The following is a 72,089-nucleotide window of genomic DNA, read 5'->3' on the forward strand; positions in this document are numbered from 1 at the left end:
ATATTAGTAGAAAACATGGCTTTTTAAGTTCAGTCGGCTAGGGTTTTAAAAATTTTCTGCGGGTGGCACTCGGACGCATTTGTAAATGAGACATTATGTTTCAACATCAAACCTCCGGACCCCTGCAAACGGATTTACGATGAACCATAAAGTGACTTCAGCTTTCAATGTGGCTTCTAGATGGGGTGTGAAGAGATCTACAAACAATCTAATTTATCGAAATTTTTAGACTTCTATTGGCATCCCGTTTTGACCTTGAAAACATTGGAATTAGAAAATATTCTTGAAAGTAGCGCTTTGCCTTATCTTTCCAATGCCACATAGTTTGACTTCATTCGATGTCAAAATCAAAAGATGTGGTCATTTTAATGGGGCTACTTGAATGTCTACCCCCATTCAACCAAAAGGGTCGAGCAAACTACTCCTGTCAACTAAGGTTCTGAAGATCAATAGCATACGTATAGGTTTGTTCAGCACACAACCCTGCTCAACTCTGGAAAATGAAAGATTAACCCCATTCGATTTGGGCACATTGAGCGTGCTACAACTACTTAACATCAGGTTTCAAACATATAATCCCTAAGAAATGGGTTTGCCTTAGGTAAAATTTTGTATTGCAACTTCGTAGTTTTTATTTATTCAAAAGTTGTTGTTGAAAATAAATTTTAAAAATATACTTTATACTATGCATGCTTTTCATAAACCCTTTTTGAAAACCTTATGTTAATTTATTTCTTGCCACTATCTAAGAAATTTTTGTTTTCTTTGGGACGGCTAGGGTTCTCTTTTTCACTAATAGCATGCTAATATTTCTATTCTCGTAGATTTCCTTCCACCCTAAATCTTAAATTTCTACTCACTACTGTAACGCCCCGCCTTTTACAAAAAGACGTAAGTGAAAATTTCGATTTTCACGTGACATTACGACATCATCAGAGTTATAAATTGGCAGCGGAATATATTTTTTCTTAACATTGACACATTAGAGCTTCTAACAAAATACTTCAAAATATATAGACAGAGTGGAATTAAATAATTACACATTAAAATAGTATTTGTGCCATGTATGGCACAGATAATTTACAAACATTATATACATACTAACAAAAATATAAATATTATTCTCCGAATATTATAATAATGGACTAAACATATTAGTCCACAAAATTGGGAGGCATCCTAGCCTCAGATACTGCTATCAAGATCACTTAAAGGTCTGGGCACTCCTGATACTCATCTTCTTCATAACCTGTATTAAAATATAATACAGAGAGAAACAATAATACAAAAATACCTAGTGAGTTCACTGTTTTCAATAATAATATGAATGCTGATTTATTTAAGTAAATGCATCACAATGCAATAATATAAAGTAATGACAATTTTATATGCACAATCTTATTATAAAATAAATCATGAGCTTCTTGCATTCAATCTTATAGAGACGTAACTCTAACAAATAGATTCAAGGAGACGTCACTCCAGTTATTAGAATCTAGGAACATAACTTTTGTCTAGCGTGTTATAGGAGACGTTACTCCCGTTTAGCGAATGATAGGAGACATCAATCCCGTTTAGTGAGTTCTAAGGAGACGTCACTCCTCTAATAATTTATTATTTTTTTTGCACAGGCAGACGTCACTCCCTGGTCCGTAAGCAGACGTCACTCCTACTCTGTTCTTTATTATTAATATTTTTGGCTCAGGCAGACATCACTCCCTGATCCGTTGGCAGACGTCACTCCCAACTTTGCTATAATTAAATTCATTAATTAAAATAACAAAATATGCAAATTCCACATGCGCAAACAATTAAATAAAGCAGAAATTATAACATTATGGAAATTCAGCATCACCCTCAGTGAGTAAGAAATACTCACCGTTCTCTGCTACAAAGAGAGATCCACAGGAATAATGACTGCACAGTTATAACATAATTCCAATTTTATATTCTATAAAATTGAACATAATAACGACATTAATATTAATAATGTCTAATACTACTTTTAAGATATTATAGCGTCGTAATGGCGCTTTATAAATAAATATTTTTATCTTATTTCAAATCAATCTAACCACACACACACGTCGTAATGGCGCTTTATAAATAAATATTTTTATCTTATTTCAAATCAATCTAACCACACACACACACACACACATATATATATCTATAGGTATACAATTCGGTATATATATATTATTCTCATCATGCAATAAGTTATATGTATATATTTATTAGACATATTGGCACATGAATATAAAATAACCTTCAAGTTATATATATATATAAGGCCCACATACAATTACACACACACACACACACGTATGCCTCCTTTATATTTATCCATTTCTTTTACTTATTCCTTTCTTATCTTGTCTTTTGTCTTCTTTTCTTTACTTACACAACCTGTCACACACATACACATAAAGAAGAAAACAGAGAGTTGAGGGAGAGACTTACGGTGAGAGAGTTTAAGGCTTGGGCTCCACGTGTAAAGCCAAGAGGAAAAGGAAGAGGAAGAGAGATTCTGCAACTTAAAAGAGAAGGTGCTGGGTTTTCTACTGCTGGTCTGCACCGAGGAAGAGAAGAGAAGAGATCTTCTTTTCTCTATTTTGCTGCTGATTTTCAGATTTAAAAGGAAGAAGATGGATGGCTACTACGAGAGATTAGAGAAAGGAGAAAAGAAGAGAACTTGGGTGAGTTTTTGCAGAAATTACAAAGAAACAGAGACATTTGAGAGAAGGAAGAGATGTGCGATTGTAGGGGGTTTGCATCTCTTCTTATAGAAGCTCTGGACGGTTGGGATCAATCTCGGATCAAACCATCCATGGTTGAAGATGCTGCACGTATTCGGTGAAGAAGGCAGCACGTTGTTGATGAGCTGAGGGAGTGAGCTGGGCATGACGTGAGTGAAAGGGGGTCTGCACTTAGCTTGGACGGCTGGATTTCCACCGGGTAGCTCTTGATCAAAGGTTGGGGTAATGGCAAGTGTCCTATGAGCTGATTTGTAGGTCGAAGAAAATCTACAATTGATAAGATTCTCGTATCTCCAACGGACGAGTGATTAGGTTCTAAGTAATTGTCTTGATTCTCTTTGTAATTAAACTAGGCAGTATCAGCGTGTATGGAGGTTGGGCTGGGTTCACATGGGCTGGGCTGGGTTTTTTTTATATAAATAAAATGGGCCTATAAATATTAATGTCCAATTTTCTTCCAAATTTTTCATGGGTATTTTCACGTACTAAACGGAGTCCAAAAATTATGAAATTTGGAGGGTAGCTAGAGGACTTCGAGAAGAGTGTTCTGGATTTTGAATCAACCAAAACGGAGTTCGTTTGACCCTGTTTTCGTTATTCCAAAGTTTAAGGTCCGTTTGAGTTTTTATCAATTTAAAACTATAAATGCTTCTAAATGAATATTTATTTTCATAAATATTTATATTTAGTCTTTTACTTTATTATTAGGTCTTTAAATCATATTTTAAGATATTTTATTCAATATCTTAAAATACGGGGTATTACAACTATTATACACTGTCAGAACATCCCTAGTCCTGCAGAACATTAATTCATTATTTTATGTTATATCTCTAAATTTCTATTTCCCATTAGTTTTTATTTTTCTTGGGTATTACATAAAAGGCACATAGCACAATAAATTTTTAAGACATTTCATTCACAGATCTTGAAAAATAAAGAGACTTCTAATTTAACCGTGTGTGTGTACAACATGTAACAAAATATCAAAAGTGTGAAATTTAAATAAGACAGATATTTTGTTAACGAAGTGGAAACTCAATGAAGAGAACTACCACTCCGGGGCAACCAAACCCAGGAAATCCACTATCAGAAAACAAAGCTAATACAAAGATAGTAACACTCACATACCCGATGCAGCGATCGTATATTGCACTCTGACACATAACCGAACGTGAACACTTCCAAACCAAGTCTCCTACTTGAAATGATTTTCTATGGATTCATTTACCTTAGTGCTCCTCTTTAAGATAGACTTCACACGAGCAAAGTAACCACACACCAACAACCCTTAGAGAGCTAGCAGATCTTCACAATGTCTACCTAAACACCTTCTCTAAGTACAGAAGAATTCAACACTGAATTCATGATTATTACATGCCTAGAGACCTCTATTTATAAGCTTTAAAAGACCTTTTACAATTATGATTTGGATTTCTCTAGGCCGCGTCCGGACGGAGTTTGAGAGCGTCCGGACAGTTGCTAGCTGTTTTCGTGTCTGAAAAGGAATTTTGAATTTTTTCGAACTTTGACGAGCGTCTGGACGCACTCACTTTCTGTTCGAACGTTTCTCTTGGCCGTCCGGATTATAAAGTTGTAGCATTTTTTATTAGCTTTCCAACAATACCAATTTCATTTCAATCCGATACTTGAGCAAAAAGTTATGATAAAAATACTAAGACGTGTGCAAAATCTTCCTAGAAACCGAAAATTGCCTTCTTAATGCTTGTGACACTGATACTTGTCATATTAAGGCCCTTTCCATCTGAAGACTCTGAATAAAATGGCAACCCTGTATAAAGCAGCAGCCTTACAAAATAGTGATTTTGTCAACAGAATACAACCAATAAAAAACTAATAGATTTTACTATAGTTACTTTATAATTGGCTCCTCACCACATTTAGTATGGCGCAATGTGTGGTTACCTTTAGCCAGACCACCACCACCAAATTGATTGGTTCCAATGAAAATTAGAAAACATATTAAAAAATGATAGTCAGATTCCAAACAACACCTAGAAGGGGAGTTGCATAGGTGTATGCCAATATAATGTGAAATTAAAAAAAAAAAAATGAATCAACTACAAACAAACAATCATCAAAATATAAAATGCAATAAAGCAAGTGACACAGATATTTGGTGACGAAATAGAAACTCTTTGAACCTCAAAGAGAAAAACCATTACAGGGTAACCAATTTTGAAATCAATCCATTATAAAAAATAAAGTTTACAAGAAGTTCAAACTTACAAAACCTTTAAAGTTGACAGTTGCTTGCATAAGACAAACGACCCACTTGACTTCTACAGCAGTAGCTCCCAGAACCTCTAGAAAAAACTCTTCTACTTGCTCTCCTTTACGATAACTCCGGTTGGCTTCAATTGTTTAAGGTTTACTGTTAAACAATAATCAAAACACCTAAGAGAGATATATCGTTAACACTTTAGGTCTAAAACCTTCTCTTAGCACACTGAATTTTATAATAGAATCCTTAATAAATTTGTCCCTAAAAGTTCCTTTAAATAGACTTTTGTAGAAAACCTAACTCTAAACGAAATAGGAATAAAAGGAGGTGGCATCCGAACAGGGCTATAAGGTGTCCAAGCAAAACTAGGGTTACGAGACCCTAAATGCCCCATCTGTCCGGACATGATGCTGCACTCTCTGGACAAGACAAAATATGGGAATTCTCTATAACTCCTGTCCGGACATTATAACTAGCTGTCCGGATACAAAAAGTCTTGGGAGCTCTCTGGAGGTCCTGTCCGAACATGTTCACAAGCCGTCTGGACATGCAGTTTCTTGGGAGCTCTTAGGAAATCCTGTACGGACAACAACACAAGTCGTCCGGACAGGAAGAAACTTTGATGCTCTCTGGAAGATCCATTCGGACACGACTTCTGGTTGCCCGAACACTCACGTCAGTTTAAGTCTTCTTTCAGCAAAATCTTCATACTGATTGTAGAAGATAACATGTATTCCCAAAGGTAAAAACCCACAAGCTTTTGACACTGATTGAGCCAATTAATAAACCAACACATATCATCTTAATTAATCAACTTTTTATGCTTAGATAATCGTTTGAACGAAGAAAGCACACAACATGGAGGGCGATTGCTAATTTAATTATAGCTGAATTGCCATATATACTTCTCAAGCTAAAGGGTGCCTCTTTGGCTTTTTTCTTTTTCGCTTTTGCTAAAATCAAACTATATGTTTAATACCTATTATTGCCTTTTATTTAAAATAATTGGGAGTCTCTAATGGCCCATATGCATGGTAAAAACTTGTGATCGCAAAAGACATCATAGAGGGTTATTGCGTCTTTCTTCCTATTCTTTTACTCCTAAAGGAAAGAAAAAAGAAAAAAAAAATTATTTCCCAGCTCTTTGGTTGTTTTAATTTGACTAATCTTTAAGCAGGCTCCAACTATGAGAGAGAGAGAGAGAGAGAGAGAGAGAGAGAGAGAGAGAGAGAGAGAGAGAGAGAGAGAGAGGAGAGGAGACAAAAGAAGCTTCTGTGCTGTTCTTTGTTATAAGATCTAGGAAATTGTTTACTAGACCCAAAGTTGTCAAATGGGCGAGGAAACAGAATCCAAAGTGCTTGAATTGAGCTGCAAATGATTTACATTTGCATGGAAAAATGTGCCTTGAATGACTTGCCTTATTTTGACATCCTCATAACTCTATCATCTGCATGACTGATTCTCAATAAACAAGAAGTCGAATTGCATGTAAATCGTAATATAAGGAAAACAAAGCCATGCATCATCAGCTTTTTAAAATGCAAGCTCTTTAACTTTGTGCACATAAAGGTAGAAGCTTCCTCGATATTTGCACTCATGGGAGTGCGTTGTATTCTTCCTCCCCTTTAGGCTTTATTATCTTTTCCTCTCTCTCTCTCTCTCTCTCTCTCTCTCTCTCTCTGAGCGTTTTTGGGTGAGGGAGCTTTCTTGCCAACTTGCAGTACCTACATTTTCTCTGCAATCAATAAAGCTAGTGGCACCACCATCTTTTCCCCTCAACAAAGAAAAACCTCCATGGATGGATCTAATCTTAGATCGCCAATTTAGAGAGAGAGAGAGAGAGATAGGGTTCTTATAACATAATAAAAACTAAAGGGGTTCACCATTTAAAGGTCAAGGAATTAAGCCAATTAACTCTATATAAATTATCCAAACCATTTTATTTTTATTTTTTGATGAGTTTTTCCTTATATATACTAAAAGCATTAATTACCTTTCTTCTAAAACTAGTGAAAGGGTCGTGTTGGGAACTTCTATATCCCGGAAAATGGTTTTGAATTTATCGTAAAAAAAAGAAACCTATTTGAAACCTCACGAGGTTTTTACTTGGAGCTATTACACTATACCAATGAACGGCCAAGATTAATTTCTGAGTGACTCCGTAAGTACACGTAATGATGACAGCCACCCTAGTTGTCGTGTTTGTTTTACACCTGAGGAATATAGAGTACTAAAGAAAGATAAAAGAACATGGAAGATAGATACTCTTTGTCGGCTTCTCTCGTAGGATAGATTGTTTTGCCTTCAAGAGAGAGGACCTTCTCACTGCCAGATGATTGTTTAAACCCATTTTTTTGTTTGGGGGGCTGTTATATGTGTTCCCCAAAACCCTATCTTTGCCTTTGATTGGGGTCATATAGTTTTGGTTTTTTAAATTTCCAATGGTTTTGTCTGCAATCATAGGAGTAACTAACTTGGAGCAACTAACTTAAAAGCAAACCGTTGGAAAAGGTTACTGCATTAGTAAGCGGAGAAATTCTAATTGTTTGTGATAATCCCATCCCACTTTCGTTCTAGTATGCTAATTCAGCTATGTTCATTTTTATATATTTTTTTTCTTTTAAAAAAGGGCTAATGAAGTAGAAAAAAAATTGACAGTCAACCAGTGGGTTTGTCAGAGCCCTAATAAGAGTAACCAAAATAATACAATCTCCCTTTTTTTCTTCTTTTTTTTTTTTTAATAATAACTGATCAAATGGTTAATTTGCAGTGACACATCATAAAAATAAGATAAAAGTATAGTGTATATTATTTTTTTCTTAACCAAACATTGGTGGCAATTAAAAAGAAGAAAAAGAACGCAAGAAGGAAATGAGATTTTAAACTTAATGCATGGTTCTTTTTTTTTTTCTTTTTTTTTTTTTCTGTTTTCTTTGGGTATTTCTTCATGCAAACATTAAGGAAAGTTGAAGCCCCGGCCAGTTTTGTCTCATGGTCCACACACCACACTTTTACCACCAGAATTGATGCCATTTTAATATGATATCAGTTTTTAATTCCCACTTATATATATATATATATATATATATATATATATATATATATATATGTTCCATGCATGCTAATCTACCTGAAAATTAATAAGATGAATAAGCTTAACTAAAAACAGGAGAAAATAGCCAATGTGATTATAAGAAAAAAAAAAAAAAAAAAAAAAAAAAAAAAAAAAATCACTACTGGTTGCTCACTCGAAATACAAGCATGCTAGTGTCCGTAGCATCAATTAATTGGAATGTCAAATAATTGCCAATAGGCCATAAAATGGTACGTGTCTAAATCAATAAGCTATGAGGTATATAATAGAGTAAGCTTAAGAGGCATCAAGAACTTACCTGGTTCACAATAAAGCACCAATGTACTTGGTTAGAATAACAATAACTTATAAGATTTGCCATGCAAAGGCATTATACCATAGTTTTTTTAGTCGAAACCCTAACTCATGAACTCCTACATCTCATAGCTTAATATTAATTAAGTCACTAATGTCTAAGCAGTCAATTTACATTCACCCAAATGGTGAATTTCTTCCTTGCGGCATGGCGCCGGTATTGATCATAGGGCTCATCCGATCCGTAGCAAGTGGCACTCTTCGTGGTGACGGCCTATCAAGCTTTACCGCCGCTTCGAATTTCTTTTCATCACTCTGGAGAACCGGCTTTGTTTCATAAATATCTGAGATGGAATCCATGTCTGCGCCGGCGCCTCTGTCCATCGACGGCGGTGCAATCTGAATTTGGTCGCCTTTGAAAGGATCATCGACAGCGGTGCAAGCTGTTCCCAAGTCTTGCAGCCGGAGATCATCAGACCAGATTAAGGGGCTCTTGCCACTACCACTGTAAGGGCTAGGCCTCTTCTTTCCCAAACAAATATTATCATTGTTTTGCATGAATCCATCAAGTGGTGGCCTTTCCATGTTCTGTTGAAGGTCAAGCTGGTCACCTCCATATATGTTAAGGTCTTGGAAAGATGGAAAGCTGAGAGGGGAACCGAACTCTTTCATGCCTCCCATGTCGGCCGGGAGGCCTTGAGGTCCAATATTGCCTTTGTAGCTTCCAGATGCCATGTTTTCACCTGCAAGGGTTTGGCAGGCTTTCTCCAATATGCTTTGCATGTATTTCCCTTGCGCCTCAATCCTCAGCTGAAGGTGTCTTTGCACCTGCCATATGTTCCAAAATAATCTACACTTGTTTTATGCCAACAATTCCCGACACACGTACGGATATTCGACACTTCAAAATTAAAACGCCAACAAATAAACGCCGAGAAACTTTTCTTGGCGTTTATTGACGGATTTCCGGCAATTTAAAGACGCCAGAAAGCTCCGTGTTTTTTTTGGAGTGTATGCCCATGTCAGACTTGTACAAATTTTATGAAGTGAAAGGGAAAAATAGATGAGTTGAGCTGTTTGGAAATTGCTTACCTCTAATTGTTCATGCAGCCTTCGTTGCACCTCCATTTGCATCCTAATTGCATCAACCATGTGTGAGCTACTGTTATATACAGTTTCACACATATATACAATCCACAAGAAAACCCAACCCCCACATGACCCGAAGGATCTCAAAAGACAAACTTCGGTGATTCATTTTATCATTAAATTAAAAATTAAAAATTAAAAAAATAAAAAAAGCACTTATATATTGGATTAATTCGATCGTTTATATATATACCATGGGAAGAAAAGGGGGAGGAAAAAAAAAAGAAAGTAGGAAAGAAAAAGAGTGAGATGATACTTACTCGTTCATATTGCGACCCATCATGGCGGACGAAGATGCAGTAGTTCGTTGAAGTTCTAAAGCTGAAGCTGCCGTGGAAAACAAGCAACAAAGGTTTTTAGGAATAATAAATTAGTAAGTGTTGTAGTTGTTCAAAGAAGTGAAGGAAACCCTAGAAAGAAGAGTCACCTCTCATACCATCCTTAATAGAGTGATCATTGAATTCCTTGTGGGGTTGCTTCCCAAGCCTGAATTTCTAATTAATCAACAAGAAGAAAAAATAATCAAAAGAAAAGGAAAAGATCGAAAAGAAATTATCAATTAAGCCAACAAAATATCACAAAAAGTGTTTTGTTAGAAAAGCAAAAAGAAGCATGAAATATTGTTGTATTCAAACCTGGAGGTGGCTCTTGAGGTGGTAAAGGGTGAGACCCTTCACACCCATAACTCTCATGATGGTTTTCGGTGTGGCCTCTACAAAATTAATCAGACAAAAGAAAGCAATATATATGTATAGTTAATATCTACAAGCAAATACAAAAGCTTCAAGGATATATGAATGGGAGAAAAACAGCATGGGAACGGAAAAGTACTATCTGGCCCGCCGAGCTGAGTAACGGCGTCGACAAATCGTTCGTGGAGCTCGACAGTCCACCGGAGGCGGGGCTTAGGGTCGGTGGTGAGGACAAGACCAGAGTCACCTTGAACACACATGGGTCTGTCATGGGAATTCATAGTTGAAGGCTTCTTGTGTTGGAACATTCTCTCTCTCTCTCTCTCTCTGAGAGGGGGGGGGGGGGGGGGGGGGGGGGGGGCGCTGGGAATACCGAGAGATTCAAGAACAAATGCGATGCAAATAGGGAAGAATAGGGTGCGCTTTTGAAGAAGATGGCGGGTGGCTTTGGCTTCTCTAGTAAAGCACAGGGGACAAGCAAGCCTTCCTTTGCGAACAAAAATATTAAATATATTTCTATTACATTTTACGCAGCCCTTCCTTTGCGAAAAGATTCTCTCTCACTCTCTCTCTACGTACTGATCCTGATCATATACTACTCTTTTCAAGATTGAGAATACATTACAAAAAATGTGGCCTCTGTAATTAATTACATATGAGAGAGACAAAGAGAGAATCTTTATATTAATTTCTTTCTTTTTCTTTTCTTTTTTTTATGAGATAGACTATCTTTATATTGTTATGTGTATTTTTCATCAAGAGTAATTATATTTAGTAGACTCATGTACAATTTATATACAACTAGATGACATAACAGTAAAAATCAGCCATTGAATTAATTATTACTGTCACGTTATCCAATTATAGAGTAGCTGTAAAGGAATCTACTAAGGCATGACCCGCAAACCCAAACGAAATTAAAGGGTAAGGGTTGATGAGTTTGACCGGTTTAATTAAATGGGTCGGATTATGGTTGACTTATATAGTCTTATACACATACTTCAAATCTGACACGCTACATAATGGCAGGTAATTTTTGACATGACCGATAAATTTGACACAAACCCAATATAAAATTGACACGCAACTACAAGTTATCACTTTTAAGTCTACTAAATAACATTACTCTTTTTTGAAATGCGAGACTATCTACTATATCTTTTGTTATCCCCAAAAGAGGAGTGTATATATCTTTAGTAGGGTATTCCTCCATCTACCATGTGATCGAGGCTTTTGTGGCATGAAGGTTATGAGTGAGACCCCTTATGCAATCATGATGATGGACAATATATATGTAGCACTTTACCCTTCTTTTAGTGGAACCATGCTCTTGCATGCATTATATACATAAATCTTTATTATCAGGGCGCCATGACTCATTTGGATCCTTCTGTTTCGTAGTACGACCCCTTTTTAGCTTAATTATTATGAACCCACAAGCCCTCAGCTATATATCATAGATAGAACGCAAAGACATGCTTTATGTCATCACCAATAAAAAGGTTTCCATGATGCTGGACTGAAGATTTATTTTTGTGAGATTCTCTCTCTCTCTCTCTCTCTCTCTCTCTCTCTCTCTCTCTCTCTCTCTCTCTCTCTCTCTCTATATATATATATATATATATATATATATATATATATATATTGGATTCAATGGCATTATCATCTTTCTCATGTGGGTTTGATCAATAATAATTTTTTTTTTTTTTTTTTGTTCCTTCGTAGGATGCCAGGGAGGCTTCTCATGGTTTACCTCATCACATTAGTATAAATAGGCTTCGAATGGAGGGTTTCTTCAGGGCGTTTCAACTTTTATTTAAAGAGTACTTCAATGGCATTAATTATCACCTCGTTTGTTAAACCAGTTTTTTTTTTTTTTTTTTTTGTCAATTTTGTCAAGTAACTTGTACTTATAAATAACCAGGACCAACCTATAATTAATTTGGTTGATAAACTAAAAATACGTACTAAAGTTTTTTTGTCAATTTTGTGAACCAGCTCGTACTTTTCAGACAACTTTTGAGAAACAATCTAAGATTACATCACAAAGTAATTTAGTTTCTCATTTATACTATCAAGCTAGCCTTTTGTAATGTATACATATTCCCTAATCATTTAAATGGCAATTTAATTTCAACTCATTAGAGCCAGTCAAATTTGAAGTGTTTTGTCCTTTTAAGTTGTTCGTTAATGCTTTTGCATTTTCAAACTCGCGAGCTTTTCAAACTCTAACGTCTTTTTAGTTTATGCATTCCACATTGTCATTTCCCATGCATATAATATAATTAATGATCATGTGTCAAATTAAATGTCATAATCATGATAAGAGAAATAATAATATTACATATGGTACTGTTAGAGAAGATGATAATCAACAAAGTGGGATTTCAATTTCTTCCATGGATGAGAAAAGAAAGCACTGAAAAAACGACATGGACATGGAACTTGTAACTTTAGGGTCTGTGGTTGGTAATATTTAGAATATATAGAAAATAAATAAAATTGCAAAAAGGATTTTCGTATGTGGAGCTTTTGATGACACGAGTGGGGGACCTTCTCCTTCTAAAGCTCGCAGCTAGCTGGGGCTCACGATCCCCCCTTATCCCTTTTGTGGAATTGAAGATTGTCCTCTCATGCATTCCTACTATCCCTTCCAAACCATAACAGACAAGAAAAGTTAAATTAGAGTCAAACCCATAAATAAAGTAAATATATATACTACCATTGTAATTATTGGTTAATTTACATCAAATTAAAGAACCCTACCTTCTCTCTCTCTCTCTCTCTCTCTCTCTCTCTCTCTCTCTCTCTCTCTTATGTAACTCATGCAAAGGGTGAAGGATGTCATGAAATCCAAGAGAGATCATATAAATGCATGCTAGTCACCCAAATCCAAAGGGGGAATAGATGCTTTCTTCTTTCGCAATTAAAGAAAGATTCCTGTCCCAAAAATCTAGAAATCCACGAGTTATACTTAGTCGTATAATCCTATTACTATGAATTAATTTCTAAATTAACCTTCAACCATCAAACTACGTGCATATATACGTATGTATTTCGTCGCAACTCACAAGCTAGTAGCTGGATAAGGATTACGGCAATTACTTGTCCGAATTGTTAGTAATTTGGGTTCATATGAGCTCACATATCTAAATAGGTAACCGAACAACTCAAAATATATTTAGACAAATAGGTGTCATATGAAATTTTTCATATTACCTACTCAAGTTACTAATAATTATTCGGACAAATAGATAATTAATGTGGATCACAACTCACCATCAGTAGCTAGCATAGAAAAGTAAATTCAACAAGTTCCCACGTGACATCCATAAATCAAGCCCAAGCTTGCTTGCCAGGTGGACGCAACTCACAAGCTAGTAGCTGGATAAGGATTACGACAATTACTTGTCCGAATTGTTAGCAATTTGGGTTCATATAAGACTCACACGTCCGAATAGGTAACCGAACAGCTCAAAATATATTTAGACAAGTGGGTGTCATATATATGAAATTTTTCATATTACCTACTCAAATTACTAATAATTATTCGGACAAATAGATAATTAATGTGGATCACAACTCACCATCAGTAGTTAGCATAAAAAAAAGTAAATTCAACAAGTTCCCACGTGACATCCATAAATCAAGCCCAAGCTTGCTTGCCAGGTGGACAATGAAGCTAGATGATTTGGACTCTAGAAATGCCTTCTCCCACCGCTACTTGGCTTATAATATGTAATTGCTTTATTGGAACCTCTCTTTCCAAATATGAGAACAGAGAAAGGCAAAGGAAATGAAAAAGAAATCAATTAGATTTGGAGATCGATTCCTCTTTAGACTACTCTTACTGTACACAATGGCGCCCTAGCCACCCTTTATAATATATTGAAGCAAAGTTAGGGTTTAACTTTTATTTCATTTAGATGTGCAAAGCTAGAAGGAAGTGGAAAAGTGGGTTGGCTTAGTATTAAGGGTATGTTTGCTTGAATTTCAAGCATCTTTATGTTCTCTAGAGAATTATTCTCTAAAATGAATATATTCCCTCAATGTGAACTTGCGGGACCCATCTTCATCTCCAATTTGAATACTTTGCAAAGCTTCTCTCTTTTCTATCTACTTCCTCCTAAAGATTATATTTGATAAGCTGCTGCACCGTCCATTACTTTGTTTCAACTTACTATATATATAATATATGTTATTTAGTAAATTGTTAAACGACTGCTATATAACTAGATGATGATGCAGTAAAAATCAGTCTATTAATCGGTACTTGTAAAAAAAAAAAAAAAAAAAGTCAAAGAATAAAAGATTGAATTTTACTGACACGCTATCCCAATTATATGACAGTCGTATAGTAATCTAACGAAGCATATTAGAAAATGATAGAGGGGCACGTGTGATGGGAGATCGAGGATGCTGAAAGTTGCATTGTAGTGGGGAATATATGACATTCCTTTGTCATATTCAGATATCCTTTGAGATGAGAAGTTTGATTGCTTGGAATGCACATACTGAGGCAGCTTACATCTCGGACGATATGAACTACGTATTTAACCTAGCTAGCTTTTTGTTTTTCCTTTTTTAAAATTCTTTTTCTTTCTCTTTTTCTTTCTCTTTTTTCTTTTAGTTTTAGTTTTCTCAATAATATGACTCAGACTTTTCAAAATTAAGAGCCTGTAAGCGTCAATGTCAGTTTGAAGATGTATAAATCCTTCCCCAGCTTCCATATAAATTAAGTTCCATAGTTTGACCGTGCGTAGTCTCTCTGCCCAAAAATAAACAATTTGGTCTAGTCCCAAGCTAAGATTAAACTCATATTTTTTTACAACTTTTTGAAAAGTGCTCCCATGTGATTGAAGGGTGTTAAAAAATAAATAAAAATAAAAAATAAAATAGTGGCTAGTATGACTCAAATCACATACTGACATGTGTCAACAAGTTGTAAAAAATTTGTAGGTCTTACTCTTCAAAATATGAGAAATTATAGCGGTTTTGATAAACTATTGTTGGGTTGATTCGTAAAAAGCTTTCTAAAAAATATCTTAGGGTTCATTTGGGGGTGTGCAATTTTTTTGTGTTATATTTAAAATTACGAATACCGAGATAGCTTGTCTTTCAAAATTATGTTTAGATAATTTGGAGAACTTGAAACAAAATTAGAAAAAAGTTGAATAAAATCATAGTAGAATTTGAATTCCAAAAAATAACCAAAACATGTTTCTGAAAAATAATAAAATATAATATAAAAAAAAAAAAAAAAAAAAAAAGGTTTTACCCAAATATGCCCTTAAGAACACTCCTAGTAGCTCCCATTGATTTTTCTTAAGTTTAGGGTACCAAACTTATTGCTTCCATATTCAAATAGACTTCACAATAGCTTTCCTTATCTTTTCCTATACTATTTAAATATTATTTATTTACTTTTTTTCTTTACTATTTCTTCTTTTATGATTATTTTATTGTTTCTTTTCCAATGGTCATATTTTTCAAACATTCATTTTTTTTAATGGCCATATTTTCCAACGGACGTCATATTTATTTCTCAACGGCTAAATTCTCCAACAATCATATTATTTCAATATAAACATAATCATTTCATCAAAAAAAAAAAAAATCATTTCCTTTATAGAAGATGACAACCGCAGTTATGATGCTCACTTATGGAGTAACGAACAATCTTACAGACATACTTGTGAATTGGAAAAGCCACCACAATTGAGAGTTTTAAACTATTTGTTAAAGCAGTAATTTCAATTTTTTTGGACCAGTGCTTGAGGTCGCCAAACCAAGAAGACGTTGCTAGATTGCTTGAAGTCGTGGATTTACGAGGATCCCAAGGAGCATCGATTGCTTGCATTGGAAGTGTAAGAATTATTGAAATGCTTGGAGATGTATGTATTCTAGTCGTATCCAAGAACAAACAATTATTTTGGAAGTTGTGGCATCCTATAATCTTTGGATATGGCATGCGTTGTTTTAGGTTACCTAGGCCTCACAATGACATCAATGTGTTAGAACAGTCTTCTATATTTACTAATCTAGCTGAAGGGTGTGCTCCTTTGGTTAACTACTCAATCCATGATCACGATTATACAATGGGATACTATCTCGCTTTGTAACACCCCGAAGTATAACAAACTAGTAGTTAATTCAGCACGCCTCCCAACATCTATTTACCAAGTAAATAAGTCTCAAAAGATCTCTAAGTCATACAACTCTAGATAAAAGCATCGGAAATAAAATACTATTACATCACAAGATAGCCTATTCTATTAAAACCATAATGCATTAATTATCCAGAGGAAAATACTAGTCTTCCAAAGCATCATAAAAATAAGACCATCAGAATCTAAAACCCAAAACGACTCTTCAAAAATATCTTTAAAGCAACATCATGGAAATTAATGTCTCCAACTACCATAACATCATTATCACAAAATCAAAACTAAGCATGAGAATGTAAGTCATATGTGCCTACATAAAACCATTCCAAAGCATTCAGCCAACCATGGGTAAAGTACACCAAAAACAAAATCTCTAGGAATTCATCAAGTTGACCCTCACACTCATACCACATATAATGCCACAAGTCAGGGTCTAGCTCCTCAAATACTAGTCTGGCTAGCTCCTCCACAATGATATACCTCCTTGTAGGATTTGTCATTTAACAAATAGAAATAGATCCGAGTGTAAATCCATAACTTAGTAAGTAAATATCTATTCATGCTATGAACTCATGAGTTTGGTAAAAAGTTTTTAGAGTAAAATATATCATCGTGTAAGACAATTTTTTGGCAAGATATCAATGAATGAATGAATGAAATGCATTATAAATATAGTTATATGATAAGTAGTAAAGTAAAGTCTTAGCTCAATTCCATATAGTCTATCAAAGCCCTTAACCTCTTCTTGGTAGGATTTGTGCATCCCAAGGAACCTTTGGTATAACACCAGTTCCCCGATAAAGTACAATAGCAGCCACCAATTAGTAGTCCAACCGGGTTTGACCCCAGGTGGCCCCCACTACTATCAATGTTGTTATGTCGTGACCACCATACGTACATAGCTGCTTCGGTCACCTATCTGGCCCATTGAATCCAAGTGGCAACAAGATAAAAGTAAAACCGAATCATATGGTCATGCCCATATAATGGTAAGCCCTTGCCTAGAAGTCATAGCATACAATGTAGTTATTTTCTGTCTTTTACATGCATGCAATGATCAAAATTACACAACTTTTCATACCTTTTTCCATTTCATTCTTTTTCCAATATTTCATGTGAATAAAAACTGAGTTCACATCGTTATAAAAATAATTTCGTACAATTAAGTAGAGAACATGCTTGTTTCATATATCAAAATAGTATGCCAATAAAAGATAGAGAAAAGCATCCGTGTGAGGTTCACTCACCTTGATCGTAGGAATAATCTTAAAAATCAACCTCAAAAACCCTAACATTAGAAGGTTCTACCGAACCAAAAACCTACGCTAGAACCCAAAAATTGACAAAACAAAGTGCTAGAATAGGGTATGATCGATCTTGGTAGGGGTGGGATCAATCCTCGATGGGGCTGTCAGTCTAGGACCGATCCTAAGCAGTCCAAGTTTGATCCCAACATGTTTCGGACACCCCTTGAACCCTAAAAAACCCTCTTTTAACTTCGGAAAGGCTTCTAAGGGTTTTGTAACTTCACAAGGATCATCTTAGACACAATCTAAAGCCTCAAACTCCAAATCAAAACCTTTTCATGTCAAATACAGAAACTCATGAATTTCAAATACTGCGTAGTCTACAACCCGATAATCAAAAGACAACAATCATCAAACCTCAAAGACAATTCTAATCTCACAAATCCAGAATATTAAAACTCCAACAACAAACCGATTAAAATCATTATCGGATCAAAATGTATGTTTTAATAGATAAAACGGTAAAACTATTCATAATACAATATTCTAATAACTTAGACGAACTAAGAACACTCCTTACCTTGCAAGGGTTTGAAACCCGCAACAACTTCTCCGGAACTACTGTATTTCACCTTTCTTATTCTTCCCTCTGTCTCTCACTCTCATAATGCTCATGGAGGCTTATTGACACAAAATGGAGGCTATGGTTATGTTAAAGGGGAATATAATTATAGACTTAACACTACAAAAATTCAGCAAATTTTAGTCGTTTTTTTTTTTTAGCCGTTTTAGGGCATAAAAAAAACTTAAATCGTTTTGAGTCGTTTTTTTTTAGTTTTTTTCAAAACGACTCAACATATAACGTATTAATTCTAGGTTAGAGTCATTTAGTATTAAAACAACTCCAATTAGAGTCGCTTTTACCAAAATGACTCCAACAGTTTGGAGTTGTTTTTAAGTCTAAAAACAACTCCAAATAAAAATAATAATAATTTCATTATTTTTCTATTATTATTATTTTTTTGTAATACTTGATATAGCAAGAATATTTTTTACATATTCATTTACTCATAAACGATCACATACACTCATAAACGATCACTATGGTTTGATGCATGTACACACCAAGCCATAAAAACAAAACAATAACAAATAAAACGAAGTATCAACATAATGTTACTCAACCCCAAACATATATAATACAAACTCCAAAACGTTCAAAGTCATTCCAAACATAATATATATAAGTTACTTACAATCACAAACCAATCAAGTCCAACCGATAAAACCATATAAATAGTGTTTACATCATTTACAAACTTCGATATTCCACCTACATTCAAAAGAATACTAATACTACAATGTCACGACAGTCACTCAAGTGGATCAAGAGGATCATCATCTTGAGACAATGGCACGGCACCTACATTAGTGATTTGGATGAAATGTGTTACACAACTATATATGTGTGTGTGTGTGTGTGTGTGTGTGTGTGTGTGTGTGTGTGAAACTAGTAACGATGTGTGTGTGAAACTAGTAACGATACATGTAACATTTTCAATCATATAATGAAAAAAATCACTTTGTTAATTAGTTAAGGGATAATTGCATCATTGGTCCATCGGGTTGGCCTAAATTACAAATCACTCCTTGTGGTACAAAAAGTTCATGGAGGGTTCTTGTGGTAAACTATAATTACGAATCACAAATCACTCTATGAATCCGTTTTCCGTCCACCAAGTTAATAGATTCTCTTAGTTTGCCGTATCATACCAATAGGAAATCGACACGTATCCATTAAAATAAAAATATATAAATATATTAAAAAAAATAAATAAAACTTAAAAATTATAAAATAAAAAATAAAATAGTGAAGGGTGGGCTGCCGCCAGGCCACCCCCAGATGCATCTCGGGCCACCCCCAGTCCTGGGGTAGGCCGCGCACCACTCCCAAACATGGCCGGGGTGGCTGCCCAACCGGCAACCACCCCTTCACTATTTCCATTTTTATAAAAATTAATTAATTTTTAAATTTATTTATTTAAATTTTTAATATATTTATACTTAATTATTGTAATGAACACGTGTCGATTTCCTATTGGCTATGACGTGACAAACTAATATGAAAATTAATGGACTTCTAATTTAACAAGTGTGTGCAATAGTGTGCAACAAAATATTACAATGAGAAAAATAAAGAGACAGATATTTTATTCACGAAGTATAAACTCAATTAAGAGAAAAATCACTCCGGAGCAATCAAACCCTGGATATCCACTATTCAAAAAACAAAGCTAGTTACAAAGTAATAGGACTCACATACCCTTATGCAGTAGTCGTACCTTGAACTCTTATATGTAGCCCAACACGAACGCTTCGCAACCAAGTCACCTACTTGAAGAGGTCTTCAATGAAATCATTTACCTTAGGGCCAACTCCTGAAATGGATTTTAGTTCAACACAGCAACAGTACTTGGCAACAACTGATAGTGAGCAGATCAGCACAATAACACTTACAATAAACTCTCTAAGCACTACAGAATTCACTACTTAATTCTTATAAACAACATGCCTAGGGACCTTTATTTATAGACTACAGGAATCCAAATTCGCGATTGACTTGAATTACCTAGGCGGCGTCCGGACAAACAACTGTGCGATCGGCTTTCCAAATTCGCTTGAAATTCTTTCATGAACAAAGCCGCGTCCAAACGGTGTTGACCTAGCGTCCGGACAGGTGCACTTTAGCTGCACGCAATTTTCATATCAAGGCTTTGAGTGTCCAGACCATGATGTATGACGTCCGGACGATTAAACCGATGCACACAATTTCCATATATAAGGCTTGAGCGTTTAGACCATGAATTCTGATGTCCGGACGGTTGAACTTTGTATGCATGACTTGCCTTATCAAGGATAGCGTCTGGACGGGAACACACATCGTCCGAACGGTTGCAGCTATCTTTTCATATCTATGCTTTGGAAAGAAATCTTTCAACTTGTCGAACACTGAAAGGCATCCAGACGTGTTGCTAAGAAGTCCGGACAGATGTAAGCTGGAACAATTCGAAGGTTCTCGACATAGAGCAAGGTCCAGACGAAAAGTTCTCGTCGTCCGAACGGATGATGCTTGGACAGTTGAGCGTCCAGACAGAATATCACGTCGTCCAAACGGATGCAAGGGATCCGATTTCTCTTGCTTGAAATCTATGCAGAATCTTCTAGAAACATATCTCTAAAAAAGAAGACTTCTGAAAATGACTGAACCCCTGATAAAAAAATCATTACATGAAAGTGATTTTGTCTAGCAAAATGCAGCTAATTACAAACCAACATAACAGATTCTGTTAACTTTGTGAACGAAAAACGGGTTTAGGAAGTGATTCGTATTTATAGTTTACCACAAGGACCCTCCATGAACTTTTTGTACCATAGGGAGTGATTTGTAATTTTAACCCACTCCAATGACCAATGGTGCAATTATCCCATTAGTTAATCATGTTGGAAGCTAACCTGGTCGACTGGCTATTGAAGATCTTACCCTCACGACATTAGGTGACTCAGTGTCTTGCGCAGCCGAAGTGTTGCCCACTGCTGCATTGGAGGCAGTAAGATTTTCGATCATCTTCTTTATATCTGCTATCACTTAATCCTATGCTGCCATCCGTTCATTCATCATTCTCTTCTCTTTCTGTAGTTCATGCATTTGCGCCATCATTAAATTCATTCTGGAGACTAATGTAGCATTCTGGGACAAGTGTGACACTAATGTAGATGAGCGAGAAGTGGGTCTAACCGGTAGTGGCCCAAGTCTTGTTCCACGAACACGACCTAAGTATTCTGGTCTACCCATTGCCCTAGCAAGTGCATCATTTTCGGCCCACAGTAATGAACCCTGTGGAGATACCGGGTTCATTCTTGCAGTGTCCTCAGCCATCAGCTACTTCAACTTGTCCTGACATATATATATTAAATGTGTTAATTATTAAACACTTATTTGCCTCTGTAAATACTTATACTATTTCAATATATATGGTAAATTCAACAACACACAAGCTAAATCACTAAGTTAAGCACACAATCGTCTCCGAAGCTTGTTGAGTGCTGGCCATCCCATCCTTTCTTATGTGGGTTGCCACAAAAACTTCAGCACAGGTGGGTGGAGTCTGTTTCAATATCTCCTATGAAAACAAATAATATAAATTAACCAAAGTTAGTCATGAATCTTAGAACCTGAATAAATATATATATTCTTGTTAATGAAAGCAACATACCAGCTCTTTCTCAACTCTGGCATAGCTCTTCGAGCCAGATGTGTGAATTATCTTGTGGCTTGTTTGGCATTGTTTATTCTTTTCAGCCCTTGCCGACACAATTTTTTTTATAAACAAATACGATATCATGCATTATTGAAAGCTTAAAGACATACAATATTAATAGTTAGTGACATTTGTTAATATAATTACCATATCTTCCGCTATCAACCACGTGTTGATGGTTGTCTCGATGTCCTCAGCATTGAAAAATCTCAATATTTGGCATCGCTTCTATAATTGACTCTCTGGTATCATCCGCTTGTATATTAAGACCCTTCTTCACCCTGCACTTGTAATTTTTCTGCATATGTCCGAAGTCCATTAATGTGATCCGTTTGGTCGCATCTATCGGTGCATTAGGTATGATGTATAATTTTTATACAAATAAGTAAAAAAACCAATTATATACTATGTACATGTTGTAATCTATGTTCAACGCAATAAACCCGTTACAGCTTAAATTAATAACTTGTTTTACATACCATCAGGGTGGTCCACAAGTCTTCCTTCAGTTGAGGTTCTACCTTCCTCCAGTTTTAGGCGCTTAGCCCCACAAAGTTCCCAGACCAAACATATTACGCTCTTAGCCTAGGAAATTTAAAATCCCAATTGTGCCAATTGGCTGCCACGTCGCATTAAAGTTGCGACAACCTTCTCCCAAGTGGATATTGTCCAAAAGGCATTTGGATTCCCAACATCTCTAACGTGGAAATCGACATCCGTATCTATATTTAAATTAAACAAATGCAAAATATTAGAGACAATATTACATTTGTATTTATGTTGAATGGAATATAAGCATTCTTGCAGCATGATCACGTAAAAACTTTGAAGCCAAGATTACATATCAAGTGTAACATACGTACATATCGTATAGACTTGTCGGCTATCCAATACGCTTGTATTTGGAACTTGTGCTATCTCATTTTCATGTTGCAAGATTTTAGTATCGGGCTCATCACGAAACTCTGCAAACCCACTGGCCGTATCCGACGACGTATGTATGCTGTCGATTAAAGGCTCCTTAAAGAATTCACTCAGAGAAGGTGGGCTTTGGTCCTGTGTCTCATCCACCGGCCGAGATGGTTGTACCGATGGTGTGGTCTCTATAATACGTCGTGCTGGGATCCATGCATAATGTATCTTCTTCGGTGGTGAGGCCATACCGATCTACAAAATACACAAATAAATAAAGTGTTAGATCACATGGAAATATAGAAACCACTCAACATGTTTAATGTAATTTGATATCAGTTTAAGTTTATTAAAAAAATAAATAGTCATACATGCTACTTTAATTGTGATTGTTCTACTTTGAATGCTGGTTCGTCGATACAGGCACAATGAACATCTAGATAGTCAACATCATTTGGATCCTGATTAACGTTCAAGTTCAAAGGCTCACTCTCGTGATAGTTGAGACCTTCATCATTGTTCCCTTCCCCTTGACCAATGCCATACACGTTTCTTGGTTTAATCCTTACTACGCAACACCAATTTGGGTTCTTGTCATTACGAACACAGTATACTTGTGATACTTATGAAGATAATATGTATGGATCATTCGAAATCTTCTCTCCCATGTGTATCAAGTTTTTGAAATTCACAAGTGTTATACCATACTCATCCTCTAACCATTCCCTATCCTTTCTAATGTCCACCCAATCACACTTGAATAGCACATACCTAGTCGTGTCATAGTACTCTACCTCGATTATTCAAATTAGCTTCATGTAATAGGTATCTTCATCAATTGTCGGCACACACACTCCACTGTTTTGAGTTGTCTTTCCTTCGTCTTGGGCCAAAGTGTGAAACAAATTGCCGTGAACCACATATCGGTTATATTCGAGGGCCGTTTCGACTGGCCCTTTAGAATGCCATACAAGCTTATCCCCCAATTCAGTTCTGTGTGTCTGGTCCATTCTTTTGACCTGTGATTTGAGATAACGTCTCTTATAGTTGGCGGGATGTAGAAAATTACAAATACACAAACGATCATCATGATTTTATAAACCATAAGAAATTCTTACGTGGTTAAGGTACCAATCACAAAATGTGTCCCTATGTTGTCAGTGCAATTCCTTGTCCAATAGTCGGCCCCTATTGGAGTCGTGCCTTAGCTCATCCAGGTGCATCCTATATGTTTGCAGTCCACATTTAGAATTCACAAGTGTATGTTTAAGCCGAAGTAAGAGCACTAGTAACAGATGTACTATAAGTAGTTCCCTTCCCTAAAATAGGAAAAGTTGGAAAAAAAAGTTAAAAAAAAAAAACAAAAAAAAAAAAAAAAAAAAAAAAAAGCCACAACAGTTGCCTTATTTTAGGGCTCCATCCTTGGGTGGGTAGCACTGTAGCTACCCAATCCCTTATTTTAATTAAAATAAAAAATAAAAAATTCTCTCTCCCTCTCCTCTTTCCTCTCTGGCTCTATTCTTCACGCATGTATTACAAATCTCTCTCGCTCTATTGCTTCTCTATCTTCCAACAATGGCTCCCGCTCCCAAAGATGAAGGTTTGAAGAAGCTCAAGTTCCTCTCCCTCGTCTCCAAGGCCTCCTCGACTCCAGCCTCTCTGCCAAATCCGATCGCCAGGTCGCTCCGACCCACCTCCCCAAAGACCTCCAATTCCCTCCCTATCCCGAGAACCCGCTAATCAAGTAGTACAGCGCCGAGTACTGGATCACCGGGGACCTCATGACCCCCAAAAGCTTGCGAGCCAGGTCGTTTGCCAGGCGGGTCTTCGATGTCAAGGAATCCGACGTCGTTTTCTTGCCATTCTTCGTAACATTGAGTGCGGAGTTATAGCTAGGAACGGCAAAGGTGGCATTTAGGAAGAAGGTGGGGATCATTTTAGTTGCAAAGGAGGCCGAAATGCAGAGAGATTTCTGGAATAAAATTAAAGGAAAAAGGAAAAGATAATATATATATATATATATATAAGGAAAGATAAAACGATGCTGTTGTGGGGTGTTTTTGTATAGGGAAAAAAAAAGTGGTTTGATTCCCTAAATTTTTTCTTAATTAGGAAAAATGGTAGAAAATCTGCTACTACTGCTCTAAGATGTTTTAAAAAATATAACTCACATGCGCAATTGAAGGAACTCGTCCGAGTTAAAAATAATATATCGATGAACCTGCGTCAATGTGTGTTGGTCGAGGTTGACTAGTGTTACTACCACTCTAGCCTCATCAGGGTTTCTTTGATGCCTGTTGTGGACTATGGGTGCATTCTCTAAGTACCTCGAACAAAATGTCAGCATTTCATCTTTTAAGTAACCTTTCGCTATAGAACCCTTAGGTGCAACTCTGTTGCGCATTAAAGATTTGTACCGTCCAAGGGACCTACATTGAGAAAACAAAATTATCTCATGTATTACCTCATTCAGACAATTAAAGAAAAAAAACCTTTATATATATAGAATACTCGTGTTACCTCTCAATCGGATACATACATCGATAGTGTACCGGTCCACCAAGCCGACATTCACGAACTAAATGTATGACAACATGAACCATGCTTGTAAAGAAACTCGGGGGAAATATTTATTCAAGGTTGCACAATACTATAGGAATTTCAGCTTCGTGTTAGGCTAGATCTTCTTTTGTCAATGTTGAACATATACCTTTGAAAAATGCAGACAACTCTATCAAAGGTTTCACAATCTTCTTTGGCAAGGATCCACGCAAAGCAATTGACAAGAGTTGTTGCATGAGTATATGGTTGTCATGACTCTTCAAACTAAGAAGTACAGGTTTTCAGGTCTCACAACGGGACACATTGGAGGCATATCCGTCGAGTACTCTAACATCTCTTATCACTTTCAAAATTTTAATTTATCCTCGTTAGACATCATGTGGCATGCCGCGGGCAGGTATGTTTGCCTCTCTTGTTGGTGAATGGATGAAGTTCTTTTCTCAAACCCATTTTATGCAAGTCCAAACGTGCTGCGTGGTTGTCTTTTGTTTTTTCTTTCATGTCCAGTAGCGTCCTAAAGATATTATCCGTCACATTTTTTCTCTATGTGCATCACATCAAGGTTGTATCATAACAAATTATCTTTCTAATAAGGCAATGTGAAGAAAATACTTTTCTTCTTCCATACCACTTCCTCATTTGCTCCCTGACCCTGCGGCACAACAGGAGCAGCACCTATCTCTTGTTTACCATCAAAGGATCTTGCGTTCAGTCCCCACCTATGATCTGTAGGCAACCGTTGCTGGAGTCCCATTAGCGTTCCACCTCATGTGGGAAGTAGTATGTTGTGACATGTACAACCTTTACAATCTTGATTCCAATGGAAACCACCGCAACACCTTCATCGGTCATCTCTTCGTTGTTCGGGATGACCCATCTTCTTCAGTAATTCCGTCCTTCCACTTTGATTTTCCACACACTATACATGTATCTAACTTCTCATTTTCCTTCCAAAATAGCATACAATCATTTCGACAAGCCGGAATCTTTTCATATCCAAGCCCCAAGTCTCTCAAATATTTTTTGGCCTCATAGGTAGTTTTAAGCAAAGTTGGCTCATCTGTTGGTACTAACTCATTGATAAACTCAAGCAATGATGTGAAAATCGTATTACTCAGTCCACCCACACACTTCAAGTTGTATCGATGTACAATAGCTGACAGCTTGCTATATTTTATTTTATCATGAAGTGGCTTGTCTACATCCTGAACCAAGTTGCAGAGAGACACACACACAGAGAGAGAGAGAGAGAGAGAGAGAGAGAGAGAGAGAGAGAGAGAGAGAGAGAGCATACCGAAGGTCGGTCGCAGGGTTCAGGGCCGGAGGAAGACTGATCAACAAAGTTGAGAGAGAGATAGGACATACCGGCGGCGTGCAGTGGTGGCCGATGATTGGAGGAGCGGCGGCCAGCGGTGTGAGAGAGTGAGAGAGAGAGAGAGAGAGAGAGAGAGAGAGAGCTACTATTTTTTTGGAAAAAAAAAAAAAAAAAAAAAAAAAAAATTAGCCTGCTACATGAGATGATGGGGTGTGGCGCGAAACAGTTTCGTGTCCCGCGTGCACTCCCCCAAAAACGGCTCGAATTCGAGTCGTTTTCTCCAAAACGACTCCAATTGTTTTTAATTTTTTCTCACTTTTTTTATATAACTTCAACTATAAAGGAAGGGTTTTTTTTATGCTATATATATATATATATATATATATATCGACTCATATTTTGGTTTAGGGCCATATGTAGTATATATATATAGGGTTAGTTAGTCGGACCAAATTGCTCGCCTAGCTTATTAGTCTGACTTGTTAGCTCGTTCATATATATATATATATATTATTCTGATATTATAGTTACCTAGTTATATAGAATATATTAGACTTACTACTTGCTCACATTATACATATACCATAGTTTATGAACTCTAGTCATATATAATAACATATTGTTAGTTTGTTTCTAATTATAAACTATACTTATGTGTTATATTTTATAATATGCCTTATTTAGTTATATATTACATATTTATGTTATTAATAAATGTATAGAGGTTGTTTACAAACTTGGGTTTGAACTTCGCTTTGATCAAACATTGCATTAATAACCTAGCTAGCTCAAGCTCTAGTTGAGCCGAACTTATCGAGTAACCCGGCTTAGCTCGAATGGCATTCTCAACGAGCTCGAGCTCGCCCGAGTTTTAAACGAGCCGAGCTTGAACACACATTTCATAGATCAGCTCTATTTCGAGATCGACTATTTAAGCTCAATTCATAAACGAGCCAGTATTTAAATTTTAAAACTCGGCTCGTCTCGATTACATCCCTAAATACAACTTAAGTAGTGTTATATATAGTATACTATATATATAATTGGTTTATACATATATAATATTTCTACTAATATAATTATAACTTTTATATATATATAATTATAACTTATATGGTTGGCCATATGATCTGCTCCATACCCTTCTTTAACACATGGGAAGTATGGAAAGAACAAAATAGTATACGCTATGAATTTATATATATATATATATATTATTGATTAGTGCTATTTATAGTATATAAGGTTCGGGTTTATACATATATTGGTTAATTTAGTGATGTATATAATATATAAGGTTAGGGTTGTAGATATATTACTAAAAGTGATGAGGCCGGCCAGGTAGGGGTGTACATGTGCAATCGCCAATTAATAACCGCTAATTGTATAATCGAAAAACTAGAAATAGTCGCAATCGGGTAACGGGTCTAGTTTTAAGAAACTGTTTAAAAACAAAAATAATTATAAATGGAGTCGTTTTTTTGGGGGGGAAAAATTTTTATTTTTATTTTTTTAAAAAAAAAAAAAAAAAAAAAAAAAAAAAACCCCACTCCAAGTGGAGTCGTTCCTGGGATCGGTCAATTTCTTCATCCCCTTAATTAGCTTAAACTTGATTCCCATTAACCCTATGGTCTAAATTACTAATCTCCTAACCCTGGTTCAGACCGGGGTGTTACATCGCCAATGGAATATACTCTTCATGGGCAACATTCGTAAAAATCATTCATGCTTCACAAGAAAATTAAGAGATAGGAGAGAGATAGCTAGGCTTAGAAAGAGAGATGGCCTATCCATCCGGTGCAGGAGAGGCATTCAACAAATATCCTTTCATTCCAAGTGTTAGTATTTAGTTGTGCGAAGCATTGTTGTTTACAAGACTCACTCAACTCACTGCTTTCACATGGGACGGTAGAGTACCAAGACATAGGGGTTGGCCAACGAAGGTGGTTTATTTAGTACCAGATATACTACGTATTTCGAATTCTTTTCATGGCAGTTCAAAGACGCAAAAGATAAGGAAAACTAAAAAGCTTTTCAAACCAGCAATCAAACTATCAAACTATTGCGTGTTACTAACGCACGACATCTTTCTAACATTGGTAGCCCAATCCCTTGCTTGTTCGTGCGTTAGCACAACGGCTTTTGCGCTAGCATGCTTGGTCATTGCTTGTTGAGTAGAAATTTGATCAATTACTATCAATGCCAGGAGGCATATCAAGATTCATGGGAACGATAACCTTTTCCGAGGAGAGTAAAGCGGGGGATAGGAATGAATAAGTTTAAGCCTTTACTCGCTTGGAGGGATGAATTTCAAATTTTTTAAGGCTTTGATTTTCCCCAACAAGCAACTAGGGAATCATTTAAGGCTTCAAGTTAGTATTGATTCAAGCAAAGCTGCTCCTCTGAAGCTGGAGTAAGGGATTGTCCACCTCAGCCTACAAAGAGACTCCAAAAGTACTGACGAGAAATCAACTATATGCCTAACTCATGCCCTAAGAATCCCTATACACATGGGGGGTTAGGATTGTAGGGGAAGAAAATACTAAGGAGCACACAGGATACACTTCACACTACAAACCCAAAAAGACACCCTAAAACATCACATCAGCACAGCACAGCACAGCACACAAAACTCAAAATAAACACCTAGAGACTCCAATTTACTTCAAACATGGAGCCAAATCACAAATGGAACTCCAGTTTTGGTGGGACTCAGTTACATCATAAAAGTGAGGATTTCACAAGCACAGTTACAAGAGCCCGGCTAGTAGTTCTATAACATGCGCCACTGGATCTGTGATCCTGTAATTACACAGCAAATTGGCAGAGATGGTGCAACGCGATGAAGCAACAGGTACAATCACAAGATTCACTGGTTATTTACTTGAAAAACACACACAACACACGTTTATTTTGACAAAACTCGGTTGTGCGGCAAGGAACCATTTTATCAAAAGAATTCACTTGTATGTCTGAGAAGGTAATATCATCAACCTACCTTCAGCAAAACCGGCACTTTCAATATTAGACCACCAAGATACAACTCAACTCAACTCAACTAAGCCTTAGCAAGTCTACACTATTTGGATACATTGTGCAAGGATTTTACCATTACTTGCATGTTTGAAAGAAGGCGGAAGCAGGTTACAACATGTGCTGTAAGCTTGGCAACAGTCCAAACGTAGACCTTCCACATTAATTGCTGTTCATGTTCCCCAAGCACACATACTTCATCTGCAACCATCATATGAAAAGACGCCTCAAAATAAAAGTACACAGGTTATGCATATGAGGAATGCTAGGCATCCAAACACTTGTTTCCAGAATTTAGTTCCAAACTGATGTGTCACAATCTCATGAGATCTATCATTTTGGGAAGTGTGTCACAATCTCATAGGATTGTGACACATCAGTTTAGAACCAAATTCTAGAAAAAAGTGTTGGGATGTCTAGCATTTCTCTATGCATATTAATATATTTGCACGTGCGACTTCTGTATAGGAAACAACCAAACTTTTGAGCCAATATATAATGTAGTGAATGAGTTGATAATTCAAGAACAACTTCAGTAGGGTGAAAACCAAGGGAAAATTACATGCAATCGCTCCATTTTAGTGTTGTTTTCAAAGGGCTGTTCCAAAACTAAGTAATACAAAGATGCATTAACAATAGACGTTTTAATGGCAAACCATCCAAACTGTCACCTTTGTTATAACGTCCGACCAAACATTCAATTTGGGTGATTGACCCCCACTGTCCAAACTAGACTTATGTGGCAATGTGCCCCCTTCCCCCACTGTCCAAACTAGATGTTATATATGATACAAATGGATAAAATTGATCGACCTAAACATCACTTAACCTATCTGAAGTATATGAACCCTCTCCCGTTAATTACAATCCATTCACTCTCATCTCTCTAACGCATTACTACAATCAGCTTGCTCTCAATTCCTAAATTTTTGTTTTTCTAATCATTTTTTTTTTTGGTACAGCTCTCTCTCTCTCTCTCTCTCTCTCTCTCTCTCTCTCTCTCTCTCTCTCTCTCTCTCTCTCTCTCTCTCTCTCTCTATATATATATATATATATATATATATATATATATATATATATATATTTTCTGGGTCAGGGTTTACAATGAACAGAGAAGTAGGAAGATGAAAGAGGAAGAGAAAAAATGTCTTATACTCGATTAGAAAACCAAGAAAGAAAATTTGAGAATTTCTTAATTGAGATAGTACATGCCACGTGGACTTAGATATACAATGTCACCATGAAAACTGCCACATCACCCTAACGTTTTTTTGATGAATAATAAAAGGTATTTGAGTCATTTTTTCCATTTTTGTTATATTTAATGCATAATTTGGACGGTTGGAGTGCACTGCACCAAGTGTTCAAGTTAGAAGGCTAATCATCCAAATTTAAATTTGATGGGGACATTACAACAAAGGCTGAGAGTTTGGATAGTAAACTGTACTTTCCCTAATTATAACAGAAAAAGTCAATACTGCCCTCAAAGAGATCAAGTTTTCTAGCAACCAATCAAAAGAGATTTCAGTGTCGTTGGCAATCTTACATTATCGTTTGAAGTCTAGAACTCCAACTTTTGACTTTGAAGAAATGCCTTATTCAACAAGAGAGAATGACAATTAGGTAAACAGAAGAAGAGAGAGGTTACAGTTAGGGTAATCTTGCTGGAAATTCGATTGCTGTGGTGTCGGTGGTTTGTAAGTGGATTCATTTGTGATGGTAGTAGTCTAGCAGGTGACTATTGTTAGTACACCACGTTAACGGAGTTGACTATGGGGTGGTTAACGACAACTGTGATAGAAACCATTGAGCAACAATGCATGTGGGATGATCATTGATATTAGCAGACAGATTATGCCATTTGTGATACAGTTGTCAATGACAGGGTTCATGGAGGATGGTTTGAATTTTCAACAGTTGGCAGAGGTTGATTCTTGTAAAGAGGATTACTAGCAGAATTTTTACAATATTTGGGTCCATGATCTTTGGACTCTCTCTCTCATTGCTCCATCGTTTTCTAACCCTATCCGGCCACCAACTCTAAACATCCAACAGCAAAATCAACCACCAGAGCTTGGTAAGGTATTATGTCTGTGGTAAAGGACTGGTTTTCTTGATCTGTTTGAAAGTTTGCAGAGCGCGTGAGAGCGCGTCAACCGGGAGTTCGCTCTTTCCTTTCCGTCAACTAGCCTCGCGTTTGTTCTTCGGGGCTAGAACTTTGTTCTGTCCCATTTTTTGGGTCGCACTTTTTCGTAGAGGTGTAAGCCGGTTACCATTCTGGCCGGGTGGGTTTTTTCTTCCGGCGACGATGTGATGCCTTGATGTGGCCGTTTTGTGTTTTGGGTGTGTCGCGAGATGAATAAGTGATTTATAGTAGAAGCCAAGACTTTTGTCTTTTCAGTTTTGGATGGGGCATCGGTGTTGAGGGTGGAGGAGAAAAGAAAAAACTTTGCCGGCGAGGTCATCTTGAGCTTCCAGTGTTCCAAATGGCTTGTGTCGACAATGGAAGGGCTTTTGGGTTCCCCTATAGAGCAAGATTTTGTCAAGTCATTCAGGGAAGAAAGTCTTGATTGTCGGATAGGAGGCAACAAAGATGGCCGTTTTTTAGAGGCAACAGATTTCGGGATGGGTGGCTGGAAAGGTTTCATTCTGATCCCCGAGGGTAGTGGAGGATGGGGATGGCACAAGTTCTCCGGCGAATTGAAAAATGCGGCAGAGTACCTCTCAGCCATGGTGCGATGCGGGCTCGGGTCATCGTCTGCGTTGGAACAGAAGGCTAGGAAGGTAGAAGGGACAAGTTTGGGTTTGGCTACGAAGTGGACCGGGCTCTCTTTTGTGGAGGTGTTGAGGTCGAACCCGATCACTGCCATGAAGAAGGTGTCCAGCTTGGGGGTTCTTCCTTCCAAATTGAGGGATTCGCTGGCGAAGTCATGTGATTTTCTTCCGGTGGTGAGGTTTGCAAAGGAAGACCAGAGAACGGCGGTAAACTGCTATTCCTTGGAATCTCCCTCGCTGGATCTCTGGACAAAGACCAGAATCACCAACCGCTGGGCAAGAAGTCCCTCCCAAGTTCGAATTTGAATTTCAAATTCTTGAACTTGCGTTCGTGGAAACAGCTGCTAATCAGTTTCAAATTGGCCATGGGCCGAGCTGCTGGAAAGTTTACGGGCTGGTTTTTCGGGTCTGGCCTGGGTTGGAAACACACAGGTATTGGCTTGGGCCGGTTTCTGCCGAGACCCAGAGCCTCCCGTTCTAAGTTAGCCTCTGGGAAGATGATGGGTCTGCATTTTATTAGGGTTTCTTTCTAGGGTTTTGGGGTTCTTTTTCCATTTTCTGTCAGTTGTTGCGGGTTAGCTTTTGGTGTTTCTTGTGTATACTTCTTGTGTACCAATAGGCGCCTTTACGCTTTTTTAATAAATCTTTTCTTACCTATCAAAAAAAGGATTACTAGCAGTCTCACCCGTCACATCCAAGGAGGAAGATTTGCTTTCCTGTCTAGTATTTTGATTCCAGAATCAATAACTCTATAATTCTTCTCTTTTTTTTTTCTTTTTTCTTTGTGTGTGGTAGTAAATAATTCTCCTTTGAATACAGGCAATAATAATGTCTTAGAATTTCCAAGCATCTATAGCTGTTCCAAAGAGGCAGTTTGTAATTTCTTAAAAATTGGAAGTTGTATCTTTAAATGTACATCAAAAGCAGCCACATGTAACTATTTATTGGAATATTTAGAAATAGACATAAGGCATTTGTAAATAAATCAATATGTTTTTTACTTTAAATCAAAAAATAAAAAGATATTTCTCTTACTTATCAAAAAAAAAAAAAAAGATTCCTAATCAGAGGGTCAATTAGAAAATTAGTAGACACTTATTGAGAGTTAATTAGTATTATTGAATAGGATACGCGCATGCACCCAAATGCCGACCCACCCACCCCCCAAAACAAAAAAGGACCAAAAATAAGAAAGACAAAGATTGCATTAAAAGGGCCATTAAGCTTACTTCTAGATATTCGTCCATCCCATATTTGGAACCTTCCCGTCCAAGACCAGACTGCTTAACCCCTCCAAATGGAGCCACCTGCATTGTAACATACAGGTGACTGGTTATCTACAATTATTTTTTAATCTATTGGTGGGTGCAGGAAGAGACCAACCTCTGTTGAAACTATGCCTTCATTGACACCAACAAGTCCATATTCAAGAGCTTCAGAAACACGCCATGAACGTTGAATGTTGTTTGTAAATATGTAAGCAGCTAAACCTACCAAAAGTATGCAGAAAAACAGCTAACCATAAAATTGGGAGAGTGACAAAATTACAATACTTTGAATCAAAATGGACTAACTTTACTAGACATGCAGTGAAAATGGAATTCTTATAAATCAGGAGAGAGAGAGAGAGAGAGAGAGAGAGAGAGAGAGAGAGAGCAGGATTTTTTGTATGTTTTGAGTTCAAGGTATTAAAATATATATCATATCCAGAAAAGAACCTGCATTGGTGTCATTAGCAAGGCGGATAGCTTCGTCCTCAGTTTTGAACCGCAGTAGGGGTGCCACAGGTCCAAATACTTCCTCTCTGATAGAAGATAAAATGCTTAAGTGCATAAAACTAACAAGCAAAATCCATGTAGTTGAAAGATTGAAGATTAATATTTTTAAGCACACAACCAGATCAAAATTTTGCTGACTCAGAAGTATCCACTACGATATGAGCAATATAGACTTCAAGTTGAAAGCAATTACCACATAAGTCACAGGTGAAACAATCTACGCTCTACAAGCATGAAGTAATGAAACAACACTAGCAGCAAAATGATATCTCAATTAATTATATTAAAAAAGAAATAGCAGCAAAAAATAGATTCTAATGATAAGACATGTCTGAAAACATTCAAGAGAAATGCTGATATACAAAAAACTAGAGCTACTCTGTTAACTAAAAACATACAAGGAAAAAGATCTCCAGCAAAGCTCCTTTGAAACCAAGTAATGAGTGCACTGAAAGACATGATATACTTGCCACAGTCACATTGGTCAATTATTCTCAGTTGATACAAAAATAATTGCATATACTATTTTTTAAGAAACCCCAGGAAAAAAAAAAAAACTGCTTGCCATGTACAAATGCTTCAATACCACAAGTACCGTGTAATGGGTGCAATGAAGGGCGTATGGACTGTAGTTCCAAGCTGGAAGATGTTAGAAGATTCTAGAGGAAGATTCCCGTATGAAGTGTCATTCTACCATCTGCGTTTTATGTACTTTATTATGTGTTTTGTATTTAATTACAGCTTGTATTAGGTTGTAGAATTGGGCGTTTGATATCGTGCACAGCATGCGCCCATGCTGCGTTTTATTCAGCTTTGTTTGCGTTTAAGGAATCATTCAGCTGTAGGATTCTGTTAGAATATGTCCTAACAGAATCGGTTATTTTGGGGGAATTGCAATCAGAATGGGCAAGAAAGAATATTGATATTGAGTATTTTCCTGGAGAGTTGAGCCTCTCGAAGAGCTCTTATCCACTTAATTCCAGATTCAGTCCATATTCATCTTCTTCTCCATCAAATTCCCACCATTTCTGCAATTTGTATATTCCATTGTTATTGAGTACCTTACAATTGGTATCAAGAGCCACCGATTCTTCCATTTTCACCTTCCACTGTCTCAAAAAAAAAAAAAAAAAATCTCTGCTCCACTCTTCCATGGCAGATGGAACTCGTCTTTTCCAGATTACTGAATCAGTCAAAGAATGCCAAGATACGTGGGCTCAGCAACAGCTTTTCAACACCAACTTTGAGCAAAAAATTGAGGATCTCACTCACCTATTCAGACTGTCCTCACTAACCAGACCCGACCTCCTCCCGAGCAACCACCGGATGACCGAAACAGGGGTTATCCGCCTCCTGTCTTTCTAGGTCCTGCTGATCGCCATTTCCCTGGCCAAGATCGACGGGACTTGTGGATCTTCCTTCCACAGCTCAGATCCACCCATTTTTTCATGTTTCTTGCTTGAAACTGAAATTAGGTCACCAAATCGTTCCTCTTTCAACCTTGCCCCCTGTTGATCACAATGGTGAGCTCAAGCCGGAACCCAAAACAATCATCTCTCGCCATTTGGCCAAACGGAATGGCCGGGCCATTACTTAAGTCCTAATTCGGTGGAAGGGTGCCCCAGCAGAGGATGATCATTGGGAAATTCTCTGGAAACTCCAGCAGCAATACCCCCACCTTGCGGGCAAGGTGCTTTGAAGGGGTGAAACCTGTAATGGGTGCAACGAAGGGCGTATGGACTGTCGTTCCAAGCTGGAAGATGTTAGAAGATTCTAGAGGAAGATTCCCGTATGAAGTGTCATTCTACCATCTGCGTTTTATGTTACTTTATTATGCGTTTTGTATTTAATTCCAGCTTGTATTAGGTTGTAGAATTGGGCGTTTGATATCGGGTATAGCATGCACCCATGCTGCGTTTTATTCAGCTTTGTTTGAGTTCAGGGAATCATCCAGCTGTAGGATTCTGAATTTCTGTTAGAATATGTCCTAACAGAATTGGTTATTTAGGGGGAATTGCAATCGGGAATGGGCAAGAAAGAATATTGATATTGAGTGTTTTCCTGGAGAGTTGAGCCTCTCAAAGAGCTCTTATCCACTTAATTCCAGAATTCAGTCCATATTCATCTTCTTCTCCCTCAAATTCTCACCATTTCTGCAATTTGTATACTCCATTGTTACTGAGTACCTTACATACCGACTATTAGAATTTATTTTCAACCACATTTTTGTTATCTTTACATGCTAATAGGATTGTTAACAAGCAAATTAAATTAACACAATAGAGAAATGTCAACCAGACATGGAAAAAAAAGGATTTTTGTAAAACATGGGCAATAACATCCAGTTTGCTAAGTCAAGTACACTTATCAATCAATGCATGCATAATCAAGGATATCATCCCTAAATGAGCGAAATTCTATTTATGACCATAAAACTTCAGATTCTGGTGAGCAGTAGTCATTAGTCAAGCACACACGATCCATGAACATGACTCAAAGCCAAATGAAGTTAGCAGGTTTGGTTTTGACCTAAATTCCTAATCTTGTTTGGGTCTGAATTAGGTTGGCCCATCTTACACATATTGAATAGCTCATACTCGAGATAACTTGCCAAACACATAATTGACCTGCATTTGAAAAGGGAGAATTAAGTGGTCCAATATTAATTGGTTGAGACAATAATTAAAGATATTATTGGGTCAATTTCTTTTCAAATTAATTGATGAGCCATGTGAATTGAACTTTATTTCATATATCAAACAGGTTACACAGGCAACGTCATATTATCTATACAACATTTAGATTTGGTAAAGGTTTGGGATTCTGACACAATTAGCAGATCATGTTCAAGTTCACACATTATTTGTTTATTTGCCTCTTGAAACTTGTCCATGACAGTTACAAGAAATGACACGTATAATAAACACAATGACACAGCTATTGTAAAGGGAACACTATAAAAGAAAAAATGGCTTCTTTTGAATATACATGCACAAGAATAACTGCAAGCATCTCACCTATGATAAAGAAGTATAACAACGATTAACATGTGGAGTTATTAAAATAACCATTTACCTCGATAGAAGCATCTCACCCTTGACATCACTGATAACTGTAGGCTCATAAAAACTCATTCCAAGACTATGTCTTTTACCCCCGAGAAGGACTTTGGCTCCCTTCAAATAAAATCGTAATTAATGAGAAGCATGCTACATTAATTGTTTAAGAAAAGAAAAGTCTATGCGATTGCATGTTGTTTCCTGAATTATGCCTCATACATTTAACATTGCAATATTGAGCAAAAGGGGAAACCAAAGCATTATATGAATTCAACAAATGTTTGTTACACCCACCTTCAATTTGGCAGCTGACTTTTACTTTTTTGTTTCCGTTATTAAATTATCAATGCAAAGTGACAGCGAAAAAAAAAATCTGATTAGAGGACCCTGTTCCAAATGATTTGGCAAAAGGTCCTCTAATCAGTTATCAATGATTCTGATTTGGCAGCTGCATTGTGAAAGTCATGCACTGTTCCAAATTATTCTGATTCTGACACTTCCTTGATTAAACAAGCTCAATACTGCATTTGGTCATGTAGCAAACATCAAAGATGAACAATGATATCTTCCATGTACAAGGTTCCTTTTCCTGCTAATCATTGACTTCCTATTTCTCCTACCCACCCCAGGGCACCATAGCATGTTGAGTGTTAAAGTATTGATTAAGTGATTAAATTTACCTCTTCTTATCAGCTTAAGCTTTGGGGACAAGTGATTTAACATGGTATCAGAGCCAAATGTCCTAAGTTCGAACCTTGACTTCGTCATTTACTTCCCATTTCAATCAAATATTTCACGTGTTAAGTCGCACCTATTAAAAAGAAGTCTGAGCCCAAATGTAAGTGGAAATGTTAAAGTATTAATTAAGTGATTAAATTTACCTCTTCTTATCAGCTTAAACTTTTGGCACAAGTGATTTAACATTAAGAAAAAGGCAAAACATAAAAAACTAACATGTGGCCCTTTTTTCTTCCAGAGGATGAACAAGCCCCTAACCCATTATTGGCCTGAGTTGTAGAACCAACATCATCTAAAGGTCATTCCACTTGCCACCATGTCACACTAGCTCCCAAGTAAGCATCCTTCTTTCATAAATACACACTTCAATTCTAAGATAGGTACTCAAGGATGTAAATATAATCTTATAACGCCAATAAGATGTGACATCCTCCTACTCAGAAATTACTAAATTCAACAACATAGCTGAGAGGACAAACCTTTGAGATTGCATCTTGAAGAAACGATTCAACCTGTAAGGCAAAACCAAAAGGACCAAGTAATAGAGAAATTCATATAAGTGACTGCAAAATCACAATATAATGCTCATTGGAAACTGGAAAAATTGAAAGCAAGCATACCTTTTGCACTGCAGCTTCATTGATCAGAGGACCCTGTGAGGAAATGAAAAGTTAAGTTGAAATCTGATGCTTTTAGTTACATCTCATTGGGGACAAAAGAGGGGAAAAAAAAATTAAAGAGTAGCGCCATCAAGTATAGAGTAGCTTCTATACGAATGTGTCACATGATACAGAAAATAAAAGAGTTCAACATCAAATGTCACAAACCAATGAGAGCATCATTTTTATCATTTAGTGACTCTAATGAAAGCATGGAGTATAGAGTCGCTTCACAAGGAGGAAGGAGGGGGTAGAAATGCTACCTGGACCACACCCTCAGTAAAGCCATCCCCAACTTGGAGATTTTGGACAGCTTTTGAAAAAGCATTTACAAATTTCTCATAGATACCTGCAAAGGAAAGCTGTTAAATCTGCAAATGAAAAGAAAGAGTATATTTGGAAGCAGAATACCAGTAACTGTTATAAGAATCCAGACACATGAATCAGTTAAGAGTTAAGACCATGTAGTGAAAAGTATTTTATATATTAATGAACCAGAACATACCTTAACATTTGCGTGCAGTTGGAAAAAGAATAAAATAGAATCAAGTAATTGATATGAGTGCATTTTATTGAAAACAAAACAAAATTACAGCCACATCTGAAGCTATAACTCATCCATCATATGGGAGTTCACAAGTCTTATAATATCTGAAACTAAATAGCAAGAATACAGTACAGTGAAAATGACAAAATCACCGTACTTAAAGCATAGGAAGCAAAATCATATTGCCCTGCATGTGCTAGCATGTTCCGGCATTTCTCTTCTTTTATGGGGTTGTAAAGGTGGTGTCGTGTTGAAATCCAAATTATTTGAGTTGTAGGTGGAGGGTAGGTCTCCAGCGTGTAGGATTTTTAGAGGAGCAGGGGTATTGTATTGTCCAATCTTTATGCTTGGGCAAAGTCAATTTTTCTTGGCTGTTAGCCATCGTCAAGGTGGTGGTTCTAAAGGAGAGGACAAAGGAGTTTCGAAGACGTTCCAAAGTTGACTTCCCAGCTCTCCTCGCCTAGTGATGTATATAAGCTTGGGCGGTTCTTGGTGGTGGTAGAATATGTGGGAGGTAGACGGAGGGGCTTCTTCCTAGTGCCAGAAGGGAGAGATGGTAGGGACTGGAAGTCCTTCGCTACAAATGGTTATACAGTTCTTCCAGTCGCGATATGGCGGTGGGTCACCTAGGCTTCATTCCGGCAGTTGTTTAGTGCCAGGTGCGGGTCAGACAAAGCTGGAGCTGAGACTACGTGGGGGAGAATATGTCGTTTGTGGAGGCACTTGCGGGACTGGGGAATTTTCCAACCTTGCCCTTGTCATTGAAGGGCTCATCTGATAAATTTGAGGTGCTTGCACTGAAGGGACAGGAGACGGTTGGGACGTCTATCTCTGAGTTTGTGTTTGGGAAGGAAAAAATCCCAGATTTTCAGCTTGTGCTGTCAGCTCAAGCAGGGGACTTCTGGTGGTATACACACACACACACACATGTACATATTAATATAAATAGGAATGAATGGAGGAGGCAGTTAAAGAACGATCTCACATTATATGCGTTGACCTTAGTTGTGGGTTTATGTACCAGTTGGGCCTCCCCAACTCCTACCTTAAACTTATAGGTTGAATGTTTTAACTCGTTATCACAGCTCAGTTTAATCGTTTGTTTGTTCTTAGGCTCCATGTGTTTGGCACCTTTGGTTATGTTTGTCTTTGGTTCCGTTGGGCTGATAGGGTCTGTTATAGTAATGAGTCTTTGGGGTTCTGTTGGATTGGTTGAAATCATTTGGTTCTGTTGGATTTTGTCTATTTCTGTTGTACTAGCATCTAAGAGGCAGTGTTAAAGAATGATCCCACATCGGTTGGGTTTGAGCTTGGTAGTGGGTTGTTGTTGTACTAATTGGGCATCTCCAAATACTACTAGGTCAGCATTCACCCAAATCACAATTGTTATGCAAATTGGTGTCACCTGTGCTAAGGACTTTCCTACACAGTAGCAGGTTATGGCAACTTCATTAAATAGTCCCATAATTGTGACTAAAATATAACAGTTTCTTAGTGTGAACATAGCACCAAAGCTTACAACATTTTTTCTTTTTGATAAGTCCAAAGCCTACAACATTGATGCATGCATACACCCATACATAATGTTAGTTTCTCCACAAACACCCAGAGTTTCATTCAGTTTATCTAATGTCAACAATCTATGAGCAGACCAATATAAACTGAACAGAAATTAGTATCAACCAGACAAATTAAACCTGTGAATACAATGTTTCCATCTATACCTTCTTGCACAAGAACTCTATTTGCACAAACGCATGTCTGTCCACTGTTACGGAACTTTGCTGCAAGCTGCAATAATGAATTGCAATTCTTCAGTAACTGCAACCACTAAAACAATAATATTCTTGAACAAAGAATGTAAAAGTAAAGTATAAATACCATATAAAAGAATAGTGATATCAACTACCTATCGTTTTTTAAAGAAAACGGAGAAAAAAATTTTAACAGTAACCAAAAGCTTGCAATACTACAAAGATACTAACTACTTTTTTTTTTATAAGTAATAAACTTGCCTTAATGAATGAAAGGTACTAACTACTGACCAGAAGCTACAACAAAAAAAATTCAAAAGACACAAAAGCAATGGAAATAACATTAGCAAAATGAACACCCTTTAGAAAATTACTACTGAAAGAGTATTTAATTAATAACTGCGGTGATTAAGCCATTCGAAAAGAATTTCACCATTATATATCAAGAATGCACTTTTTTTATTAAGAAATGAAGCCCATTTCTTGAAGGAAAACAGAAAGCAAAGAATCACATTGAGGTGCATAAACCACACAGTGGAATGTCATGTATGTTCAAACTTCTTGGCACAGCCAAACTCCTAATGTAGGGTACCTAGAAGCGGCTAAGATTGCATAAACACAATTTCATTGATGGCCCTAAGTGCATCATGACAATACGACACCATTTCCTTTAATTCATGTGAAACTTGTATAAATAAATTCAAGTTCGTAATTTGTTCTCTTGAGATCACAAACTTCATTCAGATTGAACATTAATATTAGAAAAAGCCGTACAAGTTAATCAATCAGTATGCAACTTGTCATGCCCAAACCTGCTATAGGTTTTAGCGCATGTGGAAACCATGACTGACTAGAAACCATAAAAATTTCTCAAAAATAATTTATTTCCATCAAGGAAAATGATCAACTCACAAGAAGTACAATATTACTCTCAAATTTTCCCAAAATAAGTCAAAACTCCATGAACATTTACAAGAATTATAGGCATGTGTACTAGGATTGTACCCACTGCGATTTTTAATGCTATTGAATTACTTATTAAAAATAATAATAATAATAATAATTATTGGATAAAAATTAGAGATGTCTATATTAATTACAAGTAACATTGTGTCTCCAAATGAGATCCAAGCTACCACAAAATATCAAATACAACCCATCTCAACAATAGGGACCGAAAATAAACAAGCATGCTCTCTTCAATTATTAAACAATCAAGTCTCCAAAGAAAAGATCGACAAAGCATCTATACTCCAAACAACATGGTAAAGCAACTACCAGCAAGCAAAACTCCACTCTAAGGGGGCCACCCACTAAATCTAAACAATCATAGGCGCAAAAAAAAAAAAAAAAAAAAAAAAACAAAACAAAACGAAAAAGGAAAAAGCTAAAGCCAGCAACATACATAATGGGGTAGGGAAAATGCAAGTTTCATGGTATGAAATATTTCGCAAAATATGCTAGTAAGGAAGTTGCCAAATAAGAAATGTTGTAAATCATTTTCCTAGCAAAAACGTAACAAGAGTAGTTGAAAGACATGTAGTACAAAGCTTCTAAAAAATATTCTACGAAACTTGACACATACTATGAACTATAACAAATATCCAATACAAATCTAAAACAGAAAATCCATCCCAACATGACAATGTTCCACAGAAAAAATAGGGGTTACACAAACGAGAAGCCAACTACCAATGCCATTAATAGACCCAAAGAGTGCAGAAGCTGAACACAAAATCCCTAGATATGCGCTATGTTTCACATACATGGAACAGGGGAGAACAAAGGTGTTATTTTGAAGGCAGGGGCAACGTGCAACGTGCAACACAGTCCGACCAAAGTACTTGGAAGAGGCATGGGTACTGCATGGGTATCATGGCTGGAGCTCGTGCATTCAAGATTGTGTTAGTGGAATATAAATGGTGTATGTGGCTTTTTTACGTGTAGTACTGTGTGGACATGTCATAGGTGTGATAATCATATCAGTAGTGGTTGTAGAAGCGTACATGTTTAAATAGGAGTGTCATGGAGACAGTAGAAGCGGTCTTTGAAAGTCAAGTTGTATGAGGCTTACTCCCCATCGAAGTGGAGCTTATTTTATCTATTTCCATTTCCATTCCTTATCAATCTGTACTGGGACCTATTACTTGGTATCAAAGCATGACTACTAACAAGGAAAGTATTGAGAAGCTGGAAACTGATGTAAACGCGGTGCACGAGGGAATTTGCCGACTGGAAAAAGTCAAACAAGTGCTAACCTCTCCACCCATCGCATGCAGCAGATGGAGGCCGCCTTGAGGGAGATCACCAAACTCCTCACAACCTCAGAAGGGAATTCCAGACAATCCTTTACCAACTCTTATGAGAAGGGAAGCTCATTGAGGGTCCACGTGCAACGTGCAACGTGCAACACAGTCCGACCAAAGTACTTGGAAGAGGCATGGGTACTGCATGGGTATCATGGCTGGAGCTCGTGCATTCAAGATTGTGTTAGTGGAATATAAATGGTGTAAGTGGCTTTTTTACGTGTAGTACTGTGTGGACATGTCATAGGTGTGACAATCATATCAGTAGTGGTTGTAGAAGCGTACATGTTTAAATAGGAGTGTCATGGAGACAGTAGAAGCGGTCTTTGAAAGTCAAGTTGTATGAGGCTTACTCCCCATCGAAGTGGAGCTTATTTTATCTATTTCCATTTCCATTCCTTATCAATCTGTACAGGGACCTATTACTTGGTATCAAAGCATGACTACCAACAAGGAAAGTATTGAGAAGCTGGAAACTGATGTAAACGAGGTGCACGAGGGAATTCGCCGACTGGAAAAAGTCAAACAAGTGTTAACCTCTCCACCCATCGCATGCAGCAGATGGAGGCCGCCTTGAGGGAGATCACCAAACTCCTCACAACCTCAGAAGGGAATTCCAGACAATCCTTTACCAACTCTTATGAGAAGGGAAGCTCATTGAGGGTCCACCATGAGGGTGAAGACTCGGGGCGGCTATCCATAGCGCCTCATAGCATCCAAATGGATTTTCCACTGTACGCAAGAGATGACCTAACTAAATGGTGAAACCTCGTTGTCCAATTCTTTGAATATTAGGGCACCCCACCCAACCAAAGAGTCACCAAGGCATCCTTTCATCTAGATGGGAAGGTCAATCAATGGCTCCAGTGGTTGCAACGTGTGCACAATGAGGAAAGGATGGTTCTAACTTGGGACGTCTTCAAAAAAGAACTGTTGGCTCAGTTTGGACCAATGGAATATGAGGACTTCGATGAGGTATTATCCCAAATCAAGCAATATGGTACTTTTCTGGAGTACCACCGAGAATTTGAAAGGCTAGCAAATTGGGTGGTGGGGTGGCTACAAAAAGCCCTATATGGAACGTTCCTTAGAGGCTTGAAAGAAGAAATAGCCACAGCGGTGAGGATGTTCTGATCCAAGTCCCCAGGGAAAACCATTGAAATGTCCTGAATGTGGGATGAAAGATTGGTGCACCAAAATTGAATGAACGAGCCGGACGTGCAAAGAACAATTCTCATACAAGATAGTGTGGCAACAGCATCACCAACCCCTTGTCCACCACCCATTCCTCCAGTAAAGCAGCTTTCGTGGGAAGAGATGAACAAATGATATACACTGGGGCATAAATTCCTTACACCTCATGTCCTTTTCACCGAGAACCATCCGTGGGAGGTCAAAGTGACCAGCGAAGGAGAGTCGGAGCAGCAACCACATGAACCTTGAGGGCAAGGTTCTTTTCGAAGTGGGGACGAATAATAAAACCCAAAGAGTGCAGAAGCCGACCATGAACCCAATATATGCACTGTGTTTCACGTACATGGAATAGGGGAGAACAAAGGAGTTATTTGTGCAGGCAGGGGCAACATGCAACGTACAACATGGCCTGACCCAGGTACTTAGAAGAGGCATGGGTATTGGGTATTGCATGGGTGTCGTGGCTGGAGCTCGTGGATTCAAGACTAAGTGTGTTAGTGGAATGTAACTGGTGTATGTTTCATTGTTACGTGTAGTACTGTAACTATGTGGACATGTCATAGGAATAATAATCATGTTTGTAGTGGTTGTAGAAGTGTAGGTGTTTAAAAAGAAGTCGTAGTCAGTAGACGAGGTCTTTGAAAGTCAAGCTGCTGTATGAAGCTTACCCCCGCCCGAAGTAAATCTTATTTTATCTACTTCCATTTCCATTCCTTATCACTATCTAAATTGGGACCTATCAGTCACAGAGAGGGAAGTACTAGGCTACAGGCCACCAGTGTCAGACAGATTAAGGTGCCATGATACTGCCTACAATGTCATGTGGACTGCGGTGTCAGCTACAAGTATTTGTAATAATGCACTCAAGTCCATCCCAGCTATATGTTGAGTGTCAAGATGCTCAAGAAGCATTTCTAATACTGCACTAAATTCCATCCCAGCTAAAAGCATCCCACACGCCCTTGTTGGCTCTTATGTTGGCAACATGGCAAACCTATAGCGTATCAGTAACACTACTAAATGTTTAGTTCCATACTACCCTCTAACTAATCAATGAGTTAACACCAGTAAAATGGTTACCAAGTCATGTAATGTTAATTGCAATGCTAGTTGTTCATGCTGTAAAAAGCCCAAAATCGACTTAACAGAAAAAGAAAAGACATATATACACACACACATAAATGTTATTAAATTACACAATTTCAATGGGTAAACTCTTAGCCTTTCGTGTATTAAACAGAATGCCCATTTTACACAGTATTTTATACCATAGATAAATTTTTGTTTTGATAAGTAATAAAGAAAGTTCATTAGAAAAGAGAAGAAACCTCAAGTAAACTACAAGAGGCTATCCTAAAATTTACATATAAAGGTTCAGACAATCAACAAAGTGCAAGAATGAAGAAAAATGGACACTATCACAGGCAGCCATCCAATCATACAAAGATTGAAGAAAAATAGACTTGAGATCATTTATGTTGCTCCAACAAATTGAAGGTCCGATTGTTTTCTTTCCATATGGTCCACATTATACCAACCACCATAGAATTCCAAACAAAACTTATGAATGATGACCAAACATCCCTCTCAATAGATTTATATCTCAATAACCTTCCCAGGTATAACCCAATGAACACCAAGCAATGTAAATATTAAGCTCATAACTGCCTTATATCAATGCAATGTAAGAGTAAATGATCCACTGATTCACCATTAGCCTTAACAATACAACTCCAATTGACTAGAGCAACAACTCTTTTAATGATGTCAAAGTCAAATGCAGATATAAAATGATGTCAAAGTTTTATACACACTCCAAATACATTCGATCTCATGTTATACCTATGATGGAACCAACATCATTATAACCACATAGAAAATCTCTCGAACTTACAGTTCCTTTTACTGCTACATCCAGGTCTGCATCATCAAAAACTATGCAGGGTGCATTGCCACCAAGTTCCAGAGATACCTAGAAAGGTCAAGAAGGCAATTAGCAACAAGGTGGTTCCCAGAGCATTCAATCTTTTAGCACATGCACTCGTTTCATATCCTATGCATACCTTTTTAACAGTCCCAGCAGAACCTGCCATCAACTTCTTTCCAACTGCTGTTGAGCCCGTGAATGTGATCTTTCTTACCTGGAGAAGTTGAATAAAACAAGAGCACCTAATGTTGCATCATTTGTATATCCAATTATCTCTGTGGATATTGCATCATGATATCAGATGGAGAGAAGATTGGGGTATATATTAAAGGTAAAAAACCTGTGTACTCGCAAGTAAAGAATCCCCTATATCAGAAGCATTTCCCATAACCACATTGACAACACCCTAAAAAATTAAAAGATCAATAACCATATGAAACAAATGACGCAATAAAAAAAATCATCTGGATGGTCAAGGAAAAAAGAAATAAAGGCTAAGAAATGCTCTAGAAACTATGGCAACAAATTGGGCAATTTAGCCCAACCCAAACCCCATCCTGTCATTGAGCAAGTTAATTTTTGAAATTTCAAGCTTGGGATTTGGACCAGGCTGGGAAATTCCGCACAAAGCTCAACTTTGACTGAGCTAGGGCCAATGCCTCTACAACCCGAGCTTAAACTAAGGTTTTGATTAATTAGTTCTTGATGTAAGATTTTCAGGCATTGGAATCATATCTTTTTTTACTATGTTCATGTTGGGAAAGCATTTTAGAGGTTCACTTTTAAAGTATCACTTGAAAACCATTAATCATAGCAACCTAAAGCAACCCAACATGCACAAGCCAACTCAAGGCAAGTAGGGGTAGAAGAACAGCCCAAGCTGGGTTAGAGCCAAGGTTTACACTTCAGATTAAACTTGAGATGAGCACAGCCAGCCTGAGTTGCAGCCAACTAGATGCAAAAATAGAGTGGATATTTCTTTTTCTTTCTCTTTCTCTTTTTTTTTAAGAATAATAATTTTATTGAAAGAAAACAGATGTGGATATTTCAAGGGGCAAAACCACCCATTTTCAGCATCAGCATAGAGTATTCTTTTCATTTCTCAACAACATTTAATAACGCAAGGATACTAAAAGCAAGTAATAATAAGAGCCCCATTAGGCAATTGGTCCCACTTACTCATGGTCTCCATCATAGCAAAGAAAAAGGGACCCACTTCCCTATACATCTACAAATCACAATGTTCTACATCTCAAAATTGGTAATAACCACTGCTGGAGTAGCCAATGAGCTTTAGCTCAAATGGTACTTCCTCCCCTTGTAGCAAGGTAGAGGGTGAGGCTGTGGGTTCAAGTCCCACCGGGTGCATAAGTAACTTACCAATCACAAAAAAGAAACTACTGTTGGAGTAATTAGTACTTGTCAATTCTGTTTCCAGTACCAGATTCCTAATTTTTAATTACATCTGAAGCCAAATCATCGTGGTTTCAACTTACAAGGCCCAAAGAGACGGCAAACTTTTATCATACCCTAAAAAAGTATAAGTGCTTCTATGTGTCTGTCATGCACACAAGACACATGTATGTAGATAAAAAAAATTACCGGAGGTATTCCAGCCTGAAGAGAGAGCTCAGCTGCTGCTAAAGCTGTGAGAGGCGTAATTTCAGAGGGTTTTATGACTACCGTACAACCACATGCAAGTGCAGGACCAACCTGATACAAGCGAGAGACAAAGCAGGTGATTTTGAAAATGATATACATTCATTAAAGAAGTCATCTGCTCCTCTAAGCACTATACAAAATATGCACCAGAGGATATCAGACTGCATTAATCCTAACTTGAGCAAACCTTCCGAGTAATCATAGCCAGGGGAAAGTTCCAGGGCGTAATTGCACCAACAACACCTACAGGCTGCAAAATAAAATTTACAAGAGCCCATATATCAAATAGTATTGAATAAGACATCTAAGATAACAATTGGCATTAGAATATCGGGTAAAGCAATAAGAAATCTCCATCAAAAATATGTCAAAACCGTCCATCAAAAGCACAAATCATCAAAGGACATGGGACTGCCAGTGGTAGAAGGCAAATCAAAGAACACAATAGTTCAGAAAAAGGAAACTACTACAAAGGAGGGTGAATGCTGGTAATTGCTCACTCGTCAATATGCGAGGGATTTATAAAGACTTAAAAATGATATCATGTTCATGCTTTCAAGGTTGGTGAAGGAGGGTAATCCTTTTCATGCTAGAAATCCTTACTATTCTAAGAGGTCTTAGAAGTTGTTAGGTAATAATGGAATTTTATATCTAGTTATTCTTTATCATGCTGAGGGTACTTGTGTAATTGTATCCATCCTAAACAAATATAAATTATATGTTAGTTACATGGGAATGCCAATTCTAGGTCCCCTCCCTCTCATTGCCACTCTCTTCCATCTCTCTTATCTTCACTTTTCATCATTGAGTGTTAAATCAACTTGGTATCGGAGCAGTTGCCCTGGATTCGAATCATGACTCCACAATTTATCTCTCATTTCAATTAAATATTTCACATATGGACTCCATTTATTGAGAAGAGTCTGAGCCCCTAATGAGGAATATTAGAATATTATAGATTAAACGAATAATTTCCCATCAGATTAATCTTTTTGGAACAATTGATGATTTAACTAGGCGGGAAACAGGGACAATAGATGAAAACACACTGTCAATTAGATGGAAAACGGGGACACTAGCTCATGGACTCTCAAGTAGGGCTAGCAAAATAGGTACCCGACATGACCCGTTAAGACTTGTGACCCGTTTAAGCTAGACCCAAACATGACCCGTTTATGTTAACGGATCGGGACTCCAAACACGACACAACAATTTCACAGGTCACCTGACACGACCCGTGAAACCCGTTTAGCATAATGAGTCGTACTGAGTCGACCCAACCCGTTTAGCTTAAAAGTGCTCCCTTTTTCTTTTCTTTTTTTTTTTGGGGGGGGGGGTATTTAAATGAAATAGCTTTTTAGCAAGTTCCAAATTCCAATCCATTTTCAAGAAATATCTTTCTTTTCTTCTTTCCCATTCACTGATTCACATTAGCCCAAACATGCAGTCTAATTGGTCAACTAGAGTTCTCCCCCTTTCAAATTCATAATTATTTTGCTTGTTGAATTTTCCGCCATCTTCTTGTTTTCAATGTTTTCATTCTTTAATTTGTCAAGTTTCTTCGAGTTTTACCAAAGTTCCCTGTACTTTCGAGTCATAAAAATGATGAACCAAAAAACATTACCATAAACGGATGAAATCATAAATTAATTCACAAAAAAATTTCTAGAAAAAAGAAGAGGCTCAATCATACCAGCATGCATGAATTTTCTTTCATTTTTTGTTTCACATTGAATTCATGCGAGACCATGTTTTAGGTCAGGCAATCAAAACCATGATTCAAGGATTTAATATAATCGCAATTGTGATGTTCTAACATGCAAAAAATATGAATGATATCGTATTATTTTTAATTTACAAAATCATCTAGCTTTACCCTCCTTGGTCTAAAAAAAAAGGGAAAGAAAAAGAAAAAGTTAATCACGGGTGACCCACCACCCGACCCACCAGACTGAGTTAAATGGGTCATAAACGGGTCAGCCCATTTAAGATAGACCCAAACTCGCTAATTTCGTATCGTGTTTGTGTCGGGTCGTGTCAAAATTGCCAGCCCTACGCTCAAGAATCTCTGTATAGCAACTTCACCCTGGCAACTGTATTAAACATGCATCCTTAACATAGTTTTTTTTTTATATATAAGTAATTGAAATATCATTAAAAGCGAAATGCACAACCCAGATACACAAAAAGTATACAAGAAAAACACCTAGCTTGAAGGAGAAAAAAAAAAACAAAAAAAAAAATCATGAAAACTAAGCTCCAAGAGAGCTACAAATGCAACTTTCCAAATATAAATAGAATAAAAGAAAAAGAACTTAAACTCCTCCAACATCCTCTCGCAGTCCTCGAAATTTCAATCATTTTTTTCCCAACAAAGGCATCACAAAAGGTAAGAAGGCACAATCTTCCGCACAACAGCACTCTTAAGTGCTACCGCCAGCAAGCAAACAAGTCAATTACATTAGGCATAAACAGAACAACCCAAAGCAATTAAAGCATTCCATAAGGCACAAGCAACCTTGCAATGGAGAAGAAGATGGTCCTCCCCGTTCTTCTTGCACATACAACACATATTCACTACAATGACATGCCACTTCCTAAGATTATCCATGGTAATGATCTTCCCTAGGGTTGCCGACCAAGCAAAAATAGCCCCTCTAAAAGGAACCATGGGTCAAGTACCGAATCAAGAAGATCTGGCTAACATTCAGAACTGTAGTATTTCTTCCCAACTGTTGAAGTATCTGGGTCTCCCTCTGGGTGCTCCTTTCAAGTCAAAAGATATTTGGGATGGGGCAGTGGAGAAATGGATAAAAGATTGGCTAGTTGGAAGAAGATTTATTTGTCTCGAGGTGACCGTCTAACTCTTATCAAAAGTACTATTTCCAACTTACCTACGTATTTCTTGTCCCTTTTCCACTTACTAGCCGGTATAGCTAGAAGATTGGAGCGTATTCAAAGAGATTTCCTTTGGGATGGTGTTTATGGAGAGCATAAGCTTCATTTAGCGAAATGGAAGTCTGTTTGCTCCCCAGTTCATAGAAGAGGGTTGGGTGTGAAAAACCTCTTTGTTGTTTAACAAAACTTTATTAGGTAAGTGACTTTGGAGTTTTTTTCTTATTAGCTTTTATAATTTTCTTGTTCTTTTTTCTTCTCCTTCTTAGCCGTTTTTCTTGTATACTCCATGTGTACTTGACTGTGCTTTGCATTTTTTAATGATATCCTTCTTACTTATCAAAAAAAAAAAAAAAAAAAGAGATTTGCTCAAAAAGAGAATTCCTTATGCAGACAGGTGGTTGTGGAGAAGTATGGGATCCAGAAAGGGGGTTGGTGTTCTGAGGAAACTCAGCGGCCATATGGGGTGGGTCTTTGGAGGTATATTAGAAACGGTTTGGAGAGTTTCTCGAAGTTGTCTCCTACAGTGTAGGGGACGGACCTCGCCTTCGTTTCTGGCGTGCGGAGAAGCGACTCTCGAATTCCTATTCCATAACTCTATTCTATAGCTCGGGAAAACGAGGCCTTAGTGTTGGATTACATGGACTCTTCTGACACTAATGTCCATTGGAACCTGACTTTTCTTAGGGCGGTCCAGGATTGGGAGCTCGAGTCCCTTGTTACATTCCTCAATCTATTATACACATCGAAAACCCACCCGAGAGAGACAGAGATAATGTTGTGGTCCCCAGCTCGTAATCATAGGTTTGGACTGAAGAGCTACTACTATACTCTACAGTCTGGAGAGGTTTCCCTTTTTCCATGGAAGAGCATTTGGAATATGAAGGCTCTACCTCATATTGCTTTCTTCACTTGGACAGTAGCTTTGAGTAAACTTCTTACAATTGATAACCTTCAGAAGCAGGGTCTTACCCTTGTCAATTGGTGTTGTCTTTGTAAGAAGAGTGAAGAGACTTATCAAAAAAAAAAAAAAAAAAAGAGTGAAGAGACTATAAACCACATTTTCATTTGTTGTGAGTTTACTAGTGAGATATGGTACCTAGTTCTCACCTTATTTGGAGTCTCATGGGTCATGCCTTGCAATATTCTAGAGCTGCTTCATTGTTGGAAGACGCAAGGGAGGAAACAATCCAAAGAGGCCATATGGAAAGTCATCCCTACTTTACTAATGTGAAGCACTTAGAGAGAAAGAAATCAACGTCTTTTCAAAGACCGCAAGTCTAATGTGCTACAACTAAAATCGCCCTTCTTGAGTTCTCTTAAATTCGGTTGTATCCTTTGTTCCTAATTTATGTTCCTCTAATCTTGTAGATTTTGTTAACCTTTTAGATTTTCGACCCCATTAGGGTGGTTGCTTCTCTTATATACTTTTTGTTTACGCGAGCTTTTCTTCTTCTTCAATAAATTATTTTTCATCAAAAAGGAACCATGGTCCATCAAATACTCTTTCAAGAAAAAGAAATGACATCATTACAAACAATGATACTGTAGAAGGAGCTAACAACGAACACCGCTTTTTTTTATGAGCCCCACCAAAGTTTGTCTTCACCTTCCCATCTCATTCTATAGGAATACAACCAATTGAAGAACGAAGCAAAGACATCCACCACCCAATCGTGAGCCGCTTTACTACTTAAGGGAACCACTAAAAAGCTCCAAATGAACTACTACAGAAGTATTTTTCACACAAGCAATACTTTATAAATCTAGAAAAGCTTCCTTAAGGGCCTTCTCCCACACCACACATCATGCCAGAATCTAATCTTGAAGCCATTTCCCGACTCAAATCTAGTATGACGAGACTCGCTACGAAAATCGAGTTAGACAACCGCATCCTATTGCGTTCACGAGCAAAGACAGGACAAAAAACATCCTCCATCGCCTCCTGACATTCTTCCATAACCCCACCCCATATGGCCTAAAGGGTTTAATAGAACACCACCCACCCCACGAACTATCAAATTTAGAATCCACAACTCTTTAACATGCCTTTCTCTCATGCGCATTGCACCACAACCATTTCCCTAAAAGAGCACCATTGAACATCTTTAAGTTCTAAACCCCCAACCCTCCCTCAGAGATCGGAGAGCAAATCTTGGACAAACTAATCAGGTGAAATTTGAACTATTCACCTATCCCACCCCATAAGAAATCTCAATGGAACTTCTCTATACATTTTGCAAACCACCAGGAAAGGGGAAAAGAGACATGAAGTACATAGGTAAGGATGAAAGGATGCTCTTTATAAGGGTAACCTTGTCACTCTTAGACAAATAAATCATTTTCCAATTAGCCAACCAACGTTCTGTCTTTTCAACAACACCGTCCCAAATGACCTTGTAGGAGGCCCTTAACAAAAGACCAAGATACTTCAAAGGCAAAGAAGAAAGCCCGCAACCCAAAATGTCAGCCAACCCATCCACATTATCAACATTACACACAAGAACCAACTCCGACTCGGCCAAATTAATCTTCAAATTGGAGACAACTTCAGAACATAAGAATAAAGCACGCAAATAGCAAAGAAAATTAGGAGTGGCCAAACAAAAAATCAAAGTGTTGTCCGCAAACAACAGGTGTGATATGCATCGTACTTAAATCAAAGTGTCGTCCACACACAACAGAGTGCCTAGACCCCACAGAAAAACCTAAGAGAAAATCCCCATCAATAGTTGAAAAAAGCATTTTACTTAAGGCCTCCATGACAATAACAAACAGAAATGGAAACAAAAGGTCTCCCACTCTCAAACCACAGGAACTATTGAAGAAACCAAACAGATTGCCATTCACCTTTCCCAACTCAGCTGCAAAATTTTCCATCCCTGCCCTTTTGGCCCCTCCGAGATTCTGATAAGACCTCTACAGCCACCCACCGCATACTCCACCACCTCTAGATACCGGCCTGCTCTGTTATAACCTCTATGGACAATGAAGGCCTTGTTCCCCTCTCTTAGATGATTTTATGAACTCTGTAACCTCTGACTTACAAACTAGCATCTTCATCGTGTTTTTAAGCCAGGCAGCACTCATTTTACCCAACAGCACAACAAGAGAAAGCCCTCATCTTCTCTCAACCAACCAAAGAACTAACCCCCTTTCAGCCACCGAAAGCTCAAATGCTTTAGCCTCAACATAAAAACCAACTCACATAGCCCATCATCGATAAAAACCAACAAGCAAGCCAACCCCAGGGAAGAGACACAGAAGAAACAAATAAAAAAATGTTGGCATGCGCCAACGCGAACGGAAGAGAAGGAAAGAGTGTTAAATCACCATTTATCTCAAAAGCTTAAGCTTATAGGAAGTGATGAATGAAATCATTTAATTTATATTCTAACATTCCCCCTCACGTATAAGCTCAAACTCTCCATTAATAGGTGAGGTCCAGCACGTGCAATACTTAATTTAAATAGGAAGTGAATAACGGAGACAAAGTTCGAACTTATGACCTCTACTCTAATATCATGTTAAATCACCACTTATCTCAAAAGCTTAAACTTATTGGAAGAGGTGAATTTAATCATTTAATTTATATTCTAACAAATAGTAATTAGACTTACCACCATAATCTAATTACATTATTGACACCAGATTACCAATCAATTATAGGTACAATAGCTCTTGCTTTCGATTTGAATTACATAACATTTTAGCAAACTTGTCATGAAATGATACTGTTCCTTTTTTTTTATATATAAGTAATAATGTTCCTTAACATAGTAATGACACATTTTAACCTCTCTTTTTTCTTTCTGATGTTGCTGTTTGAACACCATATATTTATGTTGATATTAAGACCCACCTCCTTTACATTGTTTAATAAGTTTGACTCAAGCAAGGAAGAGACATATTTTAAATATATAACCAAGCTTGACTATTAGCCAAAATATTTATTTTATTAAGGTTAATGATATTGAACTCAAAACATCAAAAAAATGAATAAGATCACCTGCTTTAAAACAAACAACCGGCGATCAGCAAGAGGTGATGGAATTATATCACCATATACACGTTTGGCTTCTTCCGCAGAGAACTCAATAAAGCCAGCCCCATAGCTAACCTGTAAATTGAGTCTATCACATAACATGTTGCAAATAATTGATGACTTTTGCAATCCAAAAATAAAAAGAGTCGATGATGAAACCAAGAAAATATAGTGCCAAAGCCCAATGCTCAAATAGCTTAAGGCAAAAGTTTGATTGAGATACCTCCCCCAGGGCTTCTTTTATAGGTTTTCCTTGCTCTAAGGTTATAAGTTGTCCAAGCTCTTCTCTGTGGGCAATTAGTAGATCGTACCTTGAAGTTCATGTGGTAAAGACTAATATGAAAATTTGTTAGAGTAGAAAGTTTCTTGGCCAGCATTTTTTAAGAGGATTTGTTTAAGGAGGCGAATAGATGATTTGAAGTTTCTATAAAACCAGATAGACAAACTTAAAAACAAACAAACAAAAAAACCAGATCGACAAGATTCACAAGATAGCAAATGTACCATTTCCTTAGATATCTGCTCCTTTCAGCAGCAGTAAGTTTGCTCCAAGCTACACAGTCATAGTGTAGATATGTTATATTAGTAAAAATAATTTCAAGAATATATTTTATGTCCCATTATAGTCAAAAATACCAAGAGCAACATCAGTTTGTTACATTTCTAAATAATAAATTACACACAACATATAACACTCTCGTGCACATGTGCGCCCGCACGAGCACACACAGAGAGAAAAGGAGGACAAGTTGCCATTATTATGTTATACAATATAAATCCATTGAAGCAATAACAACTCTTACATATACCAAAATTAGCATTCACTTTATGCCTCTAATTCTAATATCATTGGCGTCCAAATCACATGACTCTCACCACCAATATCAAAATCTACAAATAAAAGGATGCAAGGAAAAGGTTTCAAAACAATTATGCTTCAGGAAACAAGGACAATGGAGAAAAGTTTCAGTTTACATTGTAAGTATTATTTATGTTCACTCTACTCTATGTTCTATTCGCTCTTATCTTTCCAGGTCAATGTATTAATGGGATCAACCATTACTCCTAGCATTTCAAGTATCAGATGAACGAATTCATTGGTTTGACACCTGTCTATTAAGTATTGGGACCCTAAATGGGTACATAAATTTTTGTTTCTTGATTATAGAAAGAAGCAAATAGTTGATTAACTTAACAACTATCTATGAAAAATAAGAGGCATGTAAGAATACTCATAGAAAAGAAAAAGATGCTGTTCTACTTTATTCGAAATAGATTCATATATGTCTATCCCATTGCGGGTCTGCCACTAAGAATTTAATCAGTCCAATGTCAGTGGCATGTAATTCAGTTAAAGCCATACTCTACCCTATCATTTATCGAATCCAGTCTTGGACCCTAGTTTTAACTAAAACCTACATTCTACTCCACACTCAAGCAGGAAAGAATATATAGACTTGCAGTTTCATCTGAAACCTAATACTCTTGTAACCTAACACTCGTAATGTTCTCCCCCCCCCCCCCCCCCCCCCCTTTTTCATTTTTCTTAATTTTTCTCCATTTCCCAATCTCTATGCTGTTGGGGAACTCTGCAAGAGTCTTACCACCTTCTTGAGTTACTATATTGTAGTCTTTCTGTGTAAGTACACCACAACTTGGTGGACCAACAGCCAAGACCATACTCTCTTCTTTTTTTTCTTTTATGATATATGAGTAGTTCTGTCAGACATCTTATATTCATCCGAAACCAACCTTTAGGTCAATACATAGGTTGCATTAAAGATGGTTATTTCCAAGTCAGTGAGAAATGGTTGGACTGAGAATCGCTTGAGCTTTTGGGTAAAATGGGCACATTTCTCACTGAAAATATGTTAGCCTCTTATTTTCTTAAAACCACCCATACCCAAGACCTGATAGGCATGGAGCAGCTTCATAGGCATCCACACTGATGCCATCTCATAACTCTGAAGTTCTCTTCCAAAAATTTACTTCCAATAGATACCATGAATAGCATGCACCTCAATACCAGACTTCCCAAATTCCCCAAATCATACTTCTCATTTAACTGAACCTTCCACGTGCAAATTCTGGGAGTGTCAACTATGTATCAAGCCACACATCGCTGAGGCTACAAAAAGGCGTGGTATATGCTAAGCATATAAGCACCAATGGTTTTGTTTAACATAAACAGATTGGATCTGTCTAAAGTTCCATACAATAAAATGCTTCATATGCTGAAGATATTGCATCGTTTGTCTCCCTCCCACCCATGCATGGCACATCTGCTATAACTTCACCAGTTGCTGGATTGTAAACCTGCCATGACATGAAATAGTTGTAATGTTCGTTAAAAATCGACCCCCTTTAAAGCAAACCAGGAAAAGAACAATCAACTGGGAATAAAAGGAAAAGAACAAGCAAAGAGCAAGAATGACCAAAAAGGTTGTGTTTATGGGAGACCTTGATAGTCTTCCTGTCATATGCATCAACCCATTTCCCTCCAATAAGCCCCTGGGTCCGCAATAGTCCCGATTTATGGAGCCGAGAAGCAACGCTCTCCGCCTCCGTGCTTATCTGCCATCCAAAATCAAATCCCTCATTTATACTGTTTATCTGAAAATTTGAACTTCGACTTGGAAACAATACAAATTATCATAACACGAGTAAGAAGAGTAAAAGGATACAACCAGATTAAAGTGCTAAGAGATTCAGATTCACAGAAATGAAAACAGGGATATACAGAGTCAGAGAGAGAGGAGGGGAGGGAGTAGTGGCGTGCCTGGCGAGTGAGGAGATGATCGGATGCGCGCACGGAAACCAAGCGCCGGGGCCGCGACATAAGCTTGGTGAATCGGCCGGCCATTATGCTTATGCGCGCTGCCTTCAACGTCGCCATTTCTCGATTGTTTCTCTTCTTCCCCGCACTCAAAAACCAACGGGAGAGTCCACTCGCTCTCTCTGTCTCTCACTCTTTTGTTTGGAATTGCGTTTAAGAGGTTAACACGCTTCTATCATGTTAAAAGCTGTTATCAAAATTTTCTTTTTTGAAAAAGAATTTAAAAATTACCTTTAATGATGAAGTGTGATTCACATCGATTAATTGTTTAAAGGTCTATTTGAATGTGTGATTTTTTTAAAAAAAAGTATTTAAAATTATGAATATTAAAAGAATTTATTTTTTAAAATTATGTTAAAATAATTTAAAAAATCTGAGACAAATTAAAAAAAAAAAAAAATTGAATAAAATCTTAATAGAATTTCAATTTTAAAAAACAATATTTGAAAAATATTTCACCCACACATGCCCTAAATTAGGAGCTTAAGTGAAATCCACACGTCTAATGACTCATATTAATTGTTTAAATTGTTAACGATTTATAATTTAATTTAGGTGTCGTAAAAATTATCATACATATTGTAGTCTTTAAGGGTATAAATTTAATATATTCTATTTTCTTATAATTTAAAATTAAATTGAAGCGGTTAAAAAACCACAAACACGTACACTGTAATATTTTTGACGGTACCTAAATCAAATCCCTCAATTTAAAATACCGTTCATCCTTAGAGCATTCATAGCAGGTTCCCTTTCCTTCCCAGTCATTTTCCCTACATGTAGGGAACAAAAACACTTTTTGCTTCCCAATCAAAAAATTTCTCACAATAGCTTCCCTTTACTTTTCCCTATATCATTAAAATAATATATATTATTTTATTTTACTTTACTTTATTCCATAAACACTTTTTTTTTTCTCTTTTATTTTACCGTCTTTGTCTTCTTCCTCTCTCGCCTGTCACTCTCGCCTCTCTCAACTCTTTCTCTCATCTCCGTCACTCTCGCCTCTCTCGTCGTGGGCTACTGGTGGACGCCGGAAGGTGAAGGCGTAGTGGCGCGTTTGGGATGCCAGGTGAAGGCGCGTTTGGACTGATTGGGGATTTTATTTTATTTTTTTGTGTATTTTGGTGGTGGTTTCCGGTGGGATAGGGTGTTGTGTTTGGATTGGGTTTTTGTTTGTCGTTGATGGTTGATTGGTGGTGATGTGGTGGGTTCCGACATGGAGGAGGTTGGAGTCGATGGGTTGTTTGATTTTGAAGGGTTGAGACCTGTGGGGGGTGTGTCCGGCCGCTGGTACATGTTGGAGAGGAAGATCATTGGCGAGATCATGGGCCGGTTGTGGAGGTGAGAGCACCGATCTCCGTGGCGGCACGCGCTGATGATCCAGTGGCTTGGGCTCGTTGGTAGGCTCGACGGTAACTGTTGCGAATGACGAAATGGGAGAGAGAGAGAAAGTGAGACGTGTTGCAGAGAGAGAGAGAGAGAGAGAGAGAAAGAAGGCGTGCAGAGGGAGAGAGAGAGAGTGTGTATTTTTTATTATTAAACAATAGAGTGAGAAGTGAACAGTTCTTCCCAATGCATTGGGAAGAACTGTTCATTTCCCAGGGAATGGAAAAGGGAAGGGAAGCTGCTGTGGTGTAGATTTTTTGACTTTTTTAAAATTTTCCCTAAAATGTAGGGAAGGGAACCCATGTAGGGAAGCTGCTAGTAATGCTCTTAGCCGTTTAAGGAAATGTCAGAACCTACTCCAACACGTTGCCGACAGTGCATTACTTTTCATCAGAACCTCTCACGTTGTCCCAAGTTCCAAGGCAAAAAATTTGTTGAAGGGATTAAAGAAGAATTATCAGGGTTCAAATATGCCACCATAGTTCATGTGGGAAGAGATTCCAATAGGGTAGCTGATTTTTTTTTTTTTTTTTTTTTTTTGGGAACATGTAGCATGTGCTACATCAATTTCTAAACAAAGCCATCAGGCAATACAAGACAGACTAGAGGTACAAAGAAACCTCTACATCTTAAGTTAGAACCAGGTCTGACTTAAAAGTAGCTGCCTAAACTAATACACAAAAATTACAATGACACTTCTTAAAGCCTCTCCTTACAATTAAGCACCCTCTAAAAAGAAAGAGGCTGATCTAGCTACTGCAGCACCAAATAGCCTAGTAAAATTTGTGCATTACATAGACAAACTGTGAAAACAAAGCAACAAGAGAATATACAGCACCAAAAAACCAACACAGCAAGCGTCAAAGAAGAAGACCACTGCCTGAACTGAGATGACGCGTGCGTAACACGCGCCGTCCCCTGAGGCACCTCACACAGCAAACAACCACCGCCAACTACCAACCACCACCAGCTAGGACCTGAAATAAATGGCGTGACCCACACGCGCCTAAACAAAGAAAGAGATCATTCTGAACGTGCAGACCACGCGCCGGGAAGAACGGGCGGCAAGACCACCAGCTTGAGTCGGCCGAACCAGATGGCGACAGTGAATGCAGAAGGGAAGCTCGTGTCATAAGAAACCCAGTAGAAAAAAACAGATCTAGCGCACAGAGCAAACCTTCTGTTAGAGCACGGCTAGAGATCCACCGGAGACATGAAGAAGAAGCGGCCGATCCTCCAAACCAACATTGCATATAGGCTTTTCGGTCAGAAAAAAGAAAACAGGAACACAAACTCCTCAACCCAAAAGGGTTAGGAGAACAAAACCTCCACCGGAACGAGTCTGGGAGGAAACAAAACTCCCGGCCCTAACGGCAGGGAGAAGACCTACCCTCCAATGGAACGAACCATGGAGGAACAAAAGCCTCCTAGAAGCTAGGAGGACCAAAGATCGGGAGGAGGAAGGCAGAGAGCCTCCCTCCCCCGGCAAGCAAGCTGAAAACGAAAACTTTCTCTCTCTAAAAGATTCAGGAGTTTCTCTCTCTTGCTAAAGAAAAATGACAATATTAATTGCTTGTAATTGAGAGGGTGTTTAATAGGGTAGCTGATTGTTTAGCTAAGGAGGCATCAACCAAGGTAATAGATTTGGTATAGCTTGAGGATATCCCTTCTCTTATTTTGCATGATATACTTGGGGAACGCTTGTGTCCCTATATTCCCTTTCGGGGATACTCTTATTTCATTAATGAAGAGATTCAGCTTTGTTTAATAAAAAAAAAAAAAACCTCTTAAGCTGTCCCAAACTAGGGTGTACAAACAGTTATAACCGGCGGTTATTCTATTTTACCAACAGCAACTGCTAACCGCCTAGGCAGAGGTGATTATTTTTATAACTGCCGGTTAGCGATTATTGAGTAGGTAACCGGCGGTTGTATAACCGCTTTTTAATTTGAGTTTTGGGTTGGTTTTGGGGTGATTGTGGGCACTTTTGGGCCGGTTTTAGTGCAAATTTTTAAATCCAAAATAGTAACAAATCCAAGTCCGAAATACAAATACAAATCTAAAACATAACAAATCCAAATAATCAAATACAAACAAATCTAAAACCCAAACATTACAAATCCAAATATAAATCCAAAACATTACAAATCCAAATATATATATATATATACACACACGGTTAGCGGTTATTAACCGCTTTTTCCAAATCCTATAACCACTAACCGCCTTCGCCTAGGCGGTTAGCGATTATTTATAACCGCTTTTGAAAGCGGTTATGCGGTTAGCGATTATAAGTGGTTAGCAGTTTTAAAGCAGTTATAACCGCTCCGTTTGTACACCCCTAGTCTCAAGTCCCATACTCCGCGATTTTGTCATAGCATCCCAACAAGCTCTCTAAATTTTAACTAAAATTTAGTTAAAAAATTTATTTTTGTTATTTTAACTACTATTTTTAACAACTTTATTATATTAAACTTCCAACTATTTCTCTATTTTAACTAAATATTAATTTTTTATTAGTTTTAAGCGACCACTCTTAACAAATGACGAGATATGAAAAGTGAAAAGTAAAGTAAAAGATAAGAGGAATTCAAAAAATGATAGAAATAAAAAATAAAAAAAATTGAATAGTTCATAAAATTTGTGAGCCAAATTTGAGGCAGAATTCTGACGATAAACAAAGTAGATAAATTATAGAAAGTTTGCTTAAATTGATTTTTTTGAGATATTCACCAAAATTTAATGAAAACTTTGAAATTAAGAGCTTGTTGGGATGCTCTCACATGCATAATTCAATGCTGGCTTCAAGCATGTGAATTTTGTCTTAGAATTTCAATATTAAAAAATGTTACACTTCTCAAAATTTATCTCTTAAATTTACTTTCTAAACGACATGTCACAATTCTATGACATGGTAACATATTTCTCAAAATAATAAATTAGATAGAATTATGACACATTATTTTAAAAAGAATTTTTTTTAAAAGTGTAGCATTTCTCTTCAATATTATAATTGTGACTTTTGTCTTTTGGGGTATTGAAAAATTCATAGTGCCACATGTAGATTGCGATTCTTTGATAATAGTTGCAATATAAATAATAATAAAATAGCAAAAATATTTTGAAGAAGAGAGAAGAGAACTATCTAAATGGTTATTCTTTATAGGGACAAAATTTTTTCCTAAATTATTATGGGTTTGAGCAACTTCCTACATCTCACTCTCTAATCCGTGTCCCTTAAACATGTGTTTCTTACATATTTTTTAAAACACACGGATGGAAAAAACCACAATTAACTCTGAACTCTAACGTCTAAAACCCTCTTTATCCAATTATTTAAATGCAGATATGGATACAGTTATTAGCAATATTCACATCTGCACGGTCATTGACGTTATTAAACGTAGTTATTATTCGTTATCCACATATGAGGTAACGAGCGCTTTGAATTACTATGTAAATTTATATGCAAGATTAAGTAATGCAGTTATTATTATATGCAAGTTTAAATAAATTAATATTTCACTTATTACACATGATTATCAACCATATATGATCATTATTTCATAGAATAATCAGGATTTAGATTACACAAAGGAAAAAAATAAATAAATAATGTAATGAACTATTGATTTTGAGATGATAGTGAAAAAAAACATAACATAATCTAAATGTTATAAACTTATAAAATTCAAAACGACCTCATTTTAGTGAATTTAATTATATATATATAAAGGAAATGTGGATGTGGTTATTAACCGCATCCACGTGTGCGAAAATCGAGGTTTGATAACCACTTCCGCATATGCGGATAATATGAGGTGAAAATGCGGATGCGGTTATTAACAATATCCGCATATGCATCCGCAAAGTACGATTATTACTTTTAGATATCCGCATCAATATTATATAACTATTACATGCATCTACGCGATTATTACGGTTATTAAATATGGTTATTATCCGCTATCCGCATATGAGATAATGGCGTTTTGAATTACTGTCTAGATCTATATTCAATGCAACTATTACTATATGCAAGCTTAAATAAATTAAGATTTAATTTGTTACATAATTGGCTATTATTAGTCATAGAGGATCATTGTCTCATAAAGTAATTGGGATTTGGATTACCAAATGAGAGAAAAATAAATAAATAAATAAATGCAATGAGGTATTAATTTGAGATGATAGAGAAAAAAAATATAACATAACCTAAAGGTCCTAAACTCACCAAATCTAAAATTACATAGCTTTAGTGAATTTAATTTATATATATATATATATATATATATATATATATATATATATATATATATATATATAGGATGCATGCGGTTATTAACCGCATCCACATTTCATAAAACCATGCTGATATTGGTTTTTACTAACCGTGTAATATCCCAGTTTATTTTTAGACATAATAATAATAATAATATATGTATATATATATATAACTTAGTTAGTAAGTAACTTAATCAATAAGTATATAAAAAAATAAATAAATAAAAATAAAAAAATAAAAAAAGGGAAGGAGAAGAACTTGCACGGCAAGTTGACTTGCCCTTATTAATTCTTCTTTTTCTTCTTTCTTTCCGCATCTTCTTCCTTCCTCTTTCTTTCTTCTTCTATTCTTCTTTTTCTTGCCGAGAACAGAGACAGCGAGAGGGAGAGAGTGAGACTGAGATGAGAGATCGAGGGAGAGAGTGAGATTGAGAGATTAGAGAGAAGAGAAATAGAGAGAGAGAGAAGCAGAGATCGGGAGAAAGGGAGAGATGCCGAGAGGGAGAGAGTGGCGGGGAAGAGAGGACCCGGTGGACCCAGAACCCAGGGAACGCCGGTGACACAACTTCCGGTGAAGCCCGTGACCAGGGAGGAGCCCCGATCGTGAAGCCGTGAAGTCCGCGGGCCGCAACCAGCTAGACCCGGGAGAGAAACCCCCGACCTGCGAGCCAAACCCGACGGATCCGGGAGAACCCATGCGACCCGAACCTCCTGGAGGTTCGATCCTCCATGTCCGGCGGCCAGACGCCGATTTCCGGCGAGCTAAGGCGACTTTCCGGCCGATCCGTGAAGCCCGAAGCCCCTGACCCGAAAACCCGACTCGGTGACCCGACGACCCGAGAGGAAGACCCGGTTCTTCCTGTGCGTTTTCCGGCGACTTTTCCGGCAAAATCAGAGGCGATTTTTGTTTGGGTTCTTGAGAAAACCCCCAAGGTATATTAATCCTATAAAATCGTGTATTGATTTGATTATTGTTGAATTTAGATTTGATGAAACTTGGGTATTTCTAGTAATCCGATTCTCTGTTTGGCCAAGTGAATCTAGTTGATAAATTGTGGATTAGGGGTTTTTGTTGTTAGTCGATTATGTGGATAGTATTATACCCTGTTTTGAAGAAATTCCTTATTATGATAGTGACTTAGCCGAATGGATTGTGTGTTGATCTGGCCAATGAGTGCTTGGGCAGTATTGTTTGGTGGTAGTGTATATAAGTGTCAGTTTACTGAGTGTTTGATGATTTTCTGGGTTATGATTATTGTTAATGTTGAGTGTGGATTGTTGGAAAGAATGTTTTGTTGGGTGATTTGTGGATTTGGATTCCCTGTTTAGTTGTATAACCGATTATAGTATTATTCCCCTATTTTCAGTATTTTTGTAGAATGATTATGTGTTTATCATGATGAGGATTTGAGTTTTGATTAGTTGTATAGTCCCTAATTTTACTACGTTAATGTGTTTTCCTATTCCGGTTATATGTGTGTGAGCTGAGAGTGATTGGTCTATGTTCTGAAAATTGGGTATAGATTTTGTAAGGTGGTTGTCCGATTGTATTGGTGACCTGTTAACTTTTGGAGCTAGGTTTATTCCTTAGTTTTAACTGAATTAATTATGGGAATTGGTTATGTTGTTTTGCTGTGATTTCTGTTGAGGGTATGTAATAGCCGTAGGCTAATTTGGAGATTATCATGTTTTATTGAAATAACTGAGTAGTGTTTAGTGTGATTTTGGATATTGAGTTCATAGTTGGAAGAATGACATTAGCAAGTGATTTTGACACGAGTTAGAATAATATTAGGTTGTTTGGGTTGTGGACTCTCGGACTATGGTCTATGTTTTCAAGGGGGTTGCCATTTTTGGAAGATTTACGGTGATTGGGGTTGAGTGAGTTGCGCTTGTTGGTAGTTTAGTCACTAAGAAATAATGTGAAAGTATGGATGTTGACCGACCGTACAACTTGGAGATCTTTGATTACGTGTTATGTTTTTGTAATTAAGTTTTAGGCTACAAATTCTAGAATATTCTTCTAAGCTTCTTCTTTCAATTTATTTAGGTAAAAGCTCGATCTCGATGCTAATGGAAAGTCCAGGTAAGGGGATACAACACCGAAAAACCCCCAACAAGATTTTATTATAAATCTTTTGAAAAAGTGTTGGGGATTTTACAAAGCATTTACGTATGTGATTTTTAATGACAAGCTTTTATTACTCATATGTTATTATTCAAGAATTTGTGCATAAATTACAGTTATGATTAAGAGCATTTTAAAGTTTTGATTTATGCATATATGATCAAAGGTATTTCAAAGTTATGAATTATGCATACTTACAATGATGAAAAAGAGAGCATTTGAAAGATATGATTACAGAGAATTCCAAAGTATATGATTCTATTCAAGAATACAATTTTGAAAGAAAAGAGATTCTAAAGTTAAATTCTGCACATGACTACAGTTATGAAAACGGCTCTTACAGTTTTGAAATAAAGTATACAGATAAAGCAGAGCCTACAGTATTACAGCAAATCGTTCATGTGCAGTAACTGTTTAACTCTGAGGCACTATTACAGCTAGGATTGGTACCCATAGGGTAGCATGGCAAGCATACCATGTGTTGGTGTGTGCTACCAGCCGATGTTGGCCTTCACCTAGGGAAGATCCCCAACTCGGAACCGGCTCTCCCCTGTGACGACAGGCTGAGTCCATAGGTCTGTGTGACAAAAGCCAACGTGCTCCGCTCACGGGTAACAGCGGTTTAGAGTCTGTAAAGGGTTAAACCACAAAGAAAGGATTAAAGAGAAAACTGATAAAAAGAATATACTGGATCATAATAAACTGTCATTCTTATACCATTATTCATATTCTTCAAATCCTATTTAATTATTCATATGCCATGCCACCTGTCCTAAAACAATACATTTCACTTTATGAATCATGCTTTAATATGTGTTTTCTTATAAAACATAAACAGCCTAGCATATCACTTCTCAGACAACTATTCATAACTTGAATCTTGAACTTATACTCAATTTAAAATCACATATCATATTCATACTTTTAAACATTATCGTAAATTTTAATATACTCAAAAACACTTAATTCATCTAAAATAAATTAAAAATCAACATACTATTGGTTTAGGTTATAAATCAATGCAATTCATCATATGTGAAAATAATTCTTATCAGTGAGTAGAATAAATCTGTCATTATGCATGACTAAAGATTATGGCATAAAGGTTTATAGTATGTTTTATTTTCCCCTGGTGTTGTATTTTCCTTACTGAGTTGTCGAACTCACCCCTTTTTCCTCCACCCCTTTCTAGATGACAACAGTAAGACGAAGTCTTTTCCTTGTAAGGGCGTAGACCTCGCTGAAAGCGATAGTTCGTGATGAACCGGCCAAACCCTAGTTTTGTATAGTATGTTTTGTTCTTTTTGGAGTTCATGACCTTGTAAATAATTATTAATAGAAATGTTTAATAAAATAGGAGATTTAAATTTATATGTTGTAAATGCACGCTTCCATTTATATGATTTTAGTACTCAAACTCACGTTTCCCTTATATCCCAAAATGGGGCCGTGACAAACCGTATCCCCATCAGCATGTGCAAATAACGAATGCAGACGATTATTACCTGCCCGTATTTTCACCCTTATTAAATAGCATATGGAGGTAATTATTACATCTAGTTCTTTTTTATTACTTCATGCACTATAGTACGTAGATGATTATGACCGTAATTACTATTAAGAAGAGTAGATTTTGTAATCGACAATAAGGCTGGAACTTGAAAGTCAAAGTTGCCATGCTCTAAAGTATTGCTACATCTTTGGAACTCTAGAAAATACTTCATCGTTCCAAATTTATAAGGCTTTGTTAATTAATTTGAAATGATATGATCATTAGTGAAGAGGCAAACAAATGTAGTGATCTTTCTAAAATGTCCTTTACTTTATGCTACAGTACGTGGCAGGACTTTTAGGACAAATTTTGTTTGCTTCTAAAAAATAAAAAAACAAGAGTAATAAAACTTTAGAAAATCTATACTGTAGGAATATATAATATTAAAGAGAAATGATATTTGATCACCCATGACACAATTTTTAATTTTTTTTATTAAAAAAAAAAATCACAAAACCATGTAAATGGGTTGGAGTCTTGTTTTGTGGTTTCTTTTTCTTTTTTTTTTTTTTTAAAAAAAAGAAATTATAAAAAAAAAAAATCAATAATTATGTTCATATTGGTATCATGAGGTGGTCAAATATCATTTTTTTTTTAATATGAAATAGAGAGGGAAAGCAAAGAGAGAAGAAAAGACAAACAAAGGCCCTTATGGGTACATTTTGACTGTATTTAAATATATTAACTTGTATTAAAATAGTTTTTATTTATTGAGAGGTTAAAGAGTGGTGAAAAAAAAAAAACCAGATTAAATAATAAAAGAGAATAAACCTAAAAAAAAAAATAAAAAAAAAAATAAAGGCATAGAATAAAGCAAATAAAATATTCAAACATCCACGATGAAAGATAAACATTTTGATAAGTTGAGCCTGAGAGGAGTAGGTAATATCAACTTTAACAAATTCAATAGAACCAAACTGATTTGAATAATCATCAGCTTGGCTGATTAGACACATTGGAAAGCATTTATTATGATAGATAGAGTTTTACTGCTAGTACTTAAGGGTTAATTCTGTCTTATCTTTTGGACAATCGAATTAGTTTTAAGAAAGTATATATACCTGGTTTGCTATTTGGTAAACTTGGGCTGAATTTTGTTTTGATTTGTCATATGAATGTGAACTTCAAATTGGGTAATCAGATTTTGTTCTTTCATCATCTCCGAACTCCATTGGACCTCGATTATTAAGGGAATGGATGGTTATTAGATTTACCTTAGTTTTTTTTTTAAAAAAAATAAAAAATAAAATTAGGAAGGGGGAGGGGGAGGAATTTAGAAAAGATCAATTTAAGTTAATTAGGTCCGATTTTTAATTAGGTTTTATGTGTTTGGTATACGATTTATATAACTGATCTCTATTGGTTCAGGTGTTTAGCGATTTCACTCGATCTATTTTTCATTTTAAGAACTTTCCAACTAAGGAATTATGTTATAAGAGGAAAAGGGTATCAAACACATGCCAAGTACTATATTAGTGAACCTCCAAAGATTAAATAATGAGCATGTGTTAAGGTGAAATGATTACTATTTTTTTTTAAAAAAAAAAAAGAAGAAAGAAAAAACAAAATAACTATTTGGTAGGAGAAAGAGGTAGCAGCATAGTAATCATGTTAAGATAGAGTGTACCATACTAAAAGTCTTGCTTGAAGGTGTGACTATCACTATGCTTGTCATGTGACTCATGTTGAGTGCACCTAGTAGTTAATCAGTTGCTCAAAACGTCAGGGCACATCGGTGACTGCAGACGATGCTAGACCCGAAAGGTTAGATCATATAACCACATCCCCGTGCATACATGACGTAATTGTATGCAAAGCCATAATAAAAGAGATAAGAAAAGTTTTGAGTTCATAAATGAAATTTTCAATTCAAAGTACATGCTTTATTTGTAAATCCTTAACCTCCATATTTATTTGTTCAAATGTTTAACCTAACCGTTTTTATTTAGTCAGGAATGTTACACTTGCTAAGCTTTTGCTTATTTTTGTTTTTCCTCCCTCTCACAATTGTGAAGCTAACAAGCAAGCGGCCGGGATGGGTAGGCTATGGGGGGATGACTACGCATTGCATGCTTTAAATTTTCTTTAAGCAAACCATTAAGACATTAATGATATTTATTATTAGGGAAAAGTACACATAACTCTCTCAAACTACCACTCAATTGTCAATGTACCCCATAAACTACCAATTGTGTCAATGTCCCCCCCTAAACTACCAAAAAATGTCAATGTCCCCCTTAAGACCAACAAAAAGACAAAAATGACCCTAATTTTTTTTGAATAAGACAAAAATGTCCTCATAAATTCAAAAAATTAAAACTAAAACTAAAAAACTTTTTTTTAAAAAAAAAGAAATAAAAAACTAAAAAAGAAATATTTTAAAAAAATTAAATAAAAAACGATTAAAGGAAAAAAAAAACAAAAAATAACTGAAATTTATTTTTTTAAAAAAAACAAATGAAAAAAAACCAGTTTTTATTAAATTAAAAAACGAAAAAGAACATTTTTTAAAAAGAAAAAAAAACGAGAAAAAAAAAACAAAAAATAACTGAAATTTATTTATTTATTTTTTTAAAATAAAACAAATGAAAAAAAAAAACCTGTTTTTATTAAATTAAAAAGACTGAAAATTATTATTATTTTTTAAAAAAAAAATAAAAACAGTTTTAATTTTTTATTTTTTTTGGAATAAATTTTTGTTATTTATATTTTTTTAATAATTTTTTTTAGTTTTTATTTTATTTTAATAATTTTATGAAGGGCATTTTTGTCATTAGGAGGACATTGACATTTTCTGGTAGTTTAAGGGGGGAGATTGACACAATTGGCAGTTTGGGGGGTACATTAACAATGATGTGGTAGTTTGAGAGGGTTATGTGTACTTTTCTCTTATTATTTTTTTTTGTTAAGTTTGTTAAATTTGTATTGACCTTTAAGATTTTCATGTTGTACCAATTCGCTTTTTACAAAAAGGTGTAATTGAAAATTTCAATTTTCACGTGTCATTATGACATCATCAGAGTTAAATAATTGGCAGTCGAATATATTTTTTCTTTAAAAAACTAGGAACATAACACTTCAGAGTTGACTGAATTACCTCATTATATTAAAACATGAACCATAAGTTCTAATACCATAAATACACTCAAAGCACTAACATATATGCTACATGCGGCACTTAATAAGTAACCATTGTTTTATCCTACATATCAAATATTACATATTAAAAGTCTTAGCCTTAAACATAAATGCTATTAGTTGTATCGTTCCTTCCATCCTGCAAAAACTCGTATGTGGTTGTGGTTAACACCGCAATCCCATACTGTCGGAACGGTGAGTCAACTTTCTCCAATAACATAATGAAATACTGAATCATTTAAAAGTACACCACACAATATTATGATGACAGTTATATGTATGCATAATCTTAGTCTTTGCCTTAGGACTTTAACCTGCAGTCTATTTATTACTTATTGCCTCAGGACTTAAGCCATCGGTCTTAATCCTGATTAGTGCCATAGGACTTTGACCTTGGTCTTACCATTATTGGTGATTACTGATCAGTGCCTAAGGACTCTAACCGCCTTTGGTCTTATTTGAACCTATGGTCTGAATCAGCACTGCCTTGAGACTCCAACCGTCGGTCTTTGGCATGGGACATTAACCTTCGGTCTTCAAAGATTGATTGATGCCTTGGGACGTTAACCCGCAGTCTTAAATCCATTAGTGCCTTAGGACATCAACCCTTGGTCATTTTTATTAATAAGTTCATATCTTCTCACAGTAAATATGCAATAACAGTTTATCAACATGTTCACCATTCATGACAATAAAATAGACATGGTTCCAAACAAAATGCCAAACAACTTGTATACAATTAAAGAAATCCGAAATCAAAACATTATCAAAGACCACCACGTATCTTCAGTGAGTAAGAAATACTCACAATTATTTTTTTTACTTCAGAAAAGTGTTCACACAAATATTAGCTGCAATATAATTTAATACCAATAATAGTGAATTAGTACAAATCACTAATAGACTCATATTAACACTATTTTTTTTTTAACCTTAAAATTAGTTAATTATAATGCCACATATTTCATGTTAGCATTATGTGGGTATTATAACAACATTTATTATTAAATGACAAAAATATCATTTTTCATTAAAAATGGTTATTTACATAGTATTAACATAATATCCTCTATAACAATAGACATAACAACTAATATAACTAATTGTCATAGTTTATAAAATAATTCTAATTTAATCTCTTATAAACATTTAGGCAAAATAACGGCATTAGTATATTAAATGCCTAATAATATTTTAAAAGTATTTAAACAGCATAACTGCTCTTTTATAAAATATTATATTTTTATTCAGGCATTATGACGACGTATTTATCAATTAAATACTCCGCTTTGAAAAACTTTGTTTAAACATCTCTTAAAACGTTAAATAAGTTATAATAAATCTCATAAAATCTGGTGTATATATACATATAACACCCATCATTCCTTTACTTCTGGGACACGTAGAGAGAGAGAGAGAGAGAGATAGAGATAGAGGTCCTTTTGTCTTTTATTTATTTTTCTTTCTTTATCTTATCTTTTCCTATTCTACTTTTTTCTTTTCTTTTAGCTGTAGCCGACACAGAGGGGGAAAGAGAATAGAGAGAGTGAGAGTTAAGACTTACCCACGTGAGGATCCTCTGCAAAACGTGAAGAACAGCAGGGGAGAGAGAGAGTTCTTTGCCGTGACAGAAAC

At 36.6% G+C, this 72,089-nt stretch overlaps 2 protein-coding genes and 2 long non-coding RNA genes across 5 annotated transcripts in view; 1 reads left to right on the forward strand and 3 right to left on the reverse strand.

The window, feature by feature from the left end:
- Positions 1-8,337: 8,337 nt before the first annotated feature.
- LOC133875231 (myb family transcription factor IPN2) lies at positions 8,338-10,568 on the reverse strand. Of its 2 annotated transcripts, none has more exons than XM_062313278.1 (6): positions 10,373-10,568; positions 10,177-10,253; positions 9,978-10,035; positions 9,802-9,868; positions 9,485-9,527; positions 8,338-9,220 (listed from the first exon to the last, which is right to left on the reverse strand). In XM_062313278.1, the coding sequence occupies exons 1-6, from the start codon at positions 10,539-10,541 to the stop codon at positions 8,570-8,572; spliced, it is 1,065 nt and encodes a 354-aa protein (XP_062169262.1). In that variant the 5' UTR covers positions 10,542-10,568; the 3' UTR covers positions 8,338-8,569. The 2 variants fall into 2 exon arrangements, with proteins under 2 accessions (XP_062169262.1, XP_062169261.1); XM_062313277.1 differs by having other exon boundaries at positions 9,969-10,035.
- A 19,063-nt stretch (positions 10,569-29,631) lies between these two features.
- LOC133875166 (succinate-semialdehyde dehydrogenase, mitochondrial) lies at positions 29,632-58,130 on the reverse strand. Its single transcript, XM_062313190.1, has 20 exons — positions 57,907-58,130; positions 57,588-57,701; positions 57,344-57,443; positions 55,632-55,680; positions 55,351-55,438; positions 55,092-55,202; positions 48,375-48,437; positions 48,128-48,238; positions 46,866-46,931; positions 46,662-46,739; positions 46,493-46,570; positions 41,069-41,135; positions 39,061-39,146; positions 38,759-38,791; positions 38,618-38,650; positions 37,417-37,517; positions 34,282-34,367; positions 33,947-34,053; positions 33,793-33,870; positions 29,632-29,989 (listed from the first exon to the last, which is right to left on the reverse strand). Exons 1-20 carry the CDS (start codon positions 58,021-58,023, stop codon positions 29,951-29,953), a joined length of 1,605 nt encoding a protein of 534 aa, XP_062169174.1. The 5' UTR covers positions 58,024-58,130; the 3' UTR covers positions 29,632-29,950.
- A 5,842-nt stretch (positions 58,131-63,972) lies between these two features.
- LOC133876426 (uncharacterized) lies at positions 63,973-67,133 on the forward strand. The gene is made up of 3 exons (XR_009901536.1): positions 63,973-64,569; positions 65,687-65,722; positions 66,957-67,133. It is a non-coding gene; the product is annotated as an uncharacterized LOC133876426 (long non-coding RNA).
- A 3,267-nt stretch (positions 67,134-70,400) lies between these two features.
- LOC133876502 (uncharacterized) overlaps positions 70,401-72,089 on the reverse strand; it is a 2,124-nt gene continuing 435 nt past the window's right edge. The window contains exons 1-2 of the long non-coding RNA XR_009901552.1: positions 72,019-72,089; positions 70,401-70,638 (exon numbers count right to left, since the gene is read on the reverse strand). The exon at positions 72,019-72,089 is cut by the window's right edge and continues 435 nt beyond it. This is a non-coding gene — a long non-coding RNA (uncharacterized LOC133876502). The remainder of the gene's footprint in view (positions 70,639-72,018) is intronic.

This window comes from Alnus glutinosa, chromosome 8 (assembly GCF_958979055.1).
Source record: "Alnus glutinosa chromosome 8, dhAlnGlut1.1, whole genome shotgun sequence".
In the NCBI taxonomy this organism is placed as follows: Eukaryota; Viridiplantae; Streptophyta; class Magnoliopsida; order Fagales; family Betulaceae; genus Alnus; species Alnus glutinosa.

Excerpts from the sequence above, each read along its gene's own strand:
- LOC133875231 (XM_062313277.1), bottom strand. The coding sequence starts at position 10,541 with ATGTTCCAACACAAGAAGCCTTCAACTATGAATTCCCATGACAGACCC. Across the intron at positions 10,254-10,372 it reads TCAGCTCGGCGGGCCAGATA|AGGCCACACCGAAAACCATC; the intron begins GTACTTTTCCGT and ends TTAATTTTGTAG. Across the intron at positions 9,869-9,968 it reads TATTAAGGATGGTATGAGAG|CTTCAGCTTTAGAACTTCAA; the intron begins GTGACTCTTCTT and ends TTTCCACGGCAG.
- LOC133875166 (XM_062313190.1), bottom strand. The coding sequence starts at position 58,023 with ATGGCGACGTTGAAGGCAGCGCGCATAAGCATAATGGCCGGCCGATTC. Across the intron at positions 48,438-55,091 it reads GGTTGTTTGTTTTAAAGCAG|CCTGTAGGTGTTGTTGGTGC; the intron begins GTGATCTTATTC and ends TTTATTTTGCAG. Across the intron at positions 41,136-46,492 it reads ATGTAGCAGTAAAAGGAACT|CTTGCAGCAAAGTTCCGTAA; the intron begins GTAAGTTCGAGA and ends TCATTATTGCAG.